This window comes from Nuphar pumila, chromosome 13, assembly GCF_984573655.1.
Source record: "Nuphar pumila chromosome 13, dmNupPumi1.hap1.1, whole genome shotgun sequence".
In the NCBI taxonomy this organism is placed as follows: Eukaryota; Viridiplantae; Streptophyta; class Magnoliopsida; order Nymphaeales; family Nymphaeaceae; genus Nuphar; species Nuphar pumila.
The window spans coordinates 74875766-74947854 of NC_143261.1; the positions used below are offsets into that span (position 1 = coordinate 74875766).

General features: G+C 35.8%; 3 protein-coding genes across 7 annotated transcripts; 2 read left to right on the forward strand and 1 right to left on the reverse strand.

The window, feature by feature from the left end:
• The first annotated feature begins 753 nt into the window (after window positions 1-753).
• Window positions 754-22408, forward strand: LOC149818730 (wings apart-like protein 1). 5 transcript variants are annotated; one of them, XM_089984194.1, is made up of 13 exons: window positions 754-1518; window positions 2295-2394; window positions 10390-10726; window positions 11101-11213; window positions 11620-11751; window positions 11828-11921; window positions 12024-12143; window positions 15277-15854; window positions 16660-16937; window positions 18977-19130; window positions 19456-19553; window positions 21759-21840; window positions 22069-22408. In XM_089984194.1, the coding sequence occupies exons 1-13, from the start codon at window positions 1025-1027 to the stop codon at window positions 22150-22152; spliced, it is 2664 nt and encodes an 887-aa protein (XP_089840320.1). In that variant the 5' UTR covers window positions 754-1024; the 3' UTR covers window positions 22153-22408. The 5 variants fall into 5 exon arrangements, 4 of the variants coding, with proteins under 4 accessions (XP_089840320.1, XP_089840321.1, XP_089840323.1 ...); XM_089984195.1 differs by having other exon boundaries at window positions 11623-11751; XM_089984196.1 differs by having other exon boundaries at window positions 811-1518; window positions 11116-11213.
• A 3248-nt stretch (window positions 22409-25656) lies between these two features.
• Window positions 25657-29943, forward strand: LOC149818731 (clathrin light chain 2-like). Its single transcript, XM_089984587.1, has 3 exons — window positions 25657-26152; window positions 28724-28877; window positions 29383-29943. The coding sequence occupies exons 1-3, from the start codon at window positions 25701-25703 to the stop codon at window positions 29821-29823; spliced, it is 1047 nt and encodes a 348-aa protein (XP_089840713.1). The 5' UTR covers window positions 25657-25700; the 3' UTR covers window positions 29824-29943.
• A 28119-nt stretch (window positions 29944-58062) lies between these two features.
• On the reverse strand, window positions 58063-58908 carry LOC149818732 (uncharacterized). Its single transcript, XM_089986284.1, has one exon. It carries the CDS (start codon window positions 58906-58908, stop codon window positions 58063-58065), a length of 846 nt encoding a protein of 281 aa, XP_089842410.1.
• Window positions 58909-72089: the final 13181 nt, after the last annotated feature.

Genomic DNA, 72089 nt, shown 5'->3' on the forward strand with positions numbered 1-72089 from the left:
AACAATCACAATTTTTATTTTTCTACACAAGATTAAACTTGAGACCAACAATCACAATTTTTATTTTTCTCAGCTTTTATGTGATTATCCCTACTTGTAATCAAACCAAACACACACTTAATGAAACATAGGCCCTGTTTAGAAACTAGTAGCTGGGATATGAAGTGCCATTTGAAGAAGTGGGAACTGACAAATCCTGAATTTAGCAGCTAGAGGTGGCTGTGGATTCCATTCTTTAGTGTAACTACAAAGGTAAGGTGAGGGGATCTCACTTCCCATCCCAAATGCATAAACACCCATCCCAGCTACTAGTTTTGTGTTTGACAAATGCATTAAGTCCTATCCCAGCTCCTAGTTTCCAAACATGCCCTTAGCTTGACAGATCAATGACCAAGTATGTATGAATAATATTTTAAAATTATTTATTGTATTAAGGGTTTATTTCAATAAAAATGCATCTTTTAGTATTAAAATACAAAAAAAATAGTTTTTTTCCTTAACTTAAAAAACTCGTGTCCTTGCGCCCCATTTTCCAAAAAATGTTCGAACTTACAAGTCGAAGCCCATCGCGCGTAATCAGCACCCACGTGTCTTTGCTAGATAGCAGAAAAATCCATGTGGGTATCGGACCCTGTCAGAAGAGGTGACCGAATCCAAACCCGGTAAGGACATCCCAGTAAATATCGTCGTCCACCTGGGGGATAGTGTAAGGAAATTTGAAAACTTTTTTCTGCTTAGGTCGCCCAGGACAAAGAGGAAGGGCACGCCCCAGCCCAGTCAACTCTCTCTCTCTCGTTGCTGCGTTTGCCCAAACAGGGAGCGTTCTGAAGTCCCATCTCCTGCTCCTCCTTCCTCACCCAAACCGGGGGCATCCATGGCGTTAAAATTCCCGGATTTCCTCTTCCTCCAACCCTAGGGACGACTCTCTTCTCTTGTTCTTTGCACGGAGTTCAATTCCTCAATGAACGCCACGGGAGTTCGCGGCATCGTCGGGAGATCGGCCTGAGGGAAGGAAAAGATAAAGATGATCGTCCGGACCTACGCCCGCCGGAATCGGTGCGTCAACAGAACGGGCCTTCCGGACTCGGCCGACGACGACAGCGCCTTCTGGGAGCCTCTTTCCCAGGAGAGCTCCCAAGAACTCTTCAGCCTCCCATTCTCCTCCCAAGATTCCTCTTCTTTGTCCTTCGATGAAGCCGATCTCTGCCTGCCGCCCTCCTCCAGAGAACCCGCAGCCCCGCAACCGACGAAGAAACCACGGGTTTCTGGGGCCCCGGAGGTGAACGGGAGGAGCAGGCCGAGGCCGAGGGCGCCACAGCGGATGCTCTCGGCGCCCGCGACGTCGACGCTGATGGAGGCGCAGGAGTCTGGGGAGATGATGGAGCACGTCGACGAGGCGAATTTCGCTCTGGACGGCATCCGTCCTGGGCGGCCCCTCAGGATCCAGAGGGCGAGCCTCCTGTCGTTGCTCTCCGTTTGTTCTACGCCGCAGCAACGCCGTCTCCTCCGAACCCATGGGTAGCTTCCCTTGTCCTTGTTGTGATTATCTGTGCATCTTTGTTATTGAGAAATCAGCTTCTTCTTTCTTCATCTGCCAATTATGATGCAGCCCCTTGCTATTATCGCTTCTTTCTTGATGGTTTGGGATGAGCAAAGTCATTGCCTAATTATTCTTAGTAACAAGTCTCATCTGCGGAAACCAGGAAAAAGCAATCGATGCAGAAATCCTCCCTTTTATAATTATAATGAGGCTTGCAACAATTTATGGTTTTGAAATTACCTGTATAAGATTATTCTTGTTCTAGAAATGAAATATGTAGTACAAAAGGAAAACCCAACAAAACTAACAAATTAAAGAAAAAATATGATGTTTACAGGTGATATACATATTATATATATTATATATAAATGATATTGCATATAATTAATAATGTAATACACACACACATTTTTTTGTTAGGCAATGTAATATATACACTTTGTATACACAATATGTATATTACAATACATATTATATGTAACAATTAGTTATACAACATATACAAACATGTTATGTACATATTTTTTGTAGAAATATGAAGTCGTCACCAGTCAATCCTTGCCTTGTCAAGTCGCGAGTCACTGGGTTTTAAAACTATGGTTTCAACATGTGATGGTATAAATTACTTGTAACAACTACTCTGTTGCTACTGTTAAATCTTATAAACACAATTACTTCAACCATCTTATGTTAGGAAAAGCTAATCACAACTTCTGAACTCTCTCTTAGCTTCGTAGTTCTTTTTCCCTTACAGGATGGCAGAACAAATCTTTGATGCTATTCTAGCTCTGGATACTGATGATTCCCCCAGTGCTCTTGCTGCTGCTGCTCTATTTTATGCACTAGCAAGTGATGTAAGTCTCTCTCTCTCTCTAAATACACATTTGCGAAGAGTGCAATAAAATGCAACGGGCTTGTTAAAGCAGATCCTTTTGCAGCATCAATTTACATTTTAGTAGTAATAAGATATTTCCTTTCTGACTCAAGGACAGAGTATTTGGTGCTTTTATTAATCTATTTCATGTATCGAGAAAAGGGTCATTTGCATTTTTGTGCATTGTGGCAATGTGCATAAACATGGCTCTTTGGCTTGTAAAAGTCTTGCTTTCTTGAAAGAGAAACTTGTAAAATATTTTTATTTCCAGATTCCATTGACAAAGCCTAGTTTAAATCCAAAAAATTCCTCCTTTTGTGCCTTAATGGCCTCATTGATGATTTAGAACACTTAGTATTTCATGAAAGATGTCAAGCGGACACTTCACTTATCATGTGTGTCCCATGTCAATGTGGCACAACACTGACTGGACACACCATGGCATTTCATTGGCACAATCAAACTTGTGTTTGGCTCAGTCAACACTGTGTCCTACACTTCATGTATTTCTTCTTATGATCTTGAGTTGTTTATCTTTTATTTACTTGACTGATTTTTCTTTTAAAATTTACCATTGATTAAATTGCATTTTAATTCGATTTGCATATACTATTTATTGTTTGTATTCATAATGATTTAAAATTAATGTTTAAGAATTTTCACTTGAAACAATATTATGCTTTATTGTTTTAGATTAAGAATTTTAAATGTGTGTGTGTGTGTGTGTGTGTGTGTGTGTGTGTGTGTGTGTGTGTGTGTGTATATATATATATATATATATATATATATATATATATATATTGTAGACATGTTTGTCTTAGTTTACTCAATAGAAAACGTGTATTTAGATTCGATATTTTGATGTTCATATTTTTCTATAGAAAGCTAAAAAATCAAGGGCTCATATTGCACTAAAATTTGATGATAGAAGACAAAAGTTGTTTTGTTAAATTAATTCTATCCAAAGTATGTCTTTTAATCTACAATTTCAGATTAAGCAAAAAAGCTTGAAACAATGATATTTTTTGCTGGGCCCTATATATATATAATGTATGCATGTATGTATGAAAATTAGTAGCTCCTAAACAGTTTTATGTCCTAAATCTTCTAAAACACATAGTTGTGTGCATTTTTTTTGCTTAAATCAAATTTCAAACTTGTAGATATGTTTAGCATCACTTCCTTACTGAAAAGCATGCTTTTGATTGAATTTATTTAATGAGATTTTTTGATTTTTATCTTCATCAAATTTTTGGTGCAATATTAGCTGCTAATTTTTTGACTGCTCTAAAAGCACATCTAAACATGAAAACACTAATTTAATATATGTGTTCTATTAAGTGAACTACATAGCAATGTTGTGAAAAACATTTGAAGTGTAGTTTGGCGTATGCTTCAAGGTGTAAAGCATAAGCCTCACAAACACATTAATTTTTTTTAAAAAATAAAAATATTTGAAAACACATAAAGAATAAAAATGCAATAACTTGATATAGCTATATATCTAACAGATAAAACATGTGCATTCAACAAAAAAATGGTAACAAAATTACTAATGACAATCAAAATGCTGTTAATGTTCAAAGCAATCATGCTGTTCTCGTATCAGGACAATTAAACCAGAAAAATGTTACGAAAAAAAACAAATATGAATCAGAATTTTACTAACCTAGAAGTCATAATAGAGCACCAAAATAATGGCTCATAGTTCGGTTTGGATCTAGGTATAACGAAATTCAATCTAATTGGAAGCAACACACACATATATATGTGTATGTATGTATGTAATGAGGAAAGAGTATATGCATAATAGAAGGAGAAGAAAGAAGAAGAAGAAAGAGAAAAAGAAAGAAAGAAAAAATGAAGGAAAAGAAGGAGAAAAAAGAAAGAAAAGAAAAAAAGGAAGAAGGAGTGTGTGTGTGTGTGTGGGGGGGGGGAGCAAAAGAAGAAGGGAAAAACAAAAAGAAGAGAGAGGAAGAAGTAGAAAGGGCAGAAAGGAAGTAAAAGAAAGAAAAACCTAAAAGAAATGAAGGAGAGAGAGAGATTACTCCTGGGATTCTGGGAGGCTAGAGCTCTAGCCACTAGTGATGGGTTGCTGGACTTGCTGCTGTCGATATAAGGGAGAAGGAAGAGGAGAAAAGGGAAAAGCTATGTCACACGAACACTCTATTTTGCCCTACGTACCCGTGTTGACACGCGTGTCCCCCTGTGTCGATACATGTTGACACCTGGACACACCACTTTACCCTCCGCACATACAAGTTGTATTCAATTTATAATTTATAATTATGTTTTCAATTCATAACTTTATATTTTTATTATATATATTTTAGATATAGCATACAAACAACAACAACAAGTACGCCTTCATCCCAAAACAATTGGGGTCGGCGATATGAACCAAAAAAAAGAAAATCATTCTGGGTCTTCCACATGAATCCTTCTCCTCCAATCATTTCTATCCAATGCCATGTCCTCGGTGAGGTTCAAAGCATTCATATCCTTTCTTATCACCTCCATTCATGTCTTCCTAGGCCTACCCCGACCTCTTTTAACTAATATAGTTTCCCATTTCTCCATCCTTCTAACTGGAGCATCATTAGGCCTTCGCCGAATATGTCCAAACCACCGTAAATGATTCTCTCTCATCTTATTTTCAATGGGTGCAACGCCTACCTTCTTACGTATCTCCTCGCTCCGAATCTTATCTTTTATTGTATTTCCACACATCCATCTCAGCATACGCATCTCAGCTACACTCATTTTTTGAATATGATGTCTCTTGGCAGCCCAACATTCCGTACCATATAGTAAAGCGGGCCTAATAGTCGTCCTATAAAACTTTTCCTTCAACCGCAATGGCATTCTACGACCGCACAATACTCCAGTTGCACTTTTCCATTTCATCCACCCAACCTTTATCCTATGATTTACATCTCCATCAATTTCTCCATACTTTTGAATGATAGATACCAAATATTTGAAACAATCATCCACCGATTTTTCTTGCTCACCAAGCTTCACTACACTCCCATCACTACTTCGTTGCTTACTAAACCGACATTCCATGTATTCTGTCTTACTCTTACTCAACTTAAAACCTCTTGCTTCCAATGTCTGTCTCCATAATTCTAACTTAGCATTAACCCCAACTCTAGACTCATTAATCAAAACAATATCATCAGCAAACAACATACACCATGACACATTTTCTTGAATTGATCACGTAAGCTCATCCATCACTATAGCAAATAGGAAAGGGCTTAAAGCAGATCCTTGATGTAACCCAACCGTTATAGGAAAATTGGTTGTCACCCCTCCACAAGTGTAGACATTGGTTACTACTCCTTCATACATATGCTTAATTATACTAATGTACTTGAGAGAAACACCTTTCTTCATCATTGTCCACCAGAGAACGTCCCTAGGTACTCTATCGTATGCCTTCTCCAAATCAATAAAAACCATATGCAAATCTTTGTTCCTCTCTCTATTTCTCTCAATAAGTTGTCTAAGAAGATGTATAGCTTCCATAGTTGATCTTCCAGGCATAAAACCAAATTGATTCTCCGATATCATGACAATTTTCCTCAACCTAGACTCAATCACCCTCTCCCAAAGTTTCATAGTATGACTCATGAGTTTTATACCACGATAGTTTGTGCAATCTTGTATATCACCCTTATTCTTATATAGAGGTACCAAAGTACTCTTCCTCCACTCATTAGGCATCTTATTTGTCCGCCAAATCTTGTTAAAAAGATTTGTCAACCATTCTAAACCTTTCTCTCCCAAGCATTTCCAAGCCTCGATAGGTATACCATCTGGGCCAACTGCCCTTCTTGATTTCATTTTCTTCAAAGCCTCTGCAATTTCTTTTTTTTGAATCTTGCGCATGAAGTCACGATTCATCTCATGAAAAGGAATGGACAAGTCTCCAAGATCTTGAGCATGACTTTCATTAAATAGGTTATCAAAATAATCTTTCCATCTCTCCTTAATCTCCTCATCTTTGACTAAAACCCTTTGCGTTTCATCTTTGATACATCTAACCATACCCAGATCCCTCGATTTCCTATCTCTCATCTTTGCAAGCCTATAAATATCCTTCTCGCCCTCTTTGGTATCCAACTTGTCATAAACCTCCTTATATACCTTATCCCTCGCGTTCCGAACTACTTTTTTAGCTTCCTTCTTTGCTATCATATACTTCTTCAAATTCTCATTATCACGACTCTTACTTAGATTTCTATAACACTCTCTTTTAACCTTAATAGCTAATTTGACATCCTCATTCCACCACGATGTATCTTTACCTAGCGGTGCACCGCCTTTAGACTCACCCAATACCTCCTTAGCCACCTTTCTCATGCCACCCGCTATCTTATTCCACATTGATTCTGAATCCTTTTCGAGACACCAATCAGCTTCCTTAACTACCTTCTCTACAAACATTCCTTGTTTAGCTCCTTTCAGTGCCCACCACTTAATTCTAGGATCTATCCTATGTCTATCCCTTTTGTGACATTGTCTAATTCTAAGATCTAAAATTAAGACTCTATGTTGTGTAGCTACACTTTCTCTTGGTATAACTTTACAATCGATGCAACAACCCCTATCTCTCTTTCTAAGTAGGAAAAAATCTATCTGACTCGTATTAACCCCACTTTTAAATGTTACTAGGTGAGACTTTCACTTCCTAAACCAAGTGTTTGCTAAGATCATATCATAGGACAAACCAAAATCTACAATCCTTTCCCCACTTTCGTTTCTTTCTCCTATACCATAGCCTCCATGAATACTCTCAAATCCATCCCTACTAATGCCTACATGCCCATTAAGGTCACCGCCGATGAAAAGCCTTTCTCCATAAGATATCCCTTGTACTACTCCATCTAAATCTTCCCAAAATTGGCGCTTAATGGAATCATCTAAACCTACTTTAGGTGCATAAACACTAATAATATTAATAATTTCTGAACCTAATACTAATTTAATAAGTAAAATCCCATCACCCTTCCTACGGACCTCAACTACATTATCTATAAACTCACGACTCATAACAATCCCTACTCCATTCCTATTCCTATTTATTCCTGTATACCAAATCTTATATCCCCAAGGTTCTATCACTTTTGCTTTCTCACCTACCCATTTGGTCTCTTGTAAACATAAAATATCAATCTTTCTCCTACACATAACATCTACTAACTTTACCAACTTACCAGTTAAAGATCCTATGTTCCAAGTGGCTAACCTAATTTTATGGTCTTGGACTAACTTCTTTACCCTCACCCGTCCAACAAAGTGAGGGAACCCTTGCCTATTTGACACCACACCCGGGCGCCGGTGTGACGCGTCGCTTCCGGGCGACGACCTAGCAACCCTTGGCCATTTATCACTGCCTCCGGGCCTATAGAGTACAACGCGTCGCTCAGTAGGGAACGCCCCAACGAAATTCTCATATTGGTTCATATTCATAGGGTATGGCTAAGTTTTTATGCTGGCTGTCACAGGCCTACCGCAACCCTCCTCTTTTATCCGGGCTTGGGACCGGCAGTGGATAACTAAACAGTTATACACAGGCGGAGTTGAATTAGATATAGCATATATATTTAAATTATATTCAATTTATTTTGTATTTATGTGATATATATATATATATATAGCCGTGTCCCCGTACCCACATTTTTGTGAAATTGCCATGTCGCACCCTCCGTACCCGCACCCGTACCCATGTGACATAGAGGAAAAGGGGTGGTGTGGCTCTAATCCGTTTGGCCCCCCTCCTTTTTATGTTTTTTTTTAATGAAAAAATAGTCAAATGGAGGCTTTGACCTTTTACGTAAATGTGACTGTTGGAGGCAAACTCTTTTACATAAATAGAAAAAAAGATAAAAGAGTTAGGCATTTTGGTTTACATGAATAGAATATATATTTTAACATGAGTAGCTGGGTAACTTAGCTTGAAAAAAAGAAAAAAGAAAAAAATGGTTTGTGATCAGATGGCCTGCTTGACCCAACAAAGTCTCAAGCCAAGTTGTTTTTGATTTCTAAACAATCGGAGAGCTCTTTGAGGTGATGATTTCTTAACATGGCTTGATCTTGCTGTGAAGACTTTCTGCAATGATTATGCTGGTAGGAAAATGAAGCTAAACTATGTGGAAATGATAGTATTGTGAAATCATGGGTTTCATGGATCAAAACATCCGACACCACATATGGATATTATGATTCCAAGTAGGGTTTGATTTTTAATTGTCGAGGAGATCACTTGTAGGTGTTGGCTTATTAACATGGTTTTCTCTTGCTATTAAATTTAATGCAATGCTTCTCCTAGTAGGGAAATCAAGTTTAAGAAATGCAAATAGCAATACTGTGGAATCTCGTTTTCAAGATGTCTGGCACCACATATTTGGTAATTCACATTAACATCTGTGCTGTTATCTAGTAAAATGTGTTAATGATTCTTCTCTTGAAATAATTGAATGTCTTTTTAGAATGTTCTCAAACCAAATCATATTTTCACATGTAAATCTCATGTATTGGTTATATAGATGTGATAGACACTATTGATGAATATAATATAACACAGTCTCCACCTCAGTTTATCTAGGAATATAAACTGGTACAAATGGTTTGAAAACTTTATCTGCAGAAAAGTATCAACATTGGTCATCATCTCAACTTTCCCATCTTTCTTGTGTTTATATCTCTTCACCTTCCTTTGCAAAAGGGGCACTTGGCTCTTTGGGAGCCAATGGTCAGGATAAAAGTGGAGGTTTTAGGATAAGGATGGGTCAGACTCCTTACAATATCTGTTTGGCAGAAAGGTCTTGAGGCATTTTGGTTATTGAAGATGTAGATTAGGATAGGATTGGGAAATGAAGCGAGCTGCTTATGGCTCAGCTTGACTCAATTGTCCGAAGCTCTTTTGTGCGTATGTATAATTTTATACATCTTCATGTCAAAAAACTTTATAGTAGGTCAGTTAGTTGAGCTACATGCTTGTAGGTTAAGTCACATGATCAATTCCCACCATGAGATGCAAAATATATATGCTTATTTATTTATTTATTTTAAATGAATAGCTTGAGCTTGGTTGGCAGCAAGCCTGAACTTAAGCTTGAGCTGGACTGGAACCTGAGTGAGTCGAGACTGAATCGTTCAAGCTTAGCTTATTCTGCTCATTTAGCAGCCTAGTTTAAATCATTTATTCCTTTGTAAAACAAAGTTGGCAAAATACCTTCTCTACGAGGTGGTATTTGCCTGTTGCATGAATTGGATACTTACACTTTTCCAACTACCAAACTTCTTCCCATGCCATTCTCTCTCTCTCTCTCTCTCTCTCTCGTGTGTGTGTGTGTGTGTGTGTGTGTGTGTGTGTGTGTGTGTGTGTGGATTTCATTGTCACATGTGAGCTATATATTGGAAGCATCTCTATATTTATTGTGTTATGATGAGAAGACAATTAAACATTGAAAATATTGTGATGTTACCACTACATCTTCAGAACTTCTTTATTTTCTTATTTTATATTTAGATATGTTTTTCTGCCTTTTCATTTTTAATAGTTTCCTTTGTTTTATTACATTTTTGCGAAAGAAACATTTTATATTTTGTATTATGTTTTTATATTTTTCCTTTTATTAACTGCCAAGATTTTCCTATGATTTATGGAGAAAACGTATGAATCCCAGGGTTTTAGATATTACCATGACTAATACCTGACTATTTTAAATACAGACATGTTGTAAACTGATCTAAAATAGGTTTTATATTGACAAAATTACATCTTAAGTAACACAAAAATATGTGATCCTGTGTCTCGACTCTCATTGTCCTTGGAAATATCTTGCCTTCTGGGTTTATGTAATGAAAAATTACCAGATGGTCTTGAATACTATCTATAGATAAGGGATTTTTGCTCTTTATTATAACTGACATCATAAGATCTGGCATATCATCTTTCCAGGGTCAAGATGAACATCTGTTAGAATCACCTGCATACATTCGTTTTCTCCTCAAGTTATTAAGTCCACATACATCTGGTGATATTGACAAGAAGCCAACAGCTGGCTCTAAGCTTCTGGGAGTATGCGGTGATATTGGCTTGTTAACACACAAATCCAAAAACTCTAATTCTACAACCATGGAAATCATATCAAAAGTTCACAGGTTACTATCAAGCTGCAAGGAATTACCTATGGATAACTGTAATGAAGATTTAACTATAAGGCCAGAGCTGAGTTCAAAATGGGTAGCTTTGTTAACGTTGGAGAAAGCATGTCTATCAACCATATCTCTTGAAGGTACAACATGGAACTTTCTTCATTGCTTTGGTTTGTAATGGCATGCTCACCTTTATAAATGGAAGTTTTTTGAAGTAAAATCTTTTTGGGCTTCAGCTATCTTTCAAGCATTTCACTTAGCCATTCTCCACCTAGTCATTCTGCATAAGTATGCATCACTGAGTTGTTAAGTTGTTTTTGCCACAAAGGGCTAGCTTTCTAAACAGGGAAAGTTGAAGAAATAGCAGCTCACAATTTGTTTGTAGTGGGAAGCTTTAATTTGCTCTTCTGATATGGTGTTGTATTTCAAAATATGTTATTTTAATATGGAAAATATTATCTCAACATTTCAGTTAATATCTGCAATGTATCATTTCTGATATGTATGCTTTCAGATACATCTGGTTCAGTGAGACGAGTTGGAGGCAATTTCAAGGAAAAATTGCGAGAGCTTGGAGGATTAGATGTTGTTTTTGTTGTTTCTCTTGATTGCTATTCTGTTCTGGAGGTGAGCACTGACATCCACATTTATCCCAATCTCTTTTGATGAAAGCAATTTGTGCCTTGTAATAGGAATTAAAAATTTGAGATGCTAGCTTTTTGATTCTTTCTTTTGTCAAAGGGTACAACATTGCACACAGAATAGTGTTAGCCTCTTTTTTCCTTGAAGAAGTTACTTATGGTGAATAACTTTTGGATATATGGCAATCGAGTTTCATTTTCTTTATCAATGCAGTTTGATGTTCTTGCATTATTTTATGGGCTGCTTTTTTTTATTATTAATGCCAATATATTTTTTGATTTACCATTACATGTTGCTTCTGGCAGCAGTTTTTTTAATAGTCTGTATTAGATAACCAACAGAGCAGTAACTTGACTCAAATTGTAGACATGCTTATCAGTGCTCGTGTTAGCAGGCAATATTGAAGCAAAGTGCATCTCCCTTGAATGAATTAAAAGCTGGTGATTCTTTGCAAAGTCTAGCCTTGCTAGCGAAATGTTTGAAAATAATGGAGAACTCCACATTTTTGAGTAAAGATAATCAGGTACTGCCCAAAGTGCTTAAATTGACTGGAAAAGACATGTTTGAGTTTTAACTTATTTGTTCTCATTTATATATAGAACCATTTGCTAGAGATAATTTCAGAATTGGGATGTGATGGATCATCACAGTCTTTCATTGGACTAATCATAAACGTCATCAGAGTGCTGTCAGGTAGTTAAATATATCAAATTGGCTTAGTCTCTAACTCTCTTTGGTTAGTCATTCGGCCATTCATATGTTTGTTGCTTTGACCTCATTTATACCTCTTTGCAGGTATTTGTCTATCTGATAATTCTCCCAAGTTATCTGCTGAAGAATCCAGCCGCCACTGTGATGAGCAAGGTGCTTGTGGTTTTCAAGCTTCTGAAGCGAAGTTGAAGAAAGGCCTTAAAGGTGCTTACAAGAAGTAGGAGCTTGATGTTTTTGATGTGTACACATTCCAATAAAATATCTTTTGCCTAGGATGTAGTATTTTGTCAAAGACAAGACCTTCCATGGAGTCTCATGGAGTGTTCTGAGCATCTATTCTATGTTGGAGCTGGATGAGTCTTCTTGTTAGTTTTTATCTTTAATTATTTGTTTTTTCTCTTGAATTGCATGGAAGCATGACACTGCTTGAGGCTTCTGGTGGCAATGTCTGGCCGTAACAAGGTTGAATGAGTCTTCCTGTTAGTTTTTATCTTTAATTCTTTGTTTTTGCTTTTAAATTGCATGGAAGCGTGACATTACTTGAGGCTTCTTGTGGCAATGTCTGGCTGTAACAAGGTTGGATGGTCTTTGATTCCTTTGTCATTCTGTCAGCATCTTAGCTCTGCTGAAACATGTTCCATTATACAACTTCAGCTGACTGAGGAATTCCTTGTTACAAATTTTGTCTATTTCCATGTCTACTTTCCAGCTTAATTATGCTTCATCCCTGAAGATTTTACCTACCACCTCTGTAGAATTCAGTTTATCTTATGCTTTACTGGTCAGCTTGCATTTTTTGGCATAGTGTCTCTGTGGGCCCGTGCTAGGTCTAATAGCTACCAGTGATCATGCACCTGCTTGGTCAACATAAGCCAATTGGAACAAACTATCGAGTATGGTGCTGTTTCCTGAGATGCAAGTGGTTAAAAGGTGTTGCATACATACTGCATCTTTTACCTAGAAAACTGTGTGCAAGTAGAAACTCTTGAATCTCAGCAGCTACCATTACTAGTAGTATGATAGTATCTGTTGTAAGCACTCATTCCTCTGTTACTAGAAAGTCCATAACTCCATTAAATGATCAAAGTTGAAACAATCACCCTCTGTGATAAAAAAATTTCAACAGCTTCTTTGAGACAAATTCATTCTATCTGTTCTTCACATTTTGCCTTTGTGTAAAAAAAACATTGTAGGAAATGAAGATTTTAAACAATGTATTGTGGAAAGTTTAGATGGATGCATAGTGGGAAAAAATGCACATGTCAGATATTGTGAGGCTATTATGGGATCTTTTCAAGAAATTCCAGAGATGTAAAACCTTCCTATATTTTAGAAATCTTGCTCTTCCTTGAAGGCTTTATTATTTTCTGAATTATGAAATAAACATTTTATGGAGCTCTTAACTCTGATTAACAATTATGTATATGTTGACTTCAACTTCTTGTTATCCTTGTCGTTTTCTGTGTCATTGTTAATAATCACTGACGCTGCTGTCATCTTTTAGTTTATATTAGCTGTTGGTTATGGATGCTTTGTCCTCTCTCTCTCTCTTCTTTTTCCTCAAGTTAGTGAATCTTCAAATTTACTGTCTATGCTACACCTCATAAATGTTATTAGGCTCTCACTTACGTAACCTTACTGCATGTCTTTTCAGCAGCTTCCATCAAACCTCCAAATTTTTAGACAATTTAACGTGACAATATGGTGTATACTGATTGCAGCCAGTAATGATAGACACATTATATTTTGTAGATCTCTATCTATCTATCTGTCCTATACGCGATTATTTCATGCAGATAGAAGTTTCCTGCACTAAGAGTCCCATTAGCTCATTGTAGACGATTATCTAAAGATGATTCATGGAGGAGAAAGAACTTTACCCCTAAAGTTCACCTTCTTCCAAAGTATCTCCTGAGGCCTGAATGATCAATCATTTATATGAAAAACGGAGAAAAAACTTTACCCTTAAAGTTCACCTTCTTCCAAAGTATCTCCTGAGGCCTGAATGATCAATCATTTATATGAAAAACTTCTATAACAGGTAAATCCCTTCGAATGTCTGCTCATTGAGTCAAATAGGTATTTTCTGCTCAAGGATTGGAAAGGACAATTTTACTTCATGCAACTTGTTGGCTGATATGTATTGAGAGTAAGAAACTGGATGTGACGGTACTAGCAATATGATGCTCCAGAAAATGTGCAGAGTTCAAGTGAAAACCTTGTGGTTCAACCATGTGTGTACAGGCAAAGGGGCATTCAGGGAATAAACAAAATGGTTGAGGTTACCTCTGGAGAAAGTTTTAAGAGAATGATGTTTCATATTTGTATTTGTTCTATAACGGGTAGTGTTATTTGTGTCATTTATGTTATTTCTATGTACAGCAGAGGTCTTTATGCACAACAATGACTGTTATTTAGTTTCTGGATGTGTCAAAGGGTATTTCTGAAAATTAACCAGAAATACTGTTGTACTAATGATCAATCGTTGAGAGGTCAGATGAGACTGACCTCTATTGTTCTAGCTGCCACCCATCTTTCCCTTCTCTATTTCTTCTCCCTCTACATGTTCATGGAAACTGCACTACAACCTTACAGGTGCCAACATGAAATTGCAACAATTTTTGCCCAACCTGATCCTGTAGTTGGTCAGTCATTTCCCTGTTGAGTAGGATTCTGCAAAGCATCATGGTTTCCTTCAAACCTATGTGGATGCCAACTGCTCTAAAGATATGTAGTGAAAACCACTCTAAAGCTATGTTACCGTGACACGACACTTAGGTGCCATACTCGTGTCGACACAGGTACTGGTACCTGGACACGGCATTTTCCGTGTCCTACATTATATTATATTATATTTTTAATATATAATATATATTTTAGATATATAATATATTTTCAGTATATATTTTAGATATATAATATATATTTTTCAATATATATTTAGCTGTGTTCCCGTACCCACATTTTTTGGAATTGCCATGTTGTACACTTTGTACCCGTACCCAGGTGACATAGCTCTAAGGCTATAAACTGGATAGGTTGACGCCAATGATTCCATCCTCAAAAACCATATTTTGGCTGTGAGACAACTATATCAACCATACTTAAAACTGTTAGATAATCATAGTTGATGACAACAGTCACTGATCCCATTTCTACTCCAGAACAGTAAATAAGACCTCAGCTTCATATGGTTAGTGCATGTTCACATGTGGGTGTGCATGCACATGTGCGTGCATGCGTGCACACACTTACCCTTCTGATCACTTTGTTCAAGTGTTCATTATGTAAAATATGTAGAAATATGTTAATGGTATGTGACTTTCTCATGCTTCAGAAAGATGGCGTTGCAACACCAAGAAGGGATCCACTGTTCAATGCCATGGGAACAGTGTATCTGGTAATTGTCAGAGAATGGCTGATTCAAATTCGGATTTATCTGGCTCCAGATATGAACCTACTATCTCCAATAATAATGTTTCTCCTGTCAAGAGTAGCAATGCTTTTTCATCACTTCTGTCCGTTGGGAGGGGAAGAAGTTCAACCTCAGGATCGTCTTGTGCAAGTGCAAATGGGTCAACAAAAATCTCCAATGGCTTGAGTAAGCTACATTACGTGCAAAATGATATTAAAGATGAAACCTGTGACAAAAGTCAGGATCCCTTTGCATTTGATGAAGATGACATACAGCCTACAAAATGGGATAAATTGTTCTCAACCAAAAAACACTCATCACAAACAAAATGTAGCAAGGCCCCAGAATTTAGTGTGAATGATGGAGTAGAAATTGAGTTGATCACAAGCAATGACGAAATATATGAAGCAGATAACTCCGTTTCTACCCAGAACACAATCTCATCAGCTGCAGAAGAAACTTCTAACCTTCTTGGAGAATGCCTTCTTACTGCAGTCAAGGTATCACTTCTCTCTGTACTGTGCTTTTTGAAACTGGGTATATTTCTCTAAATTTTTTCTATTGCAAAAGTTGTGCATAAATTGTATCAAAATTTAAAGTACAAACTGTATTTAATGTCATGATAGAGATCATAATTCAATAAATTGGACAATATTGAGCTTTTCTTGAGCTACTGTACATAAACACATAAAATATTAAGTTATTATGCCATTTTGCAAATTCTGAGCTACTGTACATAAACACATAAAATATTAAGTTATTATGCCATTTTGCAAATTCTGAGCTACTTTACATAAAAAACAAAATGCAAAATGGAAGCTATGTTCATCGAACTTTTATCAATTGTTATTTCTCAAGTTGCTTATTGTATAACGTTATACCAACTTGTCGCCTAAAGATAGAGCTGTACCTGAGAGCTTCCGCCTTTCGCATGCAGCAAAGGAACCCAGTTACAGTGTATCATTTTACTGTTTTTATTGTTTCTGATCTCCCTTTTGCTTATGCAACTAATGCTTCTAGCATTGTATTTAGGCTTCTTAGATCCTGTAATTGAGAAAGGATTGAGTTCTATCATATAAAGTAGTTTCTCTTATGAAGCTTGTTGATTCATCCATTGCACTTCTGTACTCACATTGCACCAGCCACTCCCATTGTGCGTGATCAGTGGAGAAAGTGTTTGTTTCTTGATGTGGTGATTGTGATTGTATCTTGCCTTCCTCTATTTGTTTGGTCAGCATTTGGCTCAACGCCTGGCACACATGGGTGTCAACCATTAACAGTTTTTCTTTTTCTTTTCCCTCATAGGTTCTGATGAACTTGACAAATGACAATGCAGTAGGCTGTCAGCAGACTGGTGCATGTGGTGGGCTTGACATTATGGCTCGTTTGATAGTTGGTCATTTTCCAACTTTTCATTTACAATCACCAGCATATAACCAAATTGAAAATAGTAGTGTATCCTTTGAGTCAAATATGGAACTTCATCGCCAGAATGTCAAGCATCTTAGTGACCAGGAGTTGGACTTTCTTGTTGCAATTTTAGGCTTGCTTGTGAATTTGGTAGAGAAGGATAGTGCGAACAGGTAACTATTTCCTTTCATCATGTCTTTATGCTATTTTTTTGTGCATTTTACACGATGAGTACACATTTGCTTGATTGTGTTGCTTCTATATATGCTTTGGTAGTATCTGTAAACTTTGTATACAATACACAATAATTGATAGTCGAGGAAATCATTGAAATCTTAAAAGTTGATTAAAAAAAAGGTATGGTGTGAATATGAGAAAAATGATGAATTGCCACTATCTTTTAAAGCATTATTTTCCCACTTCTTATGGAGGAAACACATGGGCGACAGAGAAGTTGGTATTGGCTTCTTGCTGAGCAACTCTGCTTGAGTTGACATGCCTGTACCTGGTGATGACCAGCATGGAGACCTCAGTTCTAATTGAACTTTTAAACATCATTTTCCCTGGATATTACCACCAATAATGTAACACACAATCTGGTATATTGCATTTTAATTTCTTGCAACTATTTTTAAGTTTATTCATTTTCTTTTGAAGGGCTAAGTTGGTATATGATAGGAAGAAGTACTAGAGACAAAAAGTTATATTGAGCTACTAGAAGCATACCCTTCATTAATATCTCTGTGGATGTTTGCCATCTACATGCGTTTCTTAATCATGTAGGACCTCTTTTCTTTTTCCTGTTTCTTTTGGGTTGGAAGTGGAGAGGGTTGTGATGGTGATGTGAACCAATTCAAGTGGATTGGAGCTTGCAGCCAAGTGCTACCACAATGTAAATTTGTTACTCTTATAACCAATGAATAAGCATATCCTTGGATTTCTTGTCTTATAAAAAACTAACTAAAATAAACTTGAGATATAAACATGTTTATGCATCTCCCTTTTGCTGCTATGTATGCATAATGTTTTGATATGCATCAGGTTTCTTTATGTTCGTTATTCATGTTTATTTCGACATCCACATATTTATATGGCACTTCCAATCTCAAATGTTTTTTTGCATATATAATGCACATATACACTTAAACTTCCAAGTTCTAACACAATTTTTGTTTTAAAATCAAGCCTAATTTTTTTAAGGGTTTAAATATACAATAAAGTGCTTATCATTAGTTGCAAGCATATAACATGTTAGAATTTTTGGAGCATCAGTTGAGATTTATCATCATCCAAAAGAAGAATCTGTCTATATGAATGCAAGTTTAGCAGCAAATGTGAAAAAGATGTAGTGAGGATAGAAGCCTTATAATGCTGCATCATAAGTTTCAGTACTTGAGCTTTGTCCTACAACAATGTAATAAGGACATTAGGATTAATATTAAGTGTATGAAGTGAAGGCACACATGGCGGTTTGTTATGTGATAGATATCTGGTTTCAAATTTATGTAGTGTTTTTACATGAGTGCAATAGAATGTTGGGCAATTAAGAAGTGAAATGGTACGTCACAAAGCATGTATTTAGGTATGTCTTGAGTGAAGAAGGTTACATTAGAAGAAGTTTTGGGTGAAAAAGAAAAGTGTTATTTAAGATGCTCTGGCTTGTTTCATGGAGATTTGGAACAACAATGATATGGAAAATATGCCATGCATTTTAAAAGAACTAAAAAAGGGGAGGTCTAGAAGACTTGAGAATCACAATAGTGGGGCATGAAATATTGTGGAGTAACTTGCATTTTAAATTTTAGGAAAATATTGAGAAATATGACTTGCAAAGCTTACTACATGGATCGTTTCCCCTCCTGTAGGTTCATTTTTGCCAGTTTCAACTGTATGGTTGTCCAATGCCCTTCTCTTTTTGTAAAGTTTACCTTTTTTTGGGGTCAAAACCAGCAATTGTAGCTTACATGTGCAACTTTCTTGCTATTAATCTTGTTGATGAGTATACTTGGTTGTCATTTTCCCTTGCTGCATGTACTGTCTCTCTGAGAATTTCATAACAGGGACCCCCCCCCCCCCCCCCCCCCCCCCAATAGCATAGCAAAGAGGAAAGAATAATGCAGATTACTGAACATTATTCAATAACATTCGTTGTTGTATGACTTTGCATTTGATTGGTGTTCAAATATTTTACCATATCACTATTTTATTTCAGGGCCCGTCTTGCTGCAGCAAGTGTTTCAGTGCCAAACTTGGGAAAACTAGAAGGAAAGGGCGATTGCATGGCTGTAATTCCATTGCTCTGCTCTATCTTTTTGGCCAATCAAGGAGCTGGGGAGGCAATCAAAGAAGCAGCAGCAGTACCCTGGGTATGTGGCAAATTTCTTGTTGTTGGGCACCCGTGCCATGTAATCCTGGGAGACTGGAAATCATTATGCCTTATTTCTGCAAAACATCTTAAATTGGATAAGCAGGAGCTGGATGTTGGGGGTGGTAGGCTCAATTGTGAATGGAATGTTAATACAGTAGAACTGTAGAAATTTGGATGATGGTCCTGCTTATTCAAACACAATAAGATACAGAAACTTACAAGACGTTAGCAGCATGTACAGGGAACTCTTCATTTTCTTTGCTGTCTGTTTTAGGATCACTTGTTTGCAAAACACATTATTTACGTCTCAACAATTTCTGTAGAATGATGAAGCGTCAGTACTGCAAGGACAACGTGAAGCAGAAAAAATGATCATCGAGGCATACACAGCTCTTCTCCTCGCATTCGTCTCAATGGAAAGGTTTGTATTTGTCTTCCATTGTAGAGTATGAAGTATGAGCCACAATCTCGTTCAGTGCTTGATGACCAAAGATAAGATGGCTGAATATAATAAGTTGTATGAAGTTTGAGAACCTCAATCACCCAGGAAACATTTTAGAACCTTTTTGGATAGTCAATTTGAGTTCAAACAAACTCTAGTAGATTCTTGTAATCCCAATTGGGCCATTGAATTAGGTATTACCTTGTTACTGTTTTGGCTATATGGGGTCACTTGTGGGAACTGCCGGACCATTTTCCAGAGCCATATACAAGTCTAAAGTATGATGTACAAGATTCAAGTTCATTAATTTGGGCCAGTGTTATTAAAAGCGCGCCTCAAGGCGCAAAAAGCGCGCCTCAAGGCGCAAAAAGCGCGCCTCAAGGCACAAAAAGCGCGTCTCAAGGCGCAAAAAGTGTGCCTCACCTTGAGGCGAGGGGCTTTGTGCCTTGAGGCGCAGGCATAAGGCGCAAAAGCCCGGAGGCGCATGCCTCATACGCCTTGAGGCGTACGCCTCAGGGCGAGGCGCGCCTCAAGGTGAGGCGTACACGCCTCAACTTGTTTTGGTCAAATGGGGGTCAAAGCCCCCATTTGACCAAAAAATAGGGTTATTTTGTCGGGGGCCCTCATTATCTCGTCTCTCCCCCACCTCCCTGCTTGTCTCCCACCTCTCGTCTCCCCCTTATCTCACTCTCTGCTCTCTCCCACCTCTCGCTCGTCTCCCACCTCCTGCTCATCTATCAACCTAAGAAGAAGAAGAAATAGAAGACGGAGACTGCTCCTCTGTCAGCCTCGACTATGAACCTCTCTCCTCTGTCAGCCTCTTCTCTCCTATGTTATTGCATGCATACCTAATGTGACAGTTTATAGATTCAACGAGATTTCAATAGAAAAAAGTTACAGTTTATAGATTTCAACAAGATTTCAATAGATAAAGGTTGATTCAAGCTCTTTGCAGCATGGTTAGCAAACTCGGTGAGTCAGCTCGTGACTTGCCTGAGTTGGATCGGATCTATCCCTAACTGAGTTAAAAAACAATATCTTAGTTAGGGACTAAACTCGTCGAGTTTGCTCACCCCAAGGTGTTTTGCAGCTGATATATTACGATGACAGAAGTTGGAGAAATAGAGCATGTGTATTGTGTTGAGTCTGTAGACACAAGTTAGATTCTTTAGCAAATTCAGCTGATGCAATACAAATGACATGATATACTTTTAATATTGATTTTCACTTATTAGATATACATATAAATATATCAAAACCACAGGCTTTAGATGCTTCATAGATGTATACATGTTATTTTCATCTAAATAATTGATGCAATTGTGATTGATGCATATTTGGTAGTGTTTTAAGTTGTTGATACACATTTGAGTATTTGGGTCTTTTTCCTTTGTTGTTGAATGATTCAGCTGCATCAGAATGATTCTATAGAACTGTAAATGTTCTTTTATTTGGATTTTGATGACACTTATGCTTCGGTTTTGCGCCAGTTAACTTCATTGCTTGCTGAAATTGGATTGAACACAGAAGAGGCCCATGCTTTCTCTACTACAGATGGCTATTCTCTGGATGTTTTTTTAGCTCTGTTTTTTTTTTCCTGCAAATGCGGCAAGAGATCAATTTAATTGAAGAGAAATTTGGTTTCTAATGTTTGAAAAACAACATAATTAAGATCTCATGCTGTGAGAGAATTTTGGTTTCTTAGATACTTATGTAGATCAAGTTGTTACATTAATGTTACTTTTACTGTTTTACATGTTAATCTCATATTTTTTCAGTATTTATTTGAGAATTTTTAGTTCTTGTTGGTTGTTGCTTCATCAATAAAGCACTTTTTATTTATTTATAATTTTAGATATTTTTTATAGTTTTTTTTAAGTTTTCAAAATTTTTTTTGAGGCTTATGCTTTACGCCTCGAGGCTACGCCTCGCCTCAGATTTTGGTGGAGCGCCTCGCTACGCCTCAATGCTTTTCACAACACTGATTTGGGCATAATTCTAGTTAGTCATTCGACTCCAGCTGCATTGACCTATAAATTGCATGTTGAATGTTGTTATCTATGTGGACTTTTCATCCAGCCAATATGCAAGCTATCCAACTGGTCAGATTTGAGTCTTGTGTATGTCAAATGTTGACTGTCATTGAAGCTACTTTGGTTGCTTACCTTCTTGTACTTCCTTCAGTGAGAATGCTCGCGAAGCCATTGCTTGTCATCTCCCAGAACACAACTTGAGAATTCTGGTGCCAGTACTTGAGAGATTTGTGGTAAGTGGTTTCTTTGCTGTCATTTGAATATCCGTGTGGGGGCTATATTTGCATTTTTTTGGGAGAAACCAGTTTGAATGCTAAATCTTCTGTTTCCTTGCATATGCATGAGAATGTTGTTCAGGAAGCTAATAATATCATCACTTTTTTAGATCCACAATTTCTTGTGAAGTATTTTTTTTGGCTGGAATTTAATGATTGAAACTAATAATCATATGGTGTTGCCAGGCATTTCATTTATCATTAAACATGATATCACCAGAAACACATGCTGCAGTTAGTGAAGTAATTGAATGCTGCAGGGGACCATAATGCACTAAGGTTCCATAATTTCTGATCACAGTTCCGTTCGTCTAACTTTTCGTTGGAGTTGTAGAAGTAAACTGAGGTGTTGTATTCAAAAATTTTTTTGGTGCATAATTTTAATTGATCCATTTTTACATTATCTCTTCTGTTGTTTTCCCCATCATCACAATACAAAGCTGTTGAGGGAAAGAAAATATGTATAGTATCATTGAGTTTTGTTCATCTCATTGCAGATGTGTATATTCTTGTCTTTGCAATTCCATTTTCTGCGACTTTTGCGTTTTCATTTTTATCAATTGTCAGAGTTGCAAACCTATCATGTATATTTGAGTCCACTTATCGATGGCTTGATGTTGTAGATGTTGTCTCCATCCATCCATAGTTGCAGATTGGAGGAGTTTAGATCAAATAGAGCGGCAAAAAACCTTGTTTCCTGGTGCCGTTTCTCTAGTAGTGCAGTTGTAGGTTTGAGGAAAGTCTCATGGGCTACACTCGCACGCAGGGGCGTAGCTAAGGGGGGGGGGGGGGGGGGGCAGGACTGGGCTGTAGCCCAGTCCTGCCTCCCCAAACAGTTAAAAAAAAGTTTTTTTTTTTAAAAGCCCAGTCCTAGCCCTGCCCTGATTCCATATGAAATAGATTTTTATCCATTTTTTAGCCCAGCCCTGACTGCAGCAAATAGTTTGATTTGTCCATATGAAATAGATTTTTATTAATAATTGTAGCCATTTTTTATTTTATCTCAAATTTTTTTTTTCGGGAGCGCTGCCCCCGAACCCCCGACTATCACACAAATACATTTTTTTTCTACACCCCTGTTTGCCGCCCCCCCCCCCCCCCCCCTCACATGAATCCTAGCTACGCCCCTGCTCGCACGGCTAAATGACTTGTTGGTTTTGGTTCTAGTTGAGGTTGTGGTTCATCATAATCGTATCTCAGAAAAAAGTAGCCACATTCATGGCCCTTGGTCCTGTTCTAGTTGGGGTAGTACTAGTAGACTAGCAGTCCATCATAATCGTATTTTGGAAAAAAAATAGTCCATCATAATCATGGTCGGTAATACTGGATCTCAAACATCTCCTTGAGAGCAAGGTTATTGGAAACTCTGTACGTGGGAAACTCGTTTATTAGGAAACTGATTTCGAAACAGGAACTAGTGTTTTTGAAACTTGTGGGAAACTTCTAAAAATGCATGGGAAAGTGAGAAACTTATTTTACAGTACATGGAAAACTCGATGTTGTTATCTTTCCCTACATTTCTTTCAAGTTTTCTTTAAATAAGTTTTTTTTTTCAATAAAAAGTTGAGATATATGTCATACAAAATTTTAATAACTTATTTAAAAAACTGAAATGTGTATATTTTTAATATAAAAAGAATGTAATAATTGGTTGAAAATGTGAATTTCAAATTTTAATGTAACTACATTAATTTTTTTATTTCCTGATTTGATCTAAACTTATGTTGCATTTAAGTACTTTATTTATGATTTACTTTAATAATTTATTAAAAGTAAGCTAACTATGCACTTGTTTATATAAATATAACCAACTTTATATTAGTTTTATGGTTGTAGTCAATGTAATAAAAAACTATTAAAAAATTGCTAATTCTTATTAATTAATATTAGTAAAAAAGACCAAGTTTTTTTAAACTTACAATATTCTTCATATTGTTGACATGTGCACTTTTGCTTCACACACACATTGGGCCACAAGAATATGTTAACTAGAGTATGAACCGAGATTTTCATGTTTTTTTTATAAAATTTTTTCTTACATTTTGCTGTACAGATGTGATCTAGCTGCTTAGTTTTATAGAAACAGACTTTTGGATCATCAGATTACGATAAATAAGAAGGATCTTTTAAGGCTTGAAAATCAATGATTCAAAGTTTTTGTAAAAATTCAAGCATCTAAAAATCACATTTTTCATTGAAAATACATGATCCAACAATCGATTCTTAGCAAATGGATAATGTCAAATGCATCTGCAGTGTTGGATTTGCAAAAAAAAGGTGAATCTACAGGGTTGAATTCGCAAAAAAAGTGTCATAATGCCTAGTTCATGCTCTGTTTCATATATTTTCAATTAACATATTATAGTGACTCTCTTTATATATATATATATATATATATATATATATATATATATATATATATATATATATATATATATATATATATATATATATATATATATACTATTGTACATGAATTTTAAAAATTTTTGTTTCCCGTTTCTGGTTTCTGTTTAGCTTACTGGCAATCTTGTTTGAGAGCAATAAGCAAATGCTTATAAGCACTGGGTGTACTGCAATCTTTTAACTCCCAACATGCCCAATGGGTTGTAGGATGGTGTACCTTTAACGGATCCAATTATCTTATTCGATCCACATGTCTTGCGCACAGTGGTTTGTATGCGATTTGGGTGATAACGGTTCAAGCAGGTTCGGATCTCAATCCAAATGCGACCTTAAATTGCATTTGGCTAAAAGTGCCGTATACGGGCCATAAACTTCAGGGTGTGTTTGATTACCTTTGGGCCTCAGTTTTGAAGATTTTGAGTTTGTCCATGGTAAGATTTTGAGGCAATCAAATGTTGAGTCTCATATGCCTCGAGTTCTGATTATTACGTTGTTTCATTTTAGTACATAAATTTCAGGGTTCTGATCCAATGTATCAAAGGCTTGAACCTGAGTTGAACTCTACGGAACCGTTACGCATTGTTGGATCTGTGCCGGTAGGGTTGCAAACAGATTGGATACAGGTGGGATCATGTCAGACGCGAATTCTGCTCCAAAACACAAACTCTAACCCTGAATCCATACCTAAAACACTATAGTGCTGACCTCTTCGTCACAGGTTCGACTTTCACAGGGTGTGGAGGTGTCTTTAACTGGTGAGCTCCATAAGAGCTCGGGTGTCGGTGATCTCACCTGCAGTTTTCCTTTTAACTGGTGAGCTCCATAAGAGCTTTGGTGTCGGTGATCCCACCTGTTTTTCTCGCATGATATGGCTATACCGCTTATCCTAGTGAGTTTTACGGGCCTACTGGGCCGGAAGCTTCTCAAGCTCAAGCATTTACTTTTCTAGTTAGAGACCAACGTCTTAGAGCTAACGTGGGATCCGCTCAAGGACCTACTGGTTTAGGTAAATATCTAATGCGTTCCCCGACCGGAGGTCCATTAAGTGATCCAGTTCTCGGCAAGGGTCCTTGTTCAAAAGAGAGAGAGAGAGGGAGAGAGAAACTAAAACATGCTTTTTACATGTGAAAAATACAATGGGGTCAGATTTGATGCGATCTCAGTCGGATCCTATCCGTATCTCAAAATAATCTCGATTAAGCAAATGTGAATCCGGTTTTCAGGACATGCGGTGGCTATATCCGATCCGTTAGCACCCTCAACGTCAAATTTGAGAAAAAAAATGAAAAAGGCATGGGTCCAAAAGTCCGAGGCTCGTATAAAGACAGCTCCCCCCACGAGAGAGAAGCTCGTTCCTTCCCTTCTCCCTTTTCCTCCCTTCCTTCGCTGCTCATTGAGAGGGAGAGAGAGAGATGTCTTCTTCCTTCGACACCTTCAGCAACGATGGGGAGGACGCTAGGGTTTCCACCCGCCCCTTCGATGTCGACGGCTACATCGGCTACGACCCTCGCCTCCCCTCCCAGCGCTACGAGTCCTACACCAACTTCGCCGCCGACGAAGACGTCAAGGACGATTCTATCCCCATCGACGACATCCCCCCCGTCTACCACGACGTCGGCTTCGACGACGCCAACCTCACGGAAAACGTCGCCCCTCCCTCTCCCCCTGTCTACGGCTTCCGCCCGGACCATCAGCCTCCAGAGTACTCTCCCTTCTCTGAACCCGTGGCCGACTCGAACGGGAATGTTTACTCCAACGGAAGCAACGGGGATCTGGATGGGGTTTTCGCCTCCGATGGTCCGATTCTTCCTCCCCCAGGCCAAATGCAGCCGGAGGAGGGGTTTATGCTTCGCGAATGGAGGCGGTACGTTTTCTTTCTTTCGGCCCGGTGGTTGTTCTTGATGGATCCGTTCTAAACGTTGATCCGGATGATTAAATTCGTTCTTGTCTATGCTCCATGTCTCTTCCTCGAGAACAATTTACCGGTTTCGTTTCTAGATCTGCGGATCACTTGTTCATTTCCCCATCCTGTATGGAATTTTTTGAGATCTATGCAGTGTCTGTATGTGTAATTATATTTTTGTTCGGTCTCTTGTGGTTTGATTCCAGATTCGTAGGGATTTCGCAGTCTGGATCTCTTTTTGCTTACCTGCTTGAAGCGGGTCAGTTTAATATGGATGGAATTGATCTCCTTTTTTTTTTGGTTTTAACCTTTATTGTTTTCGTATGATCAATTCCGTTATTTCCTGCACTTAATTTTGGCAAAAATTCTGTCTTCGTATTGATCCTGTTTTCATCCTGACTGGTGAGTCTAGGATTGTTGCAGATCTGGGATCCTTGTGGATCGGGGTGTTTCATAGTCCTTTTTAGGATCTTTTTCGATTACACAGAGATAATGCGTACGTGCTTATCCGTTGATGGTTTGTATACTTTTTTTAAAAAGGATCTTCTAGCAGAAATGATAAATTTAGGTTCATCACTGAACTAACATTTGTTAATCTCTTGCTGGTCTTTGATGCGTTCTCTTGATTTGAATTTGAATGTGATTATATTCGTCTCAAATCACGTTGTTCCCCCGAACTTTGTAAGGATATCTATGATTACATGAAAAATGCATGACACATTATCGTTTCATGTTTTTAGTTCCCTATTGTGGTCTCCGTATATGTTTTTTGGGATCATCCTTGGCTTACTTTCCGAAGACATTTTATTCCAGGATTCAGCACTGAACCTGCCTCTGGAGAATCTTCTATTGGAAATCGATGGATGCGTTTTGTTGTCTTTTATGTTCATATGTTGCGGTCCCATACTTAAATTTTGTCGTTATGGAATTAAATCTCTTGTGATTCCACAAACTGAATTATTGTGAAAACACTAGAGTTGCACTTCTCCCCAAACGATGATGATTTCATTGTTATTCCATGAAATCAGCCTTCAAACTATTTATCCTTTTAATTTTTAAGTTCTGTTTGTTTGTATTTTTCTCCTTGACATGATCCTTTTCCTTTTTAATTCAAAATTACCAGCATATCCTAGGAAATAACCATGTTTTCAAGAATGTGACCAGAAGCTCCATTTCTTAGAATTAATCTGATTTGGATCCATTTTGAAAAAGTAAAATTTTAACAACTAATCAATGGATCCATGCTAATTTTTTTTGTCAAATCTGTTTGGTTAAAATAGTGAAAGAAATGAACTTGATCAGCGTTCACACATAATACATGTTCACATGTATCCACGTAATCAAATTACACCTTTCCTTTTGCATTTTGTTTCCCTGAAAATACTGGTTGCTGAGATTTTACAAATGCATTTTTTGGTTAAAGTCATGACCATCAAATCGATACTGTTTGAGAGGAGCTTTTTCTTGTCCTTTTTTTTATAGAAAAAAACTAAATAATAATACCTTTGTTATAGACTCTTATAATAAGCACATGAAAGATACATGCATCAAATCTACTTCTTTGATTGCCTAACTCCTCTTTCACATAGGTGCGGGTGCAGCGATGCGGCACTTTAAAAAAAATTGGGTGCGGGGCGGTTTTATATATATAATTTTTAACATTTTTAAGTTAATACTAATGAAATAAAAACAATTACAACATTGGTTTTGACAACTCCAAAGGTTATGAGCAAACATCATACAATTGTAGATACAGATTCCATCAAGGCATTCCAGCATTTTAGAAAGAGAATAATGCCTATGAAACTATTTTGGCTGTACAACTATTGTTTCTGTTTTGTAAAATTACATAAATACCCCTGGTGGTGTACAATTTATGTAACCATGTGGAAGTTCTCAATGCAAAAATCCAGTGAACTTGTCATATATTTATTAAAGGCTGAGGAATTTGACTTGCAGTATTTGTGTGTCTGTGCCTAGTTTTCAATGCGTATCCCTGATAACAATTCAGCTCCTGAAGTCATCAGAATTTCAGTGTGCAGGGTTGTATGTGTACATGCATGGATATACAATATGTTTATCATACAGTGATTCAGATTGTCCTTGGACACAATTCCCCCAAGCATAGAGAGCCAAATGAAAGTTTGGAATTTGATGGAAGGATTTGAAGTCACATGATTTGGTGTGGAGAAAGCAAGAACGTGCTGTAAAAATGAGCACCTTTAGTTTGGATCTCTTGGAAGGATGAAAGATAAATTTCATCGAATCAAAAGCAAAGGCATGATAAATTAGCATGCTTTGAGACAGTATCGATAGCTGAAACAAAGATTGTTGGTGTAAACTTTGATCTGTGCTTAATATGCTTCCCATTTGTTCTGCTTTCTTGTTTGTTGTAGTGAGAGTTGCCTCATCTGCAGTGTGTCATTTGACTAATGGATTCACTTCTCTTTGTAATGTTTGATCTAGCACTTTCTTTGTGCCAAGTTCATCGTATTTAAATCAGAAAATGAAGATTCCTGTCTGTTTATGCAGCCAAAATGCCATTAAACTTGAAGAAAAGGAGAGGAGGGAGAAGGAATTATTGAACCAAATTATCAATGAAGCTGATCAATACAAAGAAGAGTTTTACCAGAAGAGGAATATCAACTGTGATACGAACAAAGCTAATAATAGAGAAAAAGAAAAGGTGTGTGCAGATATTCTGTTGCTTCACATGCATCATCTCTTTTTTTTTTGTGTTTCATGGTATTTAGAAACTACTGATTATTGTACTACTTTTTAGAATGAAAAATTGTTGATGCCTGCTTTCTGTCTTTCGGATGTCTGGAAAGAAAAAGAAAAAGATCCTAGTTTGAATGCGAGAAAATAAAGCCTTTAAGCAATTTTATCTAATATTAGATCTGGATGGCTTTTTTTTTTTTGTACTGGATAAATAGGAAGGAACTTGTCATTGTAGTTGGTAGAATGGATTAATTTGAACCGAACCTTGCTCTAAAATTGATTCCTTCCTCCCCACCTCCCAGAAGTGCAAACTGCAACCTTTGTCTTTGTGCTGGTAGATTTTTTCCGTCAGTTGTGCAGGAAGGTCCTGCAGATGAGAACTAATAAATGATCTGTCGAGCAAAACATTCTTGGTTAGATGAGGACTAATAAATGATCTGTCTTGATATACTTTTCCTATTTTGTGTCAGCTCTTTCTTGCAAATCAGGAGAAATTCCACGCCAACGCAGATAAGCAATACTGGAAGGCAATTGCGGAGCTCATCCCTTACGAGGTTCCTAACATCGAGAAGAGGAGGGGAAAGAAGGATGCGGAGAAAAAGCCTTCCATTGTCGTCGTCCAAGGGCCAAAGCCTGGTAAGCCTTCTGATCTTTCAAGGATGCGCCAGATATTGGTTAAATTGAAGCAAACGCCACCACCTCACATGAATCCGCCACCTCCACCTGCGCCTGCTAAAGATGCCAAAGACACCAAAGACGCGGCAAAGGATGGTGCAAAGGATGCTAATGCTAATGCTAATGCTAATGCTAATGCTAAGGCTAAGGGTGCAACACCGCCCAAGGAAGCTGCTGCAACAGCGTCCGAACCAAAGCCAGTAAGTCCCCCCAAAGCAGCAGTGGCAGCTGCCTGATGCTCAAAAATGCTCTTTTTTTGGGTTTCATGGGTCTCTCTTGTTGTAGTGCCGCATGTTCATTTTGCTATTTTGGTCCGTGTCATTCATTACTTCCAAAATAAGAAGTGGTTAACTTTATGTGGAGGTGTTTGCTTTTTGTTTTTTGGCGTTTCCTATTGAGCTCGCTGCAGAATTATGTTGTAGAGATTGCCACTTAGGTTATTTTCGTTCTTTTTGTTGTTTTTGGGTGTCTGACATGAATTTGACACTAATCTCCCTATCTCTCTCATGTATTAATATAAATAGCAACTATGTTTTGTCATTAGCAACGGGGGCTCCTTTTGTCTGGTAGGGAGCTGTTAGTGCACGTCACCATATGTTGGGACGTTGCAAGTTCAAAACCCAATGGTATGACGTGTAACTGGTGGGGGTTCTGCCTCACCCCAGCTTGCCTTTAAAAAAAAAAAAACTATGTTTTCTCATTGGTCTTACATAAATTCTAGTAAGGCTTTCAAAATACTCCCGACCTAAACGATCATCATATGACATGGTGTTTCTTTAATGTGACTCATTTTCTGGATGAGCCATTCAGATTGTACGAGGGCCACATACACCTCGAGTTATGCATGGGACAGGAATTGCTGTTGGCAACCATGCTAATATTGCCTGTTAGCAAGATTAGGAGTTCATCTTAGTCCGAAAAATAGATGTCATGAGTTGTGTCATATGGATTGAAAAGTAAAAATCCGGGGACCAAAAACTTTTTTGAAAGAAAGGCTCTGTTTTGGAGCTGGTGTTGGAGGGAGATAGGAGTGTCGATAGAGTGAAGAGGAAAATAGGTGATTGAATGGAGTTGCCAATTACATCTTTTTCAGAGATTGGAGGCCATCCTCACTCTCATCTCCACTAACATCTCTTAAATTTGAGATACCAAACAATTAGAGATAGAGGATACATTGCATCCCCAGAAAATGCTAGTACTATAAATAATTTAATTCAATTCTCTAAAAACTCTACAAGTTTTTATATTCTCTAGATGTTCAAAATTATAAATATCCGATATCATTAGAACTCTTTTACCCTTTGCAAATGTGAATTTGTGCATTATTGCGATAAAATTGTACCGCCCATCGGTTAGTTTCAATTCTAACTTAAATTTAGAATCACAGGTTTTTTATGCGAAAATTTAGACTTCACGAACTCACATAAATTTATTTGCAAATTTTTGATGAAATTGAAACCACCAAAATTGCAAATATCTTACAAATTTGTATATATTTTATGAAATTACACAAATATATGTGCGAATCTTCACCTACCATTAAATTTATAAATATCTTACTTTTTCGCATATACTTCACAAAATCACAAAAATATATATCCGAAACTCCACTTACTACTTACCACTAAATTCACAAATATCTTACTTCGTCGCATATACTTCTCGAAATCACATTAATTTATATGCGAAACTGCAATTACCACTTACCACCAAATTCACAAATACCTTATTCGCACATACGACACAATACCACATAAATTTATTTGTGAAATCTCACTAAATTCACAACTATATTACTTATTCGCATATACTACATGATCTCGCATTACATAATTTGCGAATCGCTTTATATCACAAATATCGTACATAACTTTTTGCAAAAGTATGACACCTATGCGATATTCTTTATTTTTGCGAAATACTTTCTCAAACCATATATAAACTCACAGTGGTCTTCAACCTGATTATTTTCGCATAATCTAGGATTTTTTTTGTCTTTTATCCTCAACCAGTGGTCCCCAACTTGCTTCCCTTTCGACAACTATTCATCGAAAGGATTTCATCACTGCTAAACCATCAAGGGCATGTTTTTCCGGTAAACACTGTGTGCCCTTTTGTTTAATGGTTGAATGAAACATTGTTCACTTTTTTTTTCTTGGCTTGAAATGAAATGACTTTTTATTATTTTCGATAAGAATAATGTTCTTTTTTTTTAAAACACAAATAGTTTTTTTTTGCACTGTTTGTTCAATATTCTCTGTATTATTTGTGTATAAAAAATTAAATATGTTTGTTAATACAATATGACTAATAAGAAGAAGGCTATGTTGAAGGGGACCACATCCACATCATCTAAAATTTTGCAAGCACAACAATAAAAGCCAATGAAGAATTGCAAACTAGGTCATCCTGGTAATTTGGAAGCACAACTTAGTGTGCAGAAGTGGGTAGAGAGGGAGCCACATCCATTGCCAAAAATATAGGCATCTAACATTTTTCATAAAAAAATACTCCATGCAGTGTTGTCAGCTAGACTAGGAGCTTATCTTATTTTGAAAATTCGAGGTTCTATGTACTGTAATAGATGCCATGAGTTGTGTCATATGGATGAAAAAGTAAAATCCGACGACCAAAAACTTTTTTGGAAGCATGTAAGGCTCTGTTTGGGAGCTGGTGTTGGAGGGGAGATAGGAGTGTCGATAGGAGTGGAGAGGAAAATAGGTGATTGAGTGGAGTTGCCAATCACATCCTGTTCACAATGTAGATTGGAGGCCATCCTCACTCTTATCTCCAGTAAGATTTCCTCACTCTCATCTCCATTACCATCTCCTAAATTAACAGTAAGAGATAGTGGATATATTGCATTCTCGAAAAATGATAGTACTATAGATAATTTGATTCGATTATCTAAAAACCCTATAATTTTTTATATTCTTTCGATGTCCAAAATTATAAATATTCGACATCATTAGAACTCTTTTACCCTTCACAACTGTGAATTTATGCATTATTGCGATAAAATTGTAAGTTTTTAAAATCCAGAATCACAAGTTTCTTATGTGCAAACTCAGACCTCACAAACTCACATAAATGTATTTACGAATTTTTGGTGAAACTGAAACCACCAAAATCACAAATATTCTACAATTTTGCATATATTTTATGAAATTGAAAAAATATATGCGTGAAACTCCACTTACCATTAAATTCAGAAATATCATACTTTTTCACATATACTTCAAAAAGTCATAAAAAATATATGTGTGAAACTCCACTTACTACTTACCACTAAATTCACAAATATCCTACTTTGTCGCATATACTTCTTGAAATCACATTAATTTATGTATGAAACTGCAATTACCACTTACCACCAAATTTACAAATATCTTATTTATTTGCATATACAACACGATGTCACATAAATTTATCTGTGAAACCCTACTAAATTCGCAAATATCTTACTTATTCACATATACTACATGATCTCGCATAACACAATTTATGAATAGTCTTATATCATAAATATCGTACTTAACTATTTGCGAAAGTATGACACATTTGCGATATTCCTTATTTGTTGCGAAATACTTTTTCTAACCATATATAAACTCATAGTGGTTTCCAACCTGATTATTTTCGCATAATCTATAATTTTTTTTGTCTTTTACCCTCAACCAGTGGTCCCCAACTTGCTTCCCTTCCGACAACTATTCATCGGAAGCATTTCATCACTGCTAAACCATCAAGGAAGTGTTTTTTCGGTAAGCACTGTGTGCCCTTTTGTTAAACAAATGAATAAAACACTATTCCATTTTGTTTTACGATTGAATGAAATAGTGTTCACTTTTTTTTATGTCATGAAATGAAATGCTTTTTTATTATTTTCAGTAAGCACAATATTCTTTTTTTTTAAATGCTTTTTGAAACGCAGATAGTTTTTATTTGCAATGCTTGTTCAATATTCTCTGTATTGTTTTTGTAGGAAAATTTGAATATATTTGTTAACACAATATGACCAATAAGAAGAAGACTATGTCGAAGGGAACCACACCCACATCATCTAAAAATTTGCAAGCACAACAATAAAAGCGAACAAAGAACTATGAACTGGGTCATCCTGGTAATTTGGAAGCACGATTTAGTGTGCATAAGTGGGTAGAGAGGGAGCCACATCTATTGCCAAAAATATGGGTGTCTAACATTTTTCATAAAAAAATGCTCTATGCAATGTTGTCAGCTAGACTAGGAGCTCATCTTAGTCCGAAAATCCAAGGTTTTGTGTACTGTAATAGATGCCACGAGTTGTGTCATATGGATGAAAAAGTAAAATCCTGCGACTAAAAACTTTTATGGAAGCTTGTAAAGCTATGTTTGGGAGCTAGTGTTGGAGGGGAGATTGGAGGCCATCCTCACTCTTATCTCCACTAACTTCTCCTCACACTCATCTCCACTACCATGTCCTAAATTCGAGATACCAAACAGTAAGAGATAGCAGATACATTGTGTAACGACCCCAACTCATACCCCTTAAAAGTGCAGATTTTTTTTTTAAACCATTGCGAAAATATTTTCAGAGACCGGGGGCCTTTACAGTTTCACTCACAATTGGATAACTTAACCAACCACAAGGGATCTTACATTTATCATCCACACCATAGCAAGTTAAAATTTATTAAATAAGTAATAATGGTCTTGAGACAATTGCATAAGAAAATCAGAGTGCATAGACAATTAAGTGTAAAAAAAAAGTAAAGAAAAGTAGAGCCACACTGTTCATACGTGAAGATGTCTAGCAAATATGTAACACTCGTAGCTCTCTCAGAAGTGAGTCACTTCACTGATTCTCTGAGGTTGCGAAAACCATAAAAGTAGGGGTGCCAGAAATATGATGAATTCTGTATACGAATCCCTCTAATGAATTAAATGAGCATAAATAATACAGATAAGATTTCATGCAATAACTTAGAGAACTACTATTGCAATAAGAACATGGTTCAGATAAGCATTTAGAACATGCAACATGATATAATATCATGCATTCAATCATACAGGGCAAGTAGAGAAGTAGGTAAACATGCATGATCTAATGCATAACAAGAAAATGCATGATGTCTGAGCACATGCATGAATACTTTATTATCTTTGATCAAGTTCGTTTATTATATGCATGCCCCTATTAGAATGCACACAATTTAAGTTCCTCTTTTTATTACCGTTGCCCGCGAATACACCAAACAAGTAAAATTTCCAAGGTCAAGTAGGGTTCCCAGGGTAACTTAGCACACAAGTTGTATTTTATTACTAGGTTCCAAACTTAACCTTCGACCGAATCACCTTTAGAACATTAGTCCTCCACATCTAATGTCAGGACACTAGGGACTTCCACATCCAATAGTACCACTTTCTTGGTATACCAAAACAACAACTGTGTCTACACACCACCCCCAGGTTAAGTGGCAGACTTTCTTTAAAATTGTGGTCAGAAGAAAAAACCTCAATATCGAGTTCAGAGGTAATCAAATAATGCACACAGAGTTTTTGTATCCTTGTGGTCTCTCAAAATCGAAACTCTAAGATTCTCATTCTTTCGACGGGAGATCTCAGAACATATATTACACTGTTTTTTTTATTTTTATTTGAATATTATTATCCTATTTTTTTATTTGCAATTCAACATACAAACAAAGGCAAAAGCTCATATATTTTCCTGCGAAAACCATCACGGGACCATCGCCCACAAAAGCATAGAACAATGCAATACAGTACAAACTATTTATGTGATTTTTGTGATGCATTTAGAATACATAAAGAGGAGCAAAAACCAAAGCTTGAGGCCCACAGTGATTAATTTTGATCATCGATGCACCATATGCAAAAATCATAACATTATGCTATATATAAAATAAATCATATGCTTTCCAAATGCACATTCATATATGCAAATTTCAACTATGTACATAAAACAAGGATATTCACAAACATGTCTTTATTCAATTCATATGCTAGTGACAAGTGCACCCTTTTGAGTCAACTGCATGATTCCATTTAATGCATACATTCACGTCACATGCATTCGCCCATTCATGATTTATAACGTGGATATTCATGCATCTACACCCATGTAAGCCCACATGAGTCTCATGTATTCACATACACTGTACTTCCATTAAGGCACGTGAAAGCAATTACGTTCATAACATGGATAAGGAAATCAAAGTGTATGCTCATAACAAGATCTGGAAACCTGTACACATTTTCAAGTAAATCCCCCCGATTCAAACCTTATCTCAGGTTAATAACATACCTATATATATATATAAACATATTAAATTTTTTTTGAGGAATGTTTACACCCAGCCGACCTAGTTGGCTGGGGTTCCAAATAGGCCCAACCGACCCTAGTCGGCTGGGTTTAGTCTGGACAGACCCTAGGCCGGGCCTGGCAGTGGACTGCCAGGCCTGTCCCAGTCCTACCCAAGCGCTGGACTGGGTCTGGCCAGTCCCTGCCAGTCTGGGCTAGCCGAGCCAGCCCAATCGACCCAATCGGTTGGGCCTGACAGCTCATACACAGGCCCAACCCGGGCCTATGTGCGTGTGCTGTCAGGGCATGGCTGACAGCCCCACAAACTTAAAAAAAAAACAAGCTTTTAAATAAATTTTATTTTTAAAATCCCCCTCTTTTTTTTTTCTGCTACAGAACCTGATCCTTGTGGCTTAGCAGGACTTGCCAGGCCAGCTGGACTCAGTCCAGCCGAGCCTGGCAGACCTGGCCAGCCAAGCCATGCTTGGCTGGTCTGTTCGACCAGATCGTGAGACAAAAAAAACATCCCCTGCACTACCCAGATTTTTTTTCTTTTCTTCAAAACATGTATGGACAATGCATAGCTCATGAATAAAAACATATTGGATACATGATTAGACTTGCATAGTCATGCATCAACAAGATTGATAGCTCAGCTAGACCTGATAAAGCATGATCACATCCACATATGCTTACAAAACAAATTGGAGCATGGGCATGTTCAGAAATATAACATTAGCATTAAACTTACTCAAGAATAATCATTCAAGAATGCATGCATAATCAAGTTTCTCAATAAGCATACCATTATACACACTTTTTCTGAAAAAAATACATGCATACAACATGTTTTCAACATATATTCGCATGCATCTAGACCACCCATATCAAGATCCATCTATGAAAATCAATACCCATCAAAGCGGTTTCTAAAAGAACCACTCTTACGTCAAATAAAATTCTGTTATAACATATACAAAATTTTTCCCATGAAAAGATAAAAGAAAAACAAGAAATTCAGCCATGGAGGAAGATCCATGGATCATCCTCCATGCATTTTTCAGAAATCAGCTATATAAACGTTTTTCTATGGATTTCCATTCAAGATATTGCATAAAATTGAACCGGCATTCGATTTCTCACTTAAATCTAAAAGAGGCGACCCGTACCTTTGCAAAGATTGAAAATAATGGTGGAAGAAACCGAATGGGTTGGAGAAGAAGCTCCCTCTTCTTCTTCCTCTCTTCTTTCCCCCCCCCCCCCTTTTTTTATGTAAAGAGTGTGAGAGGGGGTGACACCCCCCCTTCTCCAGCCCTTTCTAAATGGGCAAATGGGCTGGAGAGGGTGAGTTTCTAAAAAATTTGAAACTCCTCTCTTGTTTCCAAAATTTTTCCAACTCCTCCATGTTGACTTTTCTAAAACTTTCCAATTCTTTTAAAACTCTCTTTTAACCTCACTTAGGTAAGAATAAAGACTCTCTTAAAAAGTCCTTCTCAGCCCTAAAAAAAAAATCAGAATTAATATAATTAATTAATAGATATTAATTAATTAAAAATTATCTTAAAGCTTCCAAAAATAGTCAAATTAACCCAAAAGGCTTTTTAAGCTTATTAAACTCTAAATTAAAGCTTTTTATTAAATTTAAAGCTAGAAAAATGTTGGGCTTGGATTTGGATCCGGATCCGGATCCGGATCCAAGATCTAAATCCATATCCAGGAATCCAAATAGATTTTGGACTGGACCAAAACCAGATTAATATGGGTCATGGATAGAGTCCAGATCCATATTAATTTGGATCTAAACCATCGGATCCTATCAGATCCAAATCTGGATCCAAAACGATAAACTATTTAATTTTTGAAAAAATATAATTTTCGGGCCAACCGAAACTCGAATTCGAAAAAATAACATACTGCTGCGCTCGGCATATCGAGACGCATCCAACGACATATTACATGAATATCAAAATTTGAATTTTGCTTGAATTTAAAGGTAAAAAATAAAACTCTTTCTTATGCTTCGATTGACTCACCTCGACCTTGTCGATGAGACCTGAGCTGAGCCCAGACTCCAAAGCATCGGTAAAAAATTGAGGTTCAAACGATTTTTCTCCCAGACTTAGCCAAATTTTTGAAAAACCAGAAAGATAACTAAATATGAAAATACATGATATTACACATTGCATCCTTAAAAAATGACAGTACTATATATAATTTGATTCAATTATCTAAAAACCTTATAATTTTTTATATTCTCTTGATGTCCAAAATTATAAATATCTGACATTATTAGAACTCTTTTACCCTTCACAACTGCGAGTTTATGCATTATTGCGATAAAATTATACAACCCATCGGCTAGTTCTAACTCTCACTTAAAATCAGAATTGCAGGTTTTTTATGCAAAACTTCAGACCTAACGAACTCACATAAGTTTATTTGCAATTTTTTGGTGAAATTGAAACCACCAAAATCGCAAATATCCTGTAATTTCGCATATATTTTATGAAATCATAAAAATATATGTGTGAAACTCCACCTACCATTAATTTCATAAATATCTTACTTTTTCGTATATACTTCATGAAATTACAAAAATATATGTGTGAAACTCCACTTACTACTTACCACTAAATTCACAAATATCCCACTTTGCCGCATATACTTCTCGAAATCGCATAAATTTATGTGCGAAACTGCAATTGCCACTTACAACCAAATCCACAAATATCTTACTTATTAGCATATACGACATAATATCACATAAATTTATCTGCAAAACCCCACTAAATTCGCAAATATCTTACTTATTCGTATATACTATATGATCTCCCATAACAAAATTTGTGAATCGCCTTATATTGGAAATATCATACTTAATTATTTGCAAAAGTATGACACATATGTGATATTCCTTATTTATTGCGAAATACTTTCTTGAATCTTATATAAACTCGTAGTGGTCCCCAACCTGATTATTTTTGCATAATCTAGCTAGGATTTTTTGTCTTTTGTCCTCAACCAGTGGTCCCCAACTCGCTTCATTTTCGACAACTATTTATCGGAAGCATTTCATCACTGCTGAACCATCAAGGACGTGTTTTTCCAGTAAGCACTGTGTTCCTTTTTGTTAAACGGTTGAATAAAATACTATTTCATTTTATTTAACGACTGAATGAAACAATGTTCACTTTTTTCTTTTGTCTTGAAATGAAATGCTTTTTTATTATTTTTGGTAAGCACAATGTTCCCTTTTTTTAAAATGCATTTTGAAACACAGATAAATTTTTTTTGCAATGCTTGTTCAATATTCTCTATATTGTTTTTTTAAGAAAATTTGAATATGTTTGTTAATACAATATGCCCAATAAGAAGAAGACTGTGTCGAAGGAGACTACACCCACATAATCTGAAATTTCGTAAGCACAACAATAAAAGCCAATGAAGAACTATGAATTGGGTCATCCTGGTAATTTGGAAGCACGACTTAGTGTGAATAAGCGGGTAGAGAGGGAGTCACATCCATTGCTAAAAATATGGGTGTCCGACATTTTTCATAAAAAATAAACCATCAGTAATCACATACAAATGCGTTCAAATAGTGAGCAAAAAAAAAACCTAAATTGTCGTACGACTAACAACTACAAATTTTAAAGTGGCCTTATCTAAGGCATAATGTGCAAAAAAATTTGAGTAGTTTGTAGGCACAATCTTGTTGCCCATCCCAAAAGCATATAAGGAGGAATGTGACCCATTCGCTAGCTATTAGGTTGTTGCTAACCTCAATGCACAGATGGATGAAGTTAGATATGCGGCCACCTATAGTGGCAGTGATAAGAGGGCGGAGGAGGTAACTAACTAAGAGGTTGAGGTTAATGTGTACCCTCCTCAGAAAGTAGATGTAAGCGAGGGTCATGTGGTTGGGTCGGATGCGAACCCGCTTAGGAGTTCAATTGTAACACCCATAAAATTTTAACCAAAAAATACAAGATTTTTTTTAATTTCTAATGAGTAATATTGCAATAACTTTAGACATATACATTTCAACCGTACTAAGCACTAGATGCCCGCTTAAGCACAAACGCGAGTGTATCTTAGCCTCATAGTATTAGATCTAGTACGGAACCACGATTATCAAATCGATTGAACATATTACATAAAAGAATCATTAACTTAAATGACTCATCAATGACATTGTCTTAATTGAATTAAGCTTTAAAGAGTTAGCCTGTGCATGCACCAGCGTTTTATAGCTCTTTAGAATAAAGTTCGAGAAAAAAAATATCTAATTGACAAAAACTCATTTGTAATTATGTTGAAAAACACAACAGAAATTACAAATTTGAAATTGGTTAAACATTTTGAATTTTTGGTTAAACATCTTGGGCAGGTTACAATCATGAAAAACATCACATTCAACCATCAATTAATCTAAATATTAAATGGTTTCACTTAAAATATAAACCATTCACATATTCTGTCTTAAACTTAAGAGTTTAAACAATCAATTAAAATGTTTAAATAAAAGTCTAAATAGATGTCCCCAGGACCCAAACAATTGGTTTCACACAGCACCCCTACAACATCCGACATCCGCTCTAACTTGATCATTTATTACTTGAAATTTTTTATTTTAAAAACAAGTGCGAGGCTTTAAAAGGCCAAAGTAAAATTCACACAAGCATTGTATTGATACAAAACACTAAGCCCACATAATCATGCATTAATCGCATTGCACAAGGTATATCACCAAACATTTAATTGAATAATTACATAATTAAATTCAGGAATACATAATTTAAGAATATTTCCAAAACAAACCATATATCAATTCAAGCATGCATCAGATACAATTATGAACAAATAAATGAATGCATAAAAGGAAAGTGAAAAATTATTTTATTGTTTCTCTTTTTACTAAACCTTATCGAGTATACGCAGGGCATTACAAAATAGACTAGATCACTTGGGTGTTTATTATACTAAGCAATTTGATTTTTTGAGAGAATGACTGAGTCACACCCACCAGATGCAGTCTTAGACCGAGAGCAAACTCTTCTGGTGGCTTGGCTATATGCCAAACAAGATCGATCATAACTTCTGCAGAAAATATGGACATACCACTTAGGACTAAAATGGTAGTCCGGGCCACTAACTCCTCTAGACCTAAGGACCAACAGAGTCAATGTCACTCAAAGCATTTTTTTATAGTTTAAGGGTTTAGGGAGTTTATACCGTCTACCATCTCTAAGGTAGACATGAGATATTTTGGTTCAACACACCTTGGTAAGGTATACCCAGAATCCCGCAATAGGGTTATCTTTATTGGGACATGGGTCAATGTAGTTGTTGCATATGAATAGCCCATTATAATAATTAGATCATGGTCCTCATTTAGAACCCTAGATCAACATGTAATTTTTCTTAAACGCCTATATGCACAAAACCCTATGGGTATCTATTACTCTGAATGCATTTCATACTCACATACTGCATGATATAACACTACATGCATTTATCATAACACATGCATATCATTAACATGCTATTTACCAATTAAACATGCAGTATACATAAAAACATGCTGAACATAATACATCTAAGTATGTATAATCATAAGTGTATATTATAACATCAATAAAAATGCATATTGACATTCAATCATTCATATTTTTATTTGGTTTAGTTCTGCAACTAAACCATGTCCCAACTGGTCTACTTTCAGAACCCAAACAATATGAGCACAAGAGTTCTAACTTGGAACTATAGAGACCAAATTTTATCAGTCGTTATACATTCTGTCTTGGTTAGGTTTCAGTGAGAAAATCTAAAAATTTAACAGTAGATGTATGACCGTGTTAGCTAAACATAGCCATAAACCTTCCCTCAATCTGAGTTTGGAGTAGAAATAAATAATTATTTTACTGAAACTAGGTTTTTCATTCCTGAACTGGTCTATTCAGTTCAGTTCTTCCGAAGAAGCCACGTCTCAGTATCTTTACATAACCAAGAAAATTTTATAAAACTTACTATAAATAGATGGACATGTCTAAAAAAATCTCTCATAGAGACCGTGTTCAAACTCTATTGAAGCTGTGAACTAAAATTCTTGGGCTGCAACCTATTCTGGTTCTTGGATAGGCAAAGCTCCAGAAAGTTTATGTTTTTGGGTCAACTTTCGTGATTTGCAACTTACAGACCGTAATAAATTTGTGCACCAAATTTTTATTGGACCTTTATCAATATGCAATATAACACACATAAATTTTTAACCATAACCATAGTACATATTAAGAGAAATAAAATAAAAAATATAGAGTCAAAATATAGGATGTCTATCAGGATAGAAATCCTGTTTTGACTTTCAGAGATCATAACTTCTCATCCAGAATAGAAAGGAGCCAAAATTTCTCTTGCGACTTTCTCAATGAGTATAAAACATTCTTCTAAAATTTGAAAGTTTTTGGCCAAGCTGTTTGAAAGTACAATAAAATTCTTGAAAAGTGTCTGAGACCATAAAAATCAAGACAATGTCTTTTTTTATGGAAAATTATGTATATTTCATACTTTTCATAAAATAAACCATACGAACATGATTTTCCCGTATATCAAATCTAATATGATAAATAAAACATGGTTGATCATGAATTAAGCAAACACAGATCACAAATAGAATCATATAAATCATATTTTTTTGAAAAAGGCTCTCATAAACCCTAATTGGTATGATCTATAAAATTTTATTTATGATATTTAATTTCAACTATCATAAAAGCATAAATCACACATGAATATGGTCGAGATCATTCAATACATGCATATCAGTATAAATTATAAAAACAAATAGTATTTAAAATCACTATTAGAATATTATAATTACCAAACATGGATTTCAACACAACAACGAGGTTTATACAGGTTTTCCCAAAAACAATTTTTTGGAAAAACCCTCTAAGGCCTTACAAAAATTTCAAACCATATACTATGAGTTTTAACATGGTTTAAGGGTTAATTTAAAACCCAAATAACATCTGGAATCACAATAAATGCATTTAGTATGATTTTCTTTCAAAATAGGTTACAAACTCCAAAACATTATGATATCAGTTCTAGAATAATTTATGAACTGATTTCATAAGGTAAAACATAGAAGAACCATCCCTGATAAGATCCAACATGTTTTTCCCAAATAAAACCCTTGTTATGAGGTTTTGTTCAAAACTAATTTTTATAAAAACCCTAAAAAGGCTTTATAAAAATTTGAGACCATATGATATTAATTCCAACATGATTTGAGGTTGATTCATATGTGAATATACATCTGGAATATATCCCGTCATGTATATGAATGCTTGGTGCATGCATGATGCAAAAACCCACGTAAATCTTACCTTAGAAAATCAATTAGATGAACACTACTGAAAAATCGCTAGATGTTGACTTGCTTCACCACCACCGAACCTTCCTTCCTCTTGCTGCAAATGTAATGAGGAGCACTCAAATCATCACCAAATGGGGCATGTAGATAGTCAATTTCGATGCCCTCAAAATGAGAAACATCAAGGTCAACTCCAATTTAATCAATGAGCTATTAATTGGCCAAAATATCTGCTAGAACAATAATGACAATGTTCAGGGCGTCCCACACTTGGGTCCTCACTGAGTCCAAATACCATATTAGACCCAATTAAGTTTCAAATGGGTATTTAAACCTAAATTAAAATCAGATACCAATTTAAATACATAGTATAATTTTAAACCACTATTATAAATAAATTTTATTTTTATCTATTTAACAATCCTGAAAAAATCATTGAAAATTGTAGGGTATTACACCAATACTACTCTCCATGTACAGGAGAAAGTTCATGCTTCGACGATGTGGTCACAACGAGAAAATATGTTCGGTGCTCATGGACAGATATCTTGTTCATTTATTATTTTGTAATAATAATTGATTAAATTGAAATTGCTACTATACATTAGTGCAATTGATTTGTTTGCTATGTATGCGTAAAACATGTAAAAATTCATTGCAATTGATCGATTTCATTGATTAAATTGATATATATATATATATATATATATATATATATATATATATATATTGCTACTATACATGAATATGATGCAATTGATTAGTTTGTCATGTATGTGTGCAACATATAAAAATTTATTACAATTGACTGATTGTATTGATTAAATTAATATATATATATATATATATATATATATATATATATATATATATATATATATATATATATTGCTACTATACATGAATGAAATTGATTAGTTTGTCATGTATGTGTGAAACATGTCATTGCAATTGATTGCTTTTATTGATTGAATTGATATATATATATATATATATATATATATATATATATATATATATATATATATATAAACATGTAAAAATTCATTATAATTGATTGATTGTATTGATTAAATTAAGATATATATGTATGTATTGCTACGATACATGAATGCAATGTAATTGATTAGTTTTTCATGCATGTGTGCAACATGTAAAAATTCACTGAAATTGACTGATTGCATTTATTAAATTGATATATTTATATATCTCTCTATATATATTATAATTATACATGAATGTAATGCATTTGATTAGTTTGTCATGTATGTGTACAACATGTAGAAATTCATTGCAATTGACTGACTTTATTGATTAAATTGAGATATATATTGCTATTATACATGAATGAAATTGATTAGTTTATCATGTATATGTGAAATATGTAGAAATTCATTACAATTGAGATTTTATTGATTAAATTGATATATATATATATATATGAATGCATTGCAATTGATTAGTTTTTTATGTATGTGTGCAACATGTAGAAATTCATTGCAATTGATTGATTGCACTTATTAAATTGATATATATATATATATATATGTATTTATATTGCTATTATACATGAATGCAATTGATTAGTTTGTCATGTATGTGTGCAACATGTAGAAATTCATTACAATTGATTAATTTCATATATTGCTACTATACATGAATGTAATTAATTAGTTTGTCATGTATGTGTGAAACATGTAGAAATTTATTGCAATTGACTGATTTGAGTAAAATTAATTTGGATTGCAGGATTCTTAGCCAATTGATTCAGAAGAGCTAACATCCTGCATGCACCGGTTCTACTGGAACCAAGTACACCGATGGTTTTCAAAATTGACAGAAGCGAACGAGTTATTGGATCAAATGCAGTATTGCAAATTCTTTGAGATCACACCATGAAACATTAGTCACCCTTCTCTTAGAAGCCGTTGTGCAGTTTTGGAATCTGGCAACCAACACATTCTAGTTCAAAAATCTTGACATGACCATCATGTTGGAGGACATGACATGATTCACCGAACTGAAGTGTCATGGGGAGCCAGTGAGTGGCATAAGGTGACGAGATTTCAAGAAGTTGAGTGATATTTATTTGCAAGTAGATGATGATGCGTTTGAAGGCAATAAGATCAAGTTTTCATGGCTTAGGAGCTATTATGACCCCAATAAGGCGAGAAAGATGAAGGCAAAACTACCGTGTGTTGGAGCGATAGTAGGGTAGACAAGACTGTAAGAACATTCTTGCTATACTTCTTTGGCTCATGCTTATTCATAAACACTGGTGAGAAGTCGATCCATGCATCGTGCATCTAACTGTTGGAAGACCTGTATCATATCCATCAATATACATGGAGAGTAGTCGGACTTGCACACTTGTAGTTAAGTTTGAGTAGCACGAGGAACGAAAGAAAAAACCTTGTCAGGATGTTGATATTGTTGGAGGTATTTAATCTTTCATTGTACCTAAACTTTTGATTTATAATTATTCATATGCTTGATGCATATTATATATTAATTTTTGTTAATAATTGTTATGCAAGTTTGAATATGGGAGCACATATCCATTGAAGGGCTCAAAATGCATGATGTTGACCATGAATTTTTATGTACTGCAATGTGGAATCGGTTATGCAACAAAGAGGGTCGTGATTAAAGATTGATGAGTTCTTGCATGTCACGTGTCAGCTGCACTGCATCGCTTCATAGGTTGACTACGATAAACATAAGTATTGTTGTTAGTATTTTGTATATTTTTTTAATAAATGTGTCTGTAGGCCTAACCATAAAAGAAATATAGGTAAACTTGTACTCCTATAAAGGCGAGTTGGAGGAGGAGGAGAATGTCGATGTGGTTGTGGGGGCGAAGAACATCATTATGAAGGACATTTGAATGCACAACATTAATAAAGTTGAGCACCAAATGACGAGTTGAGTCGTTCGACAATTTGAGTTTGTTCAACAACCAATTAATCATCCTCACACAGTTAGCAAATTTCTATCGCATTCCATGAATAATCAGACGAAGGATTACCCCACGATATTCCTCTATAAACTTCAAGACTGGCGCAAGGGTGACGAAGACATCGACTTGTTGTCCATGGAACATACCACCAATGATGATTTTGTAGTCGCCCAACAAGTTGCATGTTCTTTAATGACAAACAGGGTCTTTCAGGAGAGAAGAAAGTTGGAGAGAAGCACAAAAAAAATGTAAGTGGGTCAGAGGGAGAGTTGACTCTTGTATTTGAAGAAATTTGCATGCCGAAGAATATGATACGTACTAAAGTTGACCTTCTGAAGAACACAAATAAGGTTATCAAGGCTCTACGATCGTGAAAATCACATCCTCAACCATAAAAATTCATTTGATTGTTTTTTTGTATATATTTGAAGATCAACATTGATTACTCATTGATTTGTATATAATGTCATTTGAATGTTTGATAAATGAATTTTTATATAAAATTGTTTGATTGTCATTCATTTGTATATAATGTCATTGATTGAATGTTTATATGATTTGAATGTAAAACCGAGTCCATTGTTGAATGTTTAAATGATTTGAGTGTACAACTAATTCCACTATTAACTGTTTAAATTATTTGAATATTTAAACTGAAAGCACTATTGGATGATTTATATATAACATCATTATTTATATGTTTTCAAATCATTTAAACATTCAAATGATTTGAATGTCTATTTGCTTACATTCACTATTAATTGTGTTGTTATATGCGAAAATCCACTTAAAAAATTGAAACCACTAAAATTGCAAATGCTGAATAAATCCGCTTACACATATGTCTACTTAAACTACTAAAATGCATATATCATATTTTTAGCATATTAATTCACAAATTTGTAAAAAAAATATTTTATAAAAAATCCTACTATTTCGCATAAATCTGACAGTTTCACAACAATCCTATTGTTTCGCATAACCGCTGAAACAACTAAAATTACAAATAACCAATTCATTTGCGAAACAAAAGGATTTTCATTGAACAATAAGATTTTCACAAATATATTTATGTACAATTGTGAATTATATATGAAAAGTATGATTTATGCAAAAGAGTAAGATTTTTATGGTTTGAGTTTAAGTGGAGTTTCACAAATATTTTTATGCGAAATGTTGACTTGTATGCGAAAGAGTAGGATATTTGCGATTTTCGCCAAAAATTCGTAAATAAATTTATGCGAGTTCGTGTGGTATGAGTTTATGCATAAAAAAACAGCGATTTTGGATTGAAGTGAGTTGAAACTAGCATATGGGTGGTACAATTTTATCGCAATAAAACATAAATTCACAGTTGCGAAGGGTAAAAGGGTCCTAACGATGTCGGATATTTGCGATTTTGGACATCGGTAGAATATAAAAAAAATTATAGGGTTTTTTAAAAAATCGGGTCAAATCATGTGTACATTACGATCATTTTCCATTGAATCCCTGCTCATCTCCCTCTCAAATACAGTTCCCAGGCAGCGCAAATCACAAAGGCGTGCCATTAACATTGCCGAAAAGAAGTATTTAAACCCCACCCGGTGGTAAATGCTGTTCTAATCAAAAGCCAGCCGCATGAACAAATGAAGATACCTCCTGAAATCATTCAGGGCAACCAAGAACCATTATTACAGAACCCTGTGCTGCGGTGCAGAAGATGTCATGGCACTTCTTACAGAATCAATCATAAGATGAAACTATATCGATAGCCAGTTTTTCCTTCAAGATAGTCCTTGAGGTTCAGGACCAGCAAGCTCTAGTGGTCTTCCTTCTTCAAAGACGAAGGTGGACAATTACGATGGAAAAGCATGAGCAGATTTTACTCCAACATTTGAGAACATAACAAAATGAATATGAAGAGGAAAGGAAGGTTTCTATAAGTACAATGGCCAAGAATTTATGATGAAATGCCTTTTAAACCCAAAGCAGGAGATCTTTGAACATTGCAGACCAAGTTGCTTTCAGGCCATTATCGCACGGTTATCTGGCACAATGAACCCAAACACTACATGAGGAACTGGAATTGCATCTCATATTCTGGTGCCAAATAACCATTGCCCTACTAATGAAAGCCAAGCATGCTTGATAATTACATTAATGAAAGCAAATTTTACGATTAGGATTTTTTTTCTTCAAGATGCATATTAAACAGGTTACTCCAATCATATATGGCTTCAACAGCTATTTTACATTTGTGATTAGAGATATGTTCAGGTAACAACAATGTTACACCTTGAGCATAAAAATGGGGGCAGAGAGGCAACACAAATTTTTTTTTTTGAAAGGCAAGCTGGGGGGGTTATACAACTATACATACCATTGGGTTTTGAACCTGCAACGTCCCAACGCAAGGTGACTGCACTAGCTGCTCCTACCAGACAAGCGGGGCCCCCGCTTGTCAGAGAGACAGCATTTAGTGATGCATGAATGGAGCTGAGAAACACGGGATCCATTGGATCATTTTAGATCCGTTTATTTTAGTTTGTATTTTTATTATTTGAATCTTTGTAATGAATATTGGGGTCATTATATTTGATTTACATTTTTAGGATAAATTTTATCTTTTTGTAAGTTTTATCTTATAAAGTAGTTTGTTTTTATTAGAATAGAGAAATCTTATTCTTAAAAAGGAGGAGAGATCTAGTTGTCACTTAGGTTTTCAGATATATTCAATTTATTTGAATTTCCTATTGTTTTCAATAATTTTCTGCTTTTCCTAAATAAAGCTAGATATTCTTAGTTAGTTATGGTAGCGCTAACTAAGAATAAGTGGATTTTCATAAGTTGGTATTAGAGCAAAACATTGATTAATCGTCTGTGATCCATGTACAAGCTCGGCCTGAGCCTTCAGGCTCGGCTCATGCTGAGCTTGACTCGGTTCGTGAGTTCGCCCGGGCTTGGTCCGTATTACCAAGCATAAGCAGGAGAAGGCAGAAAAAAACCTAGAATGAGATTCTGGTCTTGAGGTAAGACGACAATAAGGTGAAGATGGTGTTGCCTAACCCCAGCTTGCCTTTCAAAAAAAAAAAAAAAACATTGTTCATGTAGAAAAAATTCTGTAGAATAGGAAGAATCGCAAAATCGTAGATTCTAAAAACCGTAATTTCGCGATTTGAACCAAACTCACCACCGCAACAAGATTGACAACCCGAGAACAAAGTAGTGAAAAATATCAAAATAAAAAAATGAAGGGGAAATGGAGAAGCATCCTTAATTCTCAGAGCTAGGGTTTCTGACTACAAAGAAAAAGAGAAGAGGGGAGCACCGTCAGTGGGCGACGTCGGTTGGAGGCAGGTCATGGAAGAGGGGCACAGGAGGTTCATTGGTGGGCAACCGGCGACAAAGACCAGTGGCCTGGAGAAGTGGGCCAACGACCCTTTTTTTGGCCAAAATGGCTGAACCAGTGTTGAAGGTGGAGGACGCTGGTCGAAGGCAGGTCATGGAGGAGGGGGTACACCAAGGTTCATTGGTGGAGAGGTGACTCAGGCGAGGGAGACGCTGGTCGGAGGCAGGTCATGGAGCATGCCGATCACGAAGGATGGTGTCGGAGGAGAGGTGACTCAGGCGAGGGAGACGCTGGTCGGAGGCAGGTCATGGAGCATGCCGATCACGAAGGATGGTGTCGGAGGAGAGGTGACTGAAGCGGGGTGGGGGGTCGGTCGTCGAAGGGGTGATGGGTTGTGACTTGCGAAAAAAAAACCAAGCTCGATTTCGAGAAGGGTTGAAGGGATGGGAAGAGTGCCGCGGGTTCAAAAACGAAAATACCTATTTATGAGTCAACTCGGTTTGTTGTGCATCCCTATTATCTGTGATGATGTGAAGCTCTAAAGGAGACTCTAAAGAAACTGTAGATGAACTCATGAATCATGTGGAGGCCGATGTGTACGGTCTGTATACCTACCAATTTCATAAATCGGGTTTTGTTTCTAATATTTTTTTCAGAGATTTTGATTCTGAAAATTGTTAGAAACATGGTTACTTTCTGACAAATTTTTAAAATCTAGTTCTTCACTTTTTTTTTTAAAAATTACAGAAAGGTGGTTAAATCTTTCTGTTTAACTCAGAAAATTGAAAAAATAGTATTATGTAGTTCTATTTTGATATTTATTACTCATAACCATTTTGGCTTCCTGGAAACTGCAGAAAGGGTCTCTGGTTTATAGAATACTCCCTCTAGTGATGTTTTGATAGAAATTGCATGAGATTTATATTATTTTGATAATTTCTATTGCATGCCTAAGACTAAAATAGAAACATGAGATATCAGTTTGGATATTTGTGAAATTGTATTGAGAATTACTAGTTGACAAAATTATTTTAATTAATTTTAGTATTTCTCTATGTTTAGGCAAATGAAAAATAAAATAATCACAGTTTTATTAAGGCAATTCATATCGAACTTAAATATAATTGGTTATAGGCATGAATATGATCAGATTTGGATTCATATATGTGATTAACCAAACCCAAAACAATTAGTCAGATCTATTATAATCAAATCCATATTATGTTGTATGTGATGCAACATAGGTCAGTTCAATATTTTTGACAGGTTTAATTGTTGGGTGCTTATAAAAGATTATGTATAAATTATTTTTCTTTTATATCATGCTATAAAAATGAGTTTGTTCTTGACTTGATTCCTATAATGTTATTTGGAAACATTATGGTAAGAATAAGTCATAAGATACAAAATTTGCAATGACACTAAAAAAAAAACATTCATATGCTTAAGTATCCTAACTTAAAAATGAGATGAATATATTGATAAGTGCCTGAATTTGGAAAGGAAAGGACTCTAAAAAAAGATCACATGATGAAAGACAATGACCTTTTAGTTAGTGGGATTTAGACAGAGATATCCATGGTGATTAGGACTATACCCAAAAAAATATGACGTAAGGACTTATAATATAATTTATGGGCTCGATAAGGTTAAAGGTAAAGATAACAAGCACATCAAAAAATTCTTAAAAATGTATAATTTGATGTTTGTTTGAATATGACTTTAATCTAGAAGAGTCCCAATAGGACATTTTTTATGATTAGATAAGACTCCAATTCCTACTTGAGTTCCACCACCTTCTTGATAATCTTCCTTAGCGATTCTTGTTCTTTTGGACTCTTGGCATGATTGAGACTCTTCATGCTATGGACATATAGTTCTTGGTTTCAAGACTAGATCTTGATCCAAGTAACATACTCAACTTTTGGATGCAGTCTTCTTGCTACTCTTGTACTAAAATCAGTGAATATTGTCCGAAAAAGGTTTTGCCAAACTCCAAATTTAGGCAAAGGGTTATTGTCAAGTAGAATATTACCAGCTTACCATAAGTGGTTATCAAAGCCTTCTCTCTTCCCTTGGGCATGCAGGTGATCTGCATGTTTAATATAGATGAAGACATAACCAAAGTTGCTGAATTGGTTTTCGGTTGCAAATCATTCCCGCCGCCAAAATAGTGGTATTTGACTTTTTACATGTGAAAAAGTTAAAAGTGTACATGTTAAAAAATTTCTTAAAAAGTTAAAAGTGTACATGTTAAAAAAATCCTTGTATGAGCGTAAGTAATTGCCAAGATAGTGGTATTTGACTTTTCACAAGTCAATCATCGACTTGCGATACATTGCAAATATATTAAATCATTCTGTATATGTTAAAAAATATGAGTAAATTTGTGATTATGTCTTTATATGTTAGCAATGTACTTGCAGCTGAGAATGACGTTGAAACGGTCAATAAAACAAGAGCGGACTATTTTCTCAATTTGAGATCAAGGATTTTTGAGAAGCATTATATGCGTTTAGAATAAATACTACTAGAGATAGAAACTCTAGAATGTTATGCTCAAGTCAACAAAAATAGTTTGATTATATATTAAAGAACATTATGATAAAAAACAGTAAACCCAAGTTAACTTCTGCTCTGAGAACAAAACTAAGAATGATTGTATTGTGCTCGGGCAATTGGTGGCTTGATTTATGCATTGTTGTGCTCTAAAACAAACATTAGCTTTACAATGAGTCTTGTGAACGGATAACAAAGTAATTCTAGCATCCTTCATTAGACAACAATAAATAAAATCTTTAAGTACTTTAAGGGAGCTAAAGAACTTAAGTTGTATGATTAAACTAATAATCTAAAGTGTATGGTTATTGGGATGTTAATTTTATTGAAAGCATTAATTATGATAAGACTGAATATGTTTTCTTTTGAAAGGTGGAGATGTTCTTGGTTATGTTAAAAACAAGCTTGTGAAACATTATTGTGAATAAAAATAATATATATATATATATATATATATATTAAAAGATTTTTTAAAGGATTTTTATTTTGAAAATTTACCTTCCTTTCATGGGCTTATCACAAGTACAAGTCAAGCATCTTTCCTCACCCATTGATGAGGGATCAACCTTTGAAGATTAAGATATATCTAAGCTTTGACTTTTAAATGTTTTTCTATGGAGTTTTCGAAGTACTTGAAAAAAAACGAGCTTTAGTGGTGAGAACTCGCCAAGGATCAAATGATAGGCAAAGAGAGCATGGAAATTAGCAAATGTTCATTAAAATAACTAGAAAAGAAAGAAAAAACTACACCAAACATGAAGACCTGGTCACGCTGGCTTAGCCTGCCATACCCAAAGTCATTGTGTCAACAACATAAAACTCTAAGGTTGGACCCCTGCCCCTAGGGCGTATGCTGGGCATCAACTTGCACAAAAAGGAACACCCATGAGAATCAAACCTTGACTGCTCGTCTAGCATCCAAGGCCCCACTTCACTATGCCAACCCCCCTTGGACTTTGAATAGACACTTCAAGACCCATCTTTTTAGTGAGACTACCAAAACATCAATACACTCAAGTTGATTTCATGGTTAAGGTGTACGTAGAGTTATTTTTAACCTTTTTTTTGCTTAATAGGTCTTAAAATGTCTTTTCTAAAAGTTAATTAGGATTGTTTCTATAATGCTAAGCAAAGTATGGGTTGAAATCTTCACTTAATAATATGTCAACAGGAATGAGATGGATTTTACTGTCACATGTAATGCATCAATGAAAGACACTTCAGTCTCATCCATCAGGAACTTGTCTTATTATTTCTATCTTTTTTTAACATGTCATTGATTACAATCTTCACATAGTGGATCACTATATTGCATCTCATATACATTCAAAGTAAGCAAAATCTATAAAAAAAACAGAAGGTATTAGGAAGATATGTTACAGATGTGTTAGCATTCAAATCACCTATCTATATCTATATGAGAGTAGAGAAAGTCAATTATGAAAATAAAGCTCATTGAACGCGGATACATCCGCCTAATTCTTCATTGATCAACACCTAACAATATTAACCATCCTCATGTCAATATATGCTTCATAATGCAAAGACGCATGCATGTCACACTAATATTATTCTTTGCATTGAAATTGTCTATATGCTTATTAGTCAAATATACAAATTAGGTATCTGGTGTGAGTTTTGGAAAACGATTTTTAAAACAATATTTTATGTAAAAACAATGTGAAAGCCAGACACCAAAAATATAAAAATTGGCTCGCACAAGTGGTGGAGTCCGGGTCGATCTCAGGGAACAGGAGATACTTGTATTCAAACACTCAATCTAACTATGATTTATTGCCAAACGAAAAAGAATTAATTAATTAAAATAAAGAACTATGAGAGTACTTCCCTACGCAGAGGGCTTAAACAAATAAATAAATGACCTTATTACAACCTAAATGAATTAAATAAATGAATAAAATAAAAATCCTAAGCTAAAAAGAAAAGTAAACGTAAAAGTGTCTTCAGTGCTTGAGTCCTTGTATCTCTTTATGTGATCCCCTTGTTGGTTGAACACTTTTGTATGGTTTGATTAAGGGCCCTCTGAGGGTACTTTTGAGGGTCCAAGGGTCCTTTGAGCGGTGCCTTTTTGGGACCTCAGAGGGCTCTTCAGAGGCTCGAGAAATGGTCTCCTTGCATGTTAAACAGTTCCCTATAACACAAAGACACAAAGCAACAATAGCAACAAGGAATCTAAGAGGAAATCATAAGGCAATATAACAAAAAATCATGAAAACTACATGCTACACTATGAATTAACATGGAATACCCTATGCTAATTGACAATATAGTAGAACTAATTGTAATACTAAAGAAAAATCTGATTGTTACAAATAACGACTATTCTAGCAAAAAACTAATAATTGAAACTATGAACTAAATATAAACTGGGATTTAATCTAATGCTGAGACAAGGTAAGATGTGTGACTGTTAAACACAATGACAGGACTGAATCGTATATTAACTTAATCTAACTATCACAGAATATAATATGAAATCAAACACTAACTCATGAAAACATTAAGCAAGCTAACTCGATAAACAAAATGCTATGCAATAGACAGTCACAAGACTCTAACTCGACAACTATGCGATTCAAAACCATGAACAACCGACGTCAATCACGCTGGTTGTGGTGTAGACTCTAAATGCTATTAGATCAGACCGGACCAGAACTACCTAACACCTAGAAAATGGTGATGCGAGACCTACTCTCACGCTGATGCAAAACTCTATCCTACTGACGATGATTGACTAACTACAAAAAAAAAATGTCAATTGCATAATAAAATGAGACATTGATAAACAGAAGAAATTATTTCAATTGATAACAAACTAAAATGTTGTATGCATACCGAATAAACAATTAAACATATGCAGAATACTAATACGCTAATGACTGACAACTAAATCTAATGCTGAGAATAAAGCTGATTAGCCAAAACTATCATTCAATCTATATCTAACAGAACAAAAGATAACAAGGTAAGATACTAACACATTCTGATCAATAAAACACACAAACTAATGACGTTAAGACTGAATAGACGAAACTAAACTAAAACTAAAACTAAACGTAGATGACGCTGGATGCAGGATCAAACTCAAGAGAAAAAGAAAAGACGACTGAACATTAATAAACGTTGTAACAACAACAACAAAAAAACTAAAACAAACTAAGACAAAAAAGAAACGAGTTAACTTTTAGGAATAAAACTAACGCTATTACACAGATTCAATGAACCAAAATTAAACGCTATCTACTACATTTTTTATTTTTAATTTTTTTAAGCAACCAAGAACTAAAAGCAACACGCTGAAACACATAACAAAAGAATGAAAAAAAGGACACTCACTGTGTGCTTTCGCCAAACTAGTTGAGAGAAGAACTTTTGATCCCGGGCTGCTGCTGCACTTCTTCGATGAAGAGGATGAGATAGCCGACGATGGAGAGGTTACAACAAGAAAACAAGAAAAAGGGAGAAGGAGAGGAAGAAGGAAGAAGGGAGGAGAAGGGGAAACTGACCTTTAGAGAGAGAAAACAAGAGAGAGGGAAGAGAGAGAGAGAGAGCTAAGGGGGCCGTGAGCTCCAACCAGGGAAAAATGGTTCTCGTAATTGCTAACTACTATTTATAATATAATATTTAGGTTGAACTAATTTTTCAAAACCAGTCCAAAATATTTCCGATAATTTCTCCAGGAGACTTTGCTTGAAAACTATTTCCTAAAATGATTATTCCTACATTGATTAAGCTAAACTAATTAGAACCTAATCAAAATGTAACTGAAAGAAAATTTCTAAACTAATAAAATACTAAAAATGCTGGACATGACTTGAAATTCATGATTTTTTTTATATTTCCTTTTTCCACGTGGTTTCTCAAAACTAACGATAAAATTGAGAATTTAATACAATTTTCTACTGGATCATGCATAAATTAATATAAATAAGATACAAAATGTATGCATGATCAAATACCCCCATGCTTATCGTTTGCTAGTCTTCGAGCAAACTGAAACAAAAAGTAAAAATACTAAACTAATCAAAACAAAACCTAACTCACTTTCGTAGGATCACGGTTGCATTTAGCATATGCAACAAGCTCTTTCAACCCCTGGGTTACCTTAGTGGACAAGTAAGGTTTTGTGAGGGTTTGCAGTGATGCTACCCACAAACATCTCTGTTATGTATGCATAAAAATTTCAAAATACAAAGTATTAGGCAGTTAAGGAGTTTATTTTCATAAATATTTCATGCAATTACATTATCAAAACATGATTAGAGTCTTTTATATGCCACCACAGAATAAAATATTTTTTTCACTTTTCTAAATAGCATGATCATTTATGCTTTATTCTCAGAAAATCAAATATATACATGTTATTATTTATTAATCCTCACTCATATATTTTCTGCACAGGTTTTCTCAATATTTGCTTCTAAACAGTGAATTTTTTCTTTTACGCTCTTTTCTTTTTCTTGATTTTCAAATTTTTACACACTTTTTCTTTTCTTTGTTTTGTTGAGCATTATATCAAATTTTCAGTTTTCATGACCCGTGTAACGAGCTTTGGGTCAGTGACTCCCAGGTCAGACGACCTTAGGGCACCTGATACACAGTACTCCTCAGACTTAATCGCTTAAGTCACTAGACTTTTCATTTTCATAGTTTACGTATAGTCTGCCTCTCTGTCATGTGCAATGTCAACATTTATTAGGCTCTCTATAAAGTCCATGTAACGGGCTTTCAGGACGATGACTCCCATGCCAGATGGCTTTAGGGCACCAGGTGTAAACACCTCTCAGGCTCTACTTGCTCGAACAAAATAGGCCACAGATATCAACTAGACATAGAAGTGACTTCCTTCGTTATCCTTTTCGATATGAGAATCAAATACTTCAACTTGTGTCTCAACCCAGCTACTGGGGAATATGAAGATATCAAACAACTAAATATATGCTCTTTTCTCTTTTTGAGCTCATATTTCAATTGTGTTCATTTGCTTAGTTTTTCAAAAATAAAACTGTGCATATTCATATTTATGATTCAAAACAAACTCTAACATGCATCTATCGCCATTTCTTTAAAATTCACATAAACAACCATGTTTTTCTAGATCCGTGTCAGAATAAATTTCTGTGGGGCTTAAAAATTCTCTAAAAACATTAGATTATGTAAAGCATTCATATAAGGTCAAACTCATTCCTTAAAAGCCTAATTTTCATGAGTTGATGTATAAAAAATGCAAGTACGTAGACAGAAACATCACAAGTACATAGACAGAAATATCAGGGTGTGCAACTACACCCTCCCCCATGCTTGAATGACACTATCCCAGTGGCACTCCTCCATGCTTGTATAAAAATTAAGTGAATGCACATGAGAACACAATAAATGAGAGAAAAGCATAGCAGCTACCTGATATGATATATGAATGCAAGTCCTACGACTACACAAAATACAATGCGTACATGACCTGATGTCAAACTCATGAGAGAAAAGAAACATAAGAAAACTACCGAAAACCAGAAAGACTACTAGGACTACTAATGGTACATCATACATATGGGCTGCCTTCCATAAAGCGCTAAGTTTTACGTCCTCAACCGGACGGATATCTGAAAGCCCTTCACTGTCCATGAGATCAATGGACGTGAAGTCATACTCAATCAGGGTTTCTGAGAAAAAGAGTGTCATCTGTGACACTGCACACTAAGTTTCTATCAACTCTACCCCTATGGACTCTACAATGACTCTCTACACTAGAAGGAAAGAGTTTAGTCTCCACGTGGAGACTATTATCAAACGAAGGAGAGTCATACCCTGAACGACTAGCTAGACACACATCCAACTGGATATCAGATTGCTTCTTTATGGCATCTGTCACCTGGAAGCAATCGTCATGTTCTGTCACTCTCGTGGCAACATCAAAGATATCTAATCACACACACTTGTTGCCAAAAGAAATCTCCATCTCCTCAGTATAACAATCTATACGAGCATGGGCAGTGGCTAAGAATGGTCTGCCCAGAATAATGAGAATCTGGTGAGTGACATCAGTGCCTTCCATGTCCAGAACAAGAAAATCGATAGGGAAGTAGAAGTCCTCGACCTTGACTAACACATCTTCTAAGATTCCTCGTGGATGCTTGGTCGATCTATCAGCCAACTGTAAGACAGTCATCGTGGGCTTCAAATTCCCGATCCCAAAGGTGTCATACAGAGAACCCGATAAATTGTCCACACTTGCTCCAAGATTGAGCAGTGCACGCTCAATAGTCGTGTTCCCTATAACACATGAGATAATCGGTGCCCCAAGATCCTTGAGCTTGGGTGAGGCTTGGTGCCGAAACACGGAGCTCACCTGCTCAATCAAGAGGATCGTCTGGGGCAACGACCTCGCTTTTCTCTTCTGCGTGCAAAGTTCTTTGAGGAACTTTGCATATGCAGGCACTTGTTGGATGACATCGAGCAGGGCGATGCTTATGTGAACTTGCTTGAACATGTCAAGCATTTCGTGCATACGCACCCCCTGCTTGCCAACATCGTGCAGTTGGGTGAGGGTCTGAGAAAAAGGGGCTCTAGGGATATACGACAGAGGGGTCACGGGCTGTGGGCTTTGCCTGCTTTCCTTGTGACTGGTGGAAGGGATCGATTGGTCAATAGGTATGGTAGTGGGCTCACAAGTTGACTCTTGTGTAGGGTGGCATGCCTTCCCACTTTGAAGGGTCATAACAAAGTTGGCCTGCTCTTTGTGGAACTCTGTGAGGTGCAGGCCGTAAGACATGGGTTCCTTACCCTTCGGGTTGATGACAAACTGACTCAGGAGGCTTCCCTCGCTGCACCTTTCAAGGCCTTAACCAATTGTCCCATCTGAGTCTCTAGCTTCGCTATTGACTGTGTGTGGGAACTGATGCTGACCTTGATGTCAGAAAAGGCTTCTAACAACTTATCCTAAAAAGATGAGCTCGATGTGGGCTCCTGAGGAGAAGGCAAGCTAAGTGCAGGGTGGGACAGAGGCAATATGGGGCACGAGTAACCTTGTGTAAGATTACTTTGTCTGTGCTGTGTCGGGGGAGGCATATGAGGGTGACTCTTATGGATTTCTCCACACAAAGTTGGGATGATTTCGCTATCCTGGATTATAGGTGGGTGCATAAGGATCGTACACCGGTCTGATAAAACCTTGAGCAGTATTCACTTGCTCTTGAATGACTTTAGGATATAGTGGTGCTGTCGGACACTGAGAAACAAAGTGTGCAGGGCTAGCACATAGCCTGCACACTTTTCCTACTGGATTTATCGAAGCTGGTTTGGCTAGTAATTGATCTAATTTTTTGGTCAATTGGTCCACTTTGATTTGCAAATCATGCTCGGACCCAACTTCATAAATCCCTCCATTCTTAGGACCACTAGGAACAAGTGTGGTTCTATCAAGCCGCGAGGACAGGGCATGGTGCATGGCATTTTTTCTTAGTGTGTCAAATAGGGCCTATGCCTCATCCTCACTCTTGAGTATGAATGTGCCCCCACATGAAGAATCAACCATCTGCCTATCCTTTTGGGTCAGGCCATCGTAAAAGTACTGCACCAATTGCCAACGGGCCACCTGATGGTGGGGGCACTTTCGGAGAAGATCATTCATCCTCTCTCACGTCTCGTGAAATAATTCTCCCTCAATTTGCAAAAAGTTGGTGATGGCTTTACGAAACTGATTCATCTTACCAATTGGGAAGTACTTTTTAAGGAACTCACATTGCATGCCTTCCCAAGTGGTAATCTAAACCGTATCGAGGGCCTTCAGCCACTGCTTGGCTTTGTCCTTGAGGGAGAATGGGAACAACGTTAACCTCAATGCGTCATCCCCAAAATTGTTGATCTGTACCATAGAGCAGATCTCAAGGAACTCGTCAAGATAACAATAGAGGTCTTGGTTGTTCAGGCCATAAAAGGATGGTAACATTTGTATAATATTGTCCTTTATCTCAAACTATGACGCTCCTACAATGGGTCTCGTGATGCAGGAGGCCAGAGTGTAAGCATTGAGAGTGAAGTACTCCCTAAGAGAATGGGTCAACTGCTGATCTTGGGCTATGGGGAAGGATCGATGAGCTCTTCTAATAAGGGACTAGGGGTCCTCAACTAACTCAACAAGCTTGGGGTCAAGCGAGCGTCGTCCGTGCATGCACCAGAGGGTAGACCGATGCAACAACTGTCCTAAGACACTGGGTTTCTACCTACCTAATGCGCTACGCGGGCAAAAAAGAAAATAAACTGGAAAGCAGTAAATAAACAAGCACCACACAATTGCACTCAACAGATATTTTGTAGAAAATAAAATCTATGAGCACGATACCAATCATGCGTAGTCACCTCTAAGGGTATCCTAGTAGGTGGGCTGTACAGGAAAAGTAAGTTGGTCTCTACGGTGTGCAAGCATGTGGTTCTAAACCTAAATACAGAAAGCAAACTAGCAATCCGAAATAATGAATAGGAAAAGTAAACTAATAGTCCTAACTAAAGAACAGAAAGTAACTAACAACCTAAATAAATGTGAACATACAATGGCAATAAAGTAAATACTTGTATTACTCACCGTTCCCCGGCATCGAAGCCAAAATTTGGTGTGAGTTTTGAAAAATGATTGTTAAAACAATATTTTATGTAAAAACAATGTGAAAGCTTGACACCAAAAATATAAAAACCGGCTCGCACGAGTGGTGGAGTCCGGGTCGATCTCAGGGAACGGGAGATACTTGTATTCAAATACTCAATCTAACTATGCTTTATTGCCAAACAAAAAATAATTAATTAATTAAAATAAAGAACTACGAGAGTACTGCCCAACACAGAGGGCTTAAACAAATAAATAAATGGCCTTATTACAACCCAAATGAATTAAATAAATGAATAAAATAAAAATCCTAAGCTAAAAAGAAAAGTAAAAGTAAAAGTGTCTTCAGTGTTTGAGTCCTTGTATCCCTTTATGTGATCCCCTTGTAGGTTGAACACTTTTGTATGGCTTGATTAAGGGCCCTCTGAGGGTACTTTTGAGGGTCTAAGGGTCCTTTGAGCGGTCCCTTTTCGGGACCTCAGAGGGCTCTTCAGAGGCTTGAGAAAGGGTCTCCTTGCACGTTAAACAGTTTCCTGCAACACAAAGACACGAAGCAACAACAACAACAAGGAATCTACGAGGAAATCATAAGGTAATATAACGGAAAATCATGAAAACTACATGCTACACTATGAACTAACATGGAATACCCTATGCTAATTGACAATATAGTAGAACTAATTGTAATACTAAAGAAAAATGTGATTGTTACAAATAATGACTATTCTAGCGAAAAACTAATAATTGAAACTATGAACTAAATATAAACTGGGATTTAATCTAATGCTGAGACAAGGTAAGATGTGTGATTGTTAAACACAATGACAGGACTGAATCGTATATTAACTTAATCTAACTATCACAGAATATAATATGAAATCAAACACTAACTCATGAAAACATTAAGCAAGCTAACTCGATAAACAAAATGCTATGCAATAGACAGTCACAAGACTCTAACTCTACAACTATGTGATTCAAAACCATGAACAACCGACGTCAATCACGCTGGTTGTGGTGTAGACTCTGAATGCTATTAGATCAGACCGGACCAGAACTACCTAACACCTAGAAAATTGTGATGCGAGACCTACTCTCACGCTGATGCAAAACTCTATCCTACTGACGATGATTGACTAACTACAAAAAAAAAATGTCAATTGCATAATAAAATGAGACACTGATAAACAAAAGAAATTATTTCAATTGATAACAAACTAAAATGTTGTATGCATACCGAATAAACAATTAAACACATTCAGAATACTAATACGCTAATGACTGACAACTAAATCTAATGCTGAGAATAAAGCTGATTAGCCAAAACTATCATTCAATCTATATCTAACAGAACAAAAGATAACAAGGTAAGATACTAACACATGTTGATCAATAAAACACACAAACTAATGACGTTAAGACTGAATAGACTAAACTAAAACTAAACGTAGATGACGCTGGATGCAGGATCAAACACAAGAGAAAAAGAAAGGACGACTGAACATTAATAAATGTTGTAACAAAAAAAAAAAACTAAAATTAAAACAAACTAAGACCGAAAAGAAACGAGTTAACTTTTAGGAATAAAACTAATGCTATTACACAGATTCAATGAATCACAATTAAATGCTATCTACTACATTTTTTTTAAGCAACCAAGAACTAAAAGCAATACGCTGAAACACATAACAAAAGAATGGGAAGAAGAAGGACACTCACCGTGTGCTTCTGCCAAACTGGTTGAGAGAAGAACGGTTGATCCCGGGCTGCTGCTGCACTTCTCCGATGAAGCGGATGAGATAGCCGGCGATGGAGAGGTTACAACAAGAAGACAAGAAAAAGGGAGAAGGAGAGGAAGAAGGAATAAGGAAGAAGGAAGAAGGGAGGAGAAGGGGGAACTGGCCTTTAGAGAGAGAAAACAAGAGAGAGGGAAAAGAGAGAGAGAGAGAGAGCTAAGGGGGCCGTGAGCTCCAACTAGGGAAAAATGGTTCTTCTAATTGCTAACTACTATTTATAATATAATATTTAGGTTAAACTAATTTTTCAAAACCAGTCAAAAATATTTCTGATAATTTCTCCAGGAGACTTTGCTTGAAAACGATTTCCTAAAATGATTCTTCCTACATTGATTAAGCTAAACTAATTAGAACTTAATCAAAATATAACTGAAAGAAAATTTCTAAACTAATAAAACACTAAAAATGCATGACATGACTTGAAATTCATGATTTTTTTTGATATTTTCCTTTTCCATGTGGTTTCTTGAAACTATTGATAGAATTGGGAATTTAATGCGATTTTCCACTGGATCATGCATAAATTAATATGAATAAGATGCAAAATATATGCATGATCAATATCTACCCATTAACTTTACATGATTATATTTAACAAATAATACAATTTATCCAAACTTGGGTATTTTAAATCAAAGCCAAGTAGGCTATGCAATTCTTTGCATATAAAAACAAGAAATAAGAAAAGTAAATTTTGTTGGTACTAAAAACAAAAGGAAATAATTGAGAGATATTAAATGCAAGTATGTTTTTTTTGGCGTGATAAAAGAATGTACATCAAACAAACATATAAACTTCAAATTATGAGTTTTGCACTCAAAATGTTTTGTAATTATAAACTTTTTATAGCCATTAGGTTGTTTTAAAGGTGCACAAACTGGCTAACTTAAATTTTTTAATATTTTCTTGCACTGCATTAAGAAATTTAAATAAATTTTATTATAAGATAATCATTTTCAATGAGAATAAGATTAAGCAAAGAGGAGCTTGTGTCTAGTTATAGGATTAATATATTCATCAAGTCATATGATACATACTCCAAATTCTCTGTTAACAAACTACTTTTTTAGTGCCAATACTAAATTAAACACAATATTTATGGCATAATCAAGCAATGTTATCTTAATGGGTACATGTTGAATTTAGCTCTAAAATAGATAACCATTAGAACCAATCCTTTTTTGAAATAGTTATGTATTTTAGACCTTACCGAAACCAAACCTATGAGTATCAAAATTGGGTCTATTTGTGTCTAATCTGTTCAAGTATACCCGACCCAGTAACACCCTTGCAGGGACATGCTGAATCCTACCAAGCGGTCTGGGATCAATTTGGTATCTGATCCAATGCTGCACTTTAGCTTGACACAAAATCATCAATTTAGCTAATTATGTAAACAAGACGACCTTATTGAGAAGGCTTTTGATTGGTTTCTTTTGCTTTCTATTTATTAGGCTATGTTAAATTTTGAGTTTGTATTTGTGTTTGTGCATGAGGAGCAATTTAAATCTAGATTTAGGGTTTTCCACTTATCATTTTTGAGCACTCAGGGAAAGATGGTGGGGGAGAGAGAGGGGCCAAGTGATATACCAGGCTATGTTCTATGCCACATCTTCTCCTTCCTTCCCATGAAGTGTGTCATACGAGCCTTTGCTACAACCAAACAATGGAGTCCCCTCCTAGCCACCCTACCATGCTTGGACTTTGACGAGGCCAGTTTGAACTCTTGGTCAAAACATGGCAAGAAGTCCTCTTTGGATATGGCAACCAATTTCATGATCTCAAGCATTCATCGAGATTTTGTGCACCTTGCAGATTTTAGACAATTTGTGACTCAATTTCCTCTACTCCATGAGGCGTTCCTATGTTGGCTTTAGGTTCAGTTCGGTTAGTGTGGTTGAAACCAACTCTAACGCCCCAATTTTTTAAACAAAAAATTTAGGATTTTTTTTTAAAACTCCTTTGCACAATTTTCAAGAATACAATGAAAGATTCATTTTCAACATGGCTCAAGCTTTGGACGGGTTACAATTTCTAACTCACACACGTAAGACTAGAATTAACTAAATCAACCCTTGATTTAATTGAAATAATAATTCAAACCACTAGTCTCACTTAATCAGAGTTTATAATTTCAATAAAATTGTCTTAAATCACTACAACAACAACTACGTCTTAAATCACTAACTAAATAAATAATAACTCAAGTCCCCCAACAATCCTGAAAAGAATGTGACTCTCCTGGCACTACCCTGAGCCTCCCTCTATCATCAACCAACTTACTCATTATCTAAAAATGTTAAAAGTAGGAAACATTAATAACGACCCATCGTAAGATACACCATACAACATATATGTGAAAAGAATACAAACACACAAAACATACATCTTTTCATAACAATTAATTCATAGCATAACATTAACATAACATATAAACACAACAAGGATAATGATTACAACAACAATAATCATAGGCATACAAGCATTCATAATTAACCATTTTTACCCTCATCCATACACATTAGTAATCAAGATCATAACACAACATAACTATGTATGACAACATATGTGTGTAATCAAAACCATGCATGAAATAAATAAACACTTATGCTAATATTAACACTAAAACACTTATACACTTGTGAACCTCCTTTAATGCATTGTTACATTGTAACTCTTTCATTATCCTGTAAGGGTACACTCTCAGAAACATAACTTCAACTCAACAATCGTATGAAGTGTTTATTATGCCATGTATTTTAATTCTACCATGAATTCTGCAAACACACATTGAAGTGGTCTGTGACCTTGAGAACTCATAGTGGTCCAGTACGAAATCAATTTCTACCCTACAAAAATTTGGAGACTTGCCTACCTAGGCCTCTTTGGCAATCTGGCCCACTTACGACTGACGACAAGGGATCAAGGAGGCACCTTGGCCCTCCAAGAGAAAACATAACTAGGTCATTCAATCATGTGTACTTTCTACTCTCTCTAAGGTATGCCTGAGTTCAAATGGGCTACTAAAAAATGCTTTGTATAACATTCGATCGTGTGTACTTTCTACTCTCTCTAAGGTATGCTTTTATCGAGAAATAAAAGAAGCCGTATAGGGGTTTTGTCGGTCCTATTCCTATTCATACGGTACCTGATATGTGATATCCCTCAGAATAACGTATGGTCTGGTTCAACCGGTATCAATATTTCTTCATTTGTAAGTGAATCAAGATCGAGGAAAGGAAGTCTTAGTATCACTAACTCAAACCCATTGTCGAATCCTACTCATCAGAATATAGAGGTACTTATGGCAGAACGGGCATGTGTTATTACATTGGGCTCGCTTCCAAACTGGGTGCACTCAACATTAGGCTCTATAGCCCCAAGCTCTACTCTAGGAAGCTTAACACATTTCCTCATAAGGTTTGAGCCCCATACCTCTGTACTTTCTTGAGGTATGATTAGCTTACTAGTTATAGCCCATTCAAACAACCCATGGTATATACTCACCCTTTAAGGAGCACTACCACCATGAGGCTTAAGTGTGTGTATGAGCATGTTCTACATTATACATAACCAATGGTGCATATGCTCCCAAATAGTTTCACAAAACTAAGGCTTGCCCGCGAACCGCTGTATGCATGCCTTATCTGACTTACAACAAGACAACATATTACATACCCTACTAACATGATGCATGAAACCCATTTAACATGAACCATACATAATCAACATATGTATGCTATTGAACACTAACATGCCGATCACATAGGTTAACATGCAGTCCATCATGTCATTATATATATACAATAACCATGCTTGCATATAATACTACATAAATCAATACATGTTGATAAACACATAGACATTATTGTAAAAATACAAGTAGACATAATTAAACCAACAATGCAAGTTAACAAGTAAACAACATGTCCCAACTAGGGACTATGCCTAGCAAAAAATTATTTGTTGATGCCCGTTTTGTAGACCTTCACACAAAGAATATCCAGACCTTTAAAAATTTAAGGTCATAAACTAAGGTGTTAAAGTTTAAGTGAAAGCTCAGAAAAAGCTATTTTCATTTAATCATAATAAATCATAGACTGAAAGATATTTTTTTGCACTGTCAGAACAAGGCAAAATTTAGTTTTATAAAGAACCTGTCACCAACCTCAATTTGTGAGGTGTTTCAGCCTTTCAATTTTTCTGGCGATAGCTACATGTATTAGCTTTCAAATAGATCTATTTTTATTGAAAAACTTTTTACCATTGATTTTCTAAAAAAATCTGACGAACCTCGTCTAAAAGTGTCCAGTTCCAGGTTCTCTACAAAACTCTAAATTTCTTTCATCTTAAATGAACTTCCTAGGTTCAGAGGTAAGGAATCTATATTTATAACTATTTTTTTTAGATCCATACACATGTCAACCACAACATATCTAAAAATCAGCCAAAAATACTAAATCCTTGATTTATTGATTTTTTTTCACTGCGTGATAACAAAAATAGCTCTGCACCCACGACAAAAATTCAATAAATCAGGGATTTAGTATTTTCAACTGATTTTCTAGATATGTTCAGCAACTATAGCCCTCAAACAATGTCCTTTTTTACCAAGCTCTAATTACTGAGACACCTCATACATGTCTACACGGTCTCTGTAAAAGGGTTTCATCATAAACCTGTTCGATTAGGAAAAATTCAAACAACATGCATACTTAATTATAAATCACATCTAAAACACATAGTTCGTATAAAACCCATGCACCAATATATTCATTTGCATTTCAAACATGCATAAGCATTAAAAACAACCTCTACACATCATATAGAGTAATAACATGTGTCGTACAAATTTAAAAATTGCTTTAGACATAAATTTATCTATAAAATATACTTTTTGCATTTAGAAACACCTAGTTTACATAACTAGCATGCAAACACATGATTAAACTCATATAATCAATTTTTAAGATATCATGCATACTGTAAACACCTTTAAAATCAGCAAAGAGTTATACAAACATGCTTTTATAACTAAAATCTAGCATCATACGCAAAAACAACATTATATCCAAAAATGTTTTCATCAAAACTATGTTTAATCCAACCTTTTACCGTAAAACATGATTAAAACATATTCCAGATCTCAAAAGTTATATCATATGGCACACACAACGATAATAACACATTAAACATGTTGAAAATACAAAGATAATTAAAAACATTAATCTGATATTGTGTAGGGTTTCATAAGTACATGGTTTACGGTACCCGATTTCCAAAGTAGGGTGTTGGGACAGTTTCTCTAAAAACCTATTTTTCAAAACCTTTAAAAGCATGATATGAGTTTAAGACCATTATAAAATTTTTTTTCAAGGAGTTCATGGTCTAATACACCCATGGATCAAGTCGTAGAATCGACAAGACACATGATCTTTGCACTTATACCCGATTTACGACTAGCAAGATGGATCATACTTGAGTCGCTCTCTCGGTGTAACTAAGGCCTTCATCTCTCATCGTAACTCCGAGTTGCAACTATAATGGCTACTGATACATTACCCTAGGCATGAAAAAAGGGGAGAGGAAGATGAAGAAGATAGAAGAGAGAGAGTGAGAGGAGGGAGAGAGAGAGAGAGAGAGAGAGAGAGAGAGAGAGAGAGAGAGAGAGAGAGAGAGAGAGAGAGAGAGAGAGAGAGTAGGGGATGGTTTGGAGGAGAGAGAGAGCTTTCCCAAAATCGTGTGGGAGGCCTCTCTTTTATTTTTATAAGATTTTCAAAACTCTAGTCCTTTTCTACTTTAATCTTAGCCCTACATTTCACGTAGCCCATCTAATCTTTTGACACTTATAATTAAGTGTATTTTATAATTAAAAATTATTTTCATATAGGGAAAATGTGCCACATGGCACTCCCATATTAGGCACTACACTAAAGAGGGGTCTCACTGTAAAAACGTGTGGGAGTCCTTCCTTAGCTCAAGACCCTAATGTAATTATCCTATTCTATAGGATATTCTCTTAATTATGCATTATACTTGATATAATTTATTTTAATTAGGAAGAGGATGCCACTTGGCATCCCCATATTGAATTGCAATGTGGGTCAGGACTCCCTCTCAAAATCGTGTGGGAGTCCTTCCTTATCTAAAACCCCTTAGGCATTATGTCATTGGTAGGAGATATTATTAAAATATCTTAATATATATTACATTATTCATTATATGGGATCAGGACTCCCCTCCCAAATTTGTGTGGGAAGATACAGTCCAACAAATTTTTTAGCACATTAGGTTTTAGGCAATTACCTAAGGAGAAAAAGTTTGCTAATTAATTGGAATCTCCCTCAAAAAATGTGTAGAGGAAGGAAGAGTGTAAAACCTGTAAAATTTTGATAATTATCAAAATAAATAAATGTTAAAATTCTTCAAAATAAATATGGTAACGTGATATAGATTTGATCCAAATGGATCTTGAATTCAAAAAGGATCAAATGAATACAGTATTTGGATTCAGATATGACAAATGGATTCGGATCCTGGATGGATCTGAAACTCAATTAGAATTCAATTGGATCTTAATAGATCCAAATATGGTTGAATCTCAATCAAGATCCGAAAATATAGTTAGCAAGTTCAGAAGATCTAAAATATATTTTTATCCAACTCGTATTTGAGATTCGTCGAAAACTAATTCGTATATAAATGAATTAACAAAGACCAATAATGCAACAAGAGGTGAAGTGGTGTTATGAGGCAATCCGAGTTCAAATCTCATTAACCACATACACGGATTTTAGCAAGAGGATGTGGCTTTTTGTCAAAAATGACTAACGTCTATAAAGAGTTAAGTAAATTAAGTAAGATATGAATTGCAACAAAATAGAAGTAGTTCCTTGGTGGGGTTCGTTGCCCCTTAGGGAGGAGGACTCAAGTTCAAATCCCCCTGTGCACCGGATTCTTTTTGAAAAAAAAAATTCAATTCATTTTTTTTAGTAACTCCTCATTAAAGTGGCTTTAATAGGAAAACACGTTTTCAAGGTAAGAGGGGCTGGGCGAATTTTTCCAAAGGGGAAACGCAACCGTTTTTCTTTGGAAAGGCCTACATTCCCACGAATTTTGAAAAGGAAGGGGGGTTTTACAAGGGGCATTGAATGGAAAGGATGGTTTCAAGAAAAAAAAATGGAAGGAGAAGGGACTTTACAAAAAATGAGCTTTGGGGGTTTCATCTTCCTCCCTTCATGTTTTTCCAACTCCAGCCCATTCTCCACCATTTCTCCTCTCACTTCTAGTAAGAACCAGCAAGGAGGCGTGCGGAGCAAGAGGAAGCACTCTCACAGACTTCTTCGATGTTCAACAAGGTAAGGGCACACTCTCTCTATGTATGTGTGCAGTGCCATGGGGCACATATATGTGTTGGACTAACCGGATGAATGTACAATAATCTATACATATAACTTCTGTTTAGCCAGTTTTATCTATGTATAATGATTTAGAGAGTTTTTCCTGAGAAAAAAAATATTCCTTTGGATCTACGTAGTCTCGATCATCTTAGTTCATAGGCATGCAAGCCTACAAACAGATCTGTACATTGTTGGGTGGTCGATTTTCTTCAAACTAGTCCAATCACTTTATACATGTGCACATCGTCATGGGATACCTGCATGTGTTCGATTACTGGAATACCTATCAATACTATGTTACATAATAGAGGAAACAATAAATCCGCACTCATGGTTAGATGTGTGTATTAGCATGAATCATGATATATTGAGTTTTCATTTCATTTTAGCTATGTACATAACATTTTTGTTCAGTTTTGTTTTGGACTGTTTACATGATTTATATATATATATATATATATATATATATATATATATATATATATATATATATATATATATATATACATAATGCATGAATCTGAAGGTACATAGAACATATCAACTACACGGATTTTGGTTTTTAAATCATCTTCAAACTCCTATTGGATGAGGAGATAAGTCTTCATCAAACTATATTATATATCTATGTAAGGCTATGACCAGATCGTTTGACTCAATAAACAAGCTTGGATGACCTTCAAAATAGTGGTGAACAACTATTTAGTATGCTACAAGTAGCTCTTGTAATAAGCTTTCTAATGCTACTAAAATGATTGAATTCCAATATTGGTTGTAAAAGTAATGCCTCATCAAAATTTCATATAATGAGTTGCTTTCTTAATGAACCGTGATATTCATCTAGTTGGCCCAGATTACTCATAGATCCCACAAGATCAAACACTACATATTTCACTAGTTTTAGATAATCATCAATGAAAAATAGTATCATGTAGATTATGACATGAACTATTTATGAAGTACATGTCAAAACACACACACACACACACACATACATATATATATATATATGTATATGTATATATCTAATGAAATCCTACAAAATGTACACAATGCAAGATAAAACATGCCATTGGATTTGTAGTAGTTTTTTTTCTAAACGTTGACAGTACAGACATGATCTATATGCTTGTCTTTTTTTTTAAGAATCAGTTTGGTTTTTGACTGTACACATGAAAACTTTGAAAAATTTCCCTACAGTAGGCTGTATGCAGCCTGCTGTGAATTTCTTGGCAGCATTTACGAATTCGTTATGAATGCGAATCTACTAGAAAATTCATGGCAACCTATGCTGAACCGTGAGAATATAAATAGGTCATTAGCGTCTGGGAAAATTAGGTAAATCCCCTAAGAGCATGATCTACAGCCAAATTCGTGACATGTGGGTTGTGGTAGAGACGAAAATAAATCTGTAAATTATTACCCACTGGCTAAAAAAGGGCTCATTGCAGTCCTGTTACAGTGAGTGTTAAAAAACTACCCACTTATGACCGCTAGGGAAGTGGGTCTGTCAGGTTGCAGCTGAAGGCTAAAACCCTTACGAACCGGGCTATTACAGTCATGGCCGGTGTGAGAAGCGAGTGTGTGAATGGTTGGTTGTGCTCATAATAGACTCGCGGTAGGGGCAGCATAACTACTTGGGAACAGGGCAGCATTGGTATGTCATACCGTACCACCTGCAATTTCATTCATGGATACCTCACTTACGAAGGGGTATCGAGGCTTCAAAAACTACCAGCTTGCCTTTCAAAAAAATAAATATATATATATATATATATGTGTGTGTGTGTGTTCATATTTGAGGACTTTTACCTTCCTATGCCTAGTTCTAGCTATAACGGATATGCTACATGTCAATGACTCGTTGCAACCCAACCACAGTCTCAAATATATATATATATATATATATATATATATATATATATATATATATATATATATATATATATATAAATCCTTTTTAGAGAGACCAAGGTTTGGTGCGACCTTTTAAATGGTAAATGCTTGAATTCGTAAAACCTCAATTTTATACATATTCTTATTTTATTCGACAATTTAAAGAAATATAAAAATTTGGATGGTTTTGGCTATCATCGTGTACACATATACACTTTTGCAAAAGTTGCATATTTCACCATTCATTCCCTAAAACAAATGT

Coding starts and splice junctions, on each gene's coding strand:
- LOC149818731 (XM_089984587.1), top strand. CDS start 25,701: ATGTCTTCTTCCTTCGACACCTTCAGCAACGATGGGGAGGACGCTAGG. Junction 26,153..28,723: donor ATGCTTCGCGAATGGAGGCG/GTACGTTTTCTT, acceptor CTGTTTATGCAG/CCAAAATGCCATTAAACTTG. Junction 28,878..29,382: donor ATAATAGAGAAAAAGAAAAG/GTGTGTGCAGAT, acceptor ATTTTGTGTCAG/CTCTTTCTTGCAAATCAGGA.
- LOC149818732 (XM_089986284.1), bottom strand. CDS start 58,908: ATGTCTTACGGCCTGCACCTCACAGAGTTCCACAAAGAGCAGGCCAAC.
- LOC149818730 (XM_089984194.1), top strand. CDS start 1,025: ATGATCGTCCGGACCTACGCCCGCCGGAATCGGTGCGTCAACAGAACG. Junction 11,922..12,023: donor CGTCATCAGAGTGCTGTCAG/GTAGTTAAATAT, acceptor ACCTCTTTGCAG/GTATTTGTCTATCTGATAAT. Junction 19,131..19,455: donor AAGCAGCAGCAGTACCCTGG/GTATGTGGCAAA, acceptor CAATTTCTGTAG/AATGATGAAGCGTCAGTACT.